Source organism: Phodopus roborovskii, unplaced genomic scaffold (assembly GCF_943737965.1).
Source record: "Phodopus roborovskii unplaced genomic scaffold, PHOROB, whole genome shotgun sequence".
In the NCBI taxonomy this organism is placed as follows: domain Eukaryota; kingdom Metazoa; phylum Chordata; class Mammalia; order Rodentia; family Cricetidae; genus Phodopus; species Phodopus roborovskii.
Window position 1 is genome coordinate 5,500,883 of NW_026126599.1, and position 50,739 is coordinate 5,551,621.

Genomic DNA, 50,739 nt, shown 5'->3' on the forward strand with positions numbered 1-50,739 from the left:
TAGGCTACCAGGCAGCAGTCTAAGAACAACTGAGCAGACAGTGAACATACAGGTAAAGGATTGGCGCACCTTCTTCCCTTGCCTTAACTGGATCCATCTTCCCCTTGCCCTGCCTGGATGGGAGCCTCTTCCAGAGACCTCAGTCTCTGCTGTTTCCCTCCTCTCTGAATCGTGTGTGTGTGTGTGTGAGAGTGTGTGTGTGTGAGTGTGTGTGTGTGTGAGTGTGTGTCCACATGCTCATTTAAAGAGGCCAGAGGAGGATGTTGGCTACCCTCTATTTATCACTCTCCAACTTATTCCCTTGAGACAGGGTCTCTCGCTGAAGCTGGAGCAAAGCCAGCACCTCTTATCTCTGCCCCAGCTCAACCCTGGGGTTATAGGCACATAGATATCCATGGCTGGCTTTTGATGTGGGTGCTGAAGATTTAAACTCAGGTCCTCATGTTTGTCCTGCAAACTTTTCTCACCTGCTGAGCTTTCCACCCAGACCCCGGCCTTTTACTTCTCCCTGTCCTCCCCTTCTGGGTTCTTTCCAGAAGCGTTTACACATCCACAGGACCTTTCCATCCCCAAAACAGGCAGTTCCCACTGCTCTCTCATCTGCCCACCCCTCCTTCCCTTCTCTTACCTGGCCTGAGTTCCATCGCTTCACCCAACCAGCTCCCCTCTCATGGGGCCAACCACCTCCATGTTCTAAACCTCCTATCTTCTACACGGAAGCAACACTGCACACTTCTGCTGGCTGACCCTTGGTCTGCCCCACTCTCGTCTCCTTTGCAGACTTTTTGGGGATTGCTGAAGGCCATTGCTTACTTTTGCATAATTATCATGTACAAGATGTCTTTGGGAAGCAATTATTTCCCTTTGGATATTTCTCCTGTGCATAGCCCTGATTCTCTTTTGTGCCTTTAAAACGTGTGTGTGTGTGTGTGTGTGTGTGTGTGTGTGTGTGTGTGTGTATATAAGCTAGATGTCAGTATTGGGTATCTTCTTCAATGGCTTTCTACTTAAAGTTATGTGTATTTGTTTGTGTTTGTATGTGGGCATTTGAGTGCAGGTGCCTGTGGAGGCCACAAGAGGGCAGAAGATATTCTGAAGTTGGAGTTGTAGGAGGTTGTGAGCCACCAGGCACAGAAGCTGGGATCACACTGGCTGTATGTGAGCAGCAAGTCGTCTTAACCACTGAGCCATCTCTCCAGCCCATCTCCACATTATTTTTATTTGATACAGGTCTCTCATTGATTAGCTAGACTGGCTGGCTGGTCACCAAGCTCCAGGGATCAGCTGTCTTTGTCTCCCAAGCACAGTAAGTACAGGCCCACACCACTGTCCTGGCTTTTAAATGAGTGAAAGCATGAAAGACATAGCTTAGTTGGAGCATGCTCAAGTGCAAAAGCCCTGGTTTGATGCCCAGCACTGACTGAAACACTGCTTTCCTGAGTTCTATGAGTTATCTAGCACACAGCAAACCTGAGTAGGCCAAAGGAAATTCTGACTTTCCAGCTAGTTGGCCGAAGCCTGGGTGGACTGGGGACTCTGGAACTGGTGGCTTGTATCTAAAATGAGGTTTGTCTCATCAGGACTGTGTCCCTAACCTGTGTAGTCTGTGCCGATTCTGGTGGTTACCATTTTACTGCATCTTTGGATGAATGCATGTTTACTGTTTCCATAGTTACACTTATGGAATTGTCTTTGGGGATGTGCCCAGGAACCTTCGCATGAGTTTCCTTCTGCTCTAATCATTCTGGTGTTAACCCCCACGCACGCTATTTTCTTTTCTTTTTATTTGTATTGATTCATTCTTGATTTCTATTGGCAACTCTTCCCATATCTTTCTTGTGGGGGTAGGGCTCTAGCAATAATTCTTGTCTCAACTTCATGGCCAGTCAAACTGATTAGGAATCTATTGTTTTGGTTTTAAAATCACATTTATTTACTGGGGGACACAAGGGGGGGCATAGTACATCAGTCCTCTCCTTCTATCATGTGGGTCCTAGGAATTGAACTTAGGTTGTCAGACTTGGTGGCAAGGACCTTTATCCACTGAACCACCTCACCAACACTATCTTTAGTTTTTCTTTTCTTTTTCTTTTTGGTTTTTCTAGACAGGGTCTCTCTGTGCAGCCCTGGCTATTCTGGAACTTGCTCTGTAGCCCAGGCTGACCTTGACCTGAGATCTGCCTGTTGAGCCAGTCTTGAATTTCTTACTGGCCTCAAATTCACTATGTAGACTTCTACCTCCCAAGTGCTGAGATACAGGGATGGACCACCATGTCCAGTTTACACAGTGCTGGGGAATAGAACCTAGGGCCCCCATTAAAGCTACACAGTCACTCTATCAAACTGAGCTACATCCCAAACTTCCTTTTATATAGTTTCTGGCAGGGATTTTTATCATGAAGAGACAGAGAGCCAGGTCATGGGCCAGTTCCTATACAATTGGGTCAGTTACAGGCACTCCTGGAAACGTGGTGAAGTGAGAACCAAGGAGCCAACTAGAGTCTTCAGTCACAATTGGTGGCATCTACCATGGGTTCTGTTCCATCTAGGTCCTGGCTAAGACCACCAGAAGGACAACCTAGAACTAGATGCAGCCAATCAACCGTAGTGACCTGAGTAGCCACACATAGGCCATAGATGTGGCAGGGTGTTCAGGCTACCACAGGGGCCTGAGCTGTGGAAATCAGGCTCCGAGAGTTTAGTATGGCTGTGGAAGTGAGATCAACCCTCAGTCAGTCTTAGTTTTCTGCAGCTGTGAAGACAGGATGGCCCCTGGCCTAGTGCATAGGGCTATGTTTGTAGTTCTCTGCCTTCCAGGTAATCTCAGGCTCAAGGAAAGCACAAAAGCAAGTGGGAAGTGGCTGTTGAAATGGACACTTGCCTTGCACAGTTACAAGTGGAAACTCAAAAAACAAAACAAACAAACAAATTCCAAACCAACCAATCAAACAAACAAAACACACACACATACACAAACACAAAACAGGTACATGAAGATCAAAAAATTGCTGGGCATTGGTGGTGCACGCCTTTAGTCTCAGCACTTGGGAGGCTGAGGCAGGCCGATCTCTGTGAGTTCAAGGCCAGCCTGGTCTACAGAATGAGTTCCAAGACAGGCTTCAAAGCAATACAGAGAAACCCTGTCTCAAAAAACAAAAAACAGACAAACAAAAACCCACAACAAAATTAACAGGGGGTGTGCTGTGCTGGTGCAAGCCTGGATCTCAGCACAGTGGAGGTGGAGGCAGGAGGGGCAGGGACCATCCTCAGCTACACAGGAAGCTCAAGTTCAAGGCTAGCCTGGGCTATGTGATGTCATGTCTAAAAACAAAAATGATGACAATAATAATAATTTTAAATGGCAAGTCCTAGAGAGATGGCCCAGTCAGTAAAGTACCTGTTATAAGGGCCTGAGTTCAGATCTCCAGTGCACAGGTAATGAGCTGTTAGAGGTGGAGTGTTATGGTATATTACTTTAACTAGGTAAAGATGTGTTACATTTGTTTCTGCTGCATTTGTTTAACTATATAAAGATGTGTTGCTGGGTCACCTTGCCTGCCTAAGGCACCTTATTAGTCTAATGAAAAGCTGAATGGCCAATAGCTAGGTAGGAGAAGGATAGACAGGGCTGGTAGGCAGAAAGAATAAATAGGAGAAATCTAGGCTCAAGGAGGAGGAGGAGAGACTGAAGGAGAAAGAGAGGGACATGCCCAGCCAGGCATGAGAAGCAGAAAAAAAGTAGGACATATAGAAAGAAAGCAAGGTAAAATGTTACAAGATAAAATGTAGATGAAGATAAACAGGTTAAGTTATAAGAGCTGGCAAAAAAAATCAAGCCTAAGCTAAGGCCAAGCATTTATAATTAACAAGTCTCTGTGTTATGATTTGGGAGCTGGTTGGTGGCCCAAAGAAAAAGCCTGGTACATTGAGGACAGTAGAATCACTGAGGCTCACATGTCAGCCAGCCTAGCCAAAAATCTTTGAGCTCCAGGTTCAGAGAAAGACACTTCTCAAAAGAGTAAGACAAAGTGTGATAGAGATGGACACCAGGCATCTTCTGGCCTCTATGTGTGTACACAGACAAGTGCACGCACGTGCACGCGCACACACACACTGCATGCATGCACAGAAAGAAAGAACCTTATTTCCGTCTTGGAGCTACTGTATTATTTCTCTCACTGCTGTGATCAAATGTCTGACAGGAAGCAATTAAAGGGAGGAATGGGAAGTTTTGGCTCACACTCTGAGAGGGGAAGGCATCTCAACTGTGGCAGCAGGATGAGGCTGCCTGCTCACATCTGAGAGGATCAGGAAACAGGGCAGGCAGGACTCGGGGTGTGGCTATAAACCTCACGGCCCATTCCTGAAACTGACCTTCCTCCGTCTATTCCACACTTCTCAAAGTTTGTTCAGTGTCCTAAACAGTACCACCAGCTGGAGACAGGGTTTCAAACTCAAGAGCTTGTGGAGCGTGGTAGTGTGAATGTAGTTGACCCCCCCAAAACGTCACAGGGAGTGGCACTATTAGGTGTGGCTTGTTGGAGGAAGTGAGTCACAGTGAGGGTGGGTTTTGAGGTTTCCTATGCTCAGGATACTGCCCAGTGTCTTAGTCCATTTCCTGTTGCTTACGAGACATAGGGCTCTCAGCTCCAGCTCATCTGCCTTAGGCTGCCATGCTCCCCATATAATGAACTGAACCTCTGAAACTGTAAACCAGCCCCAATTAAATGTTCTCCTTTGTAAGAGTTGCTGCAGTCATGGTGTTTCTTCACAGCCATAAAACCCTAAGACATGGGGACACTTCACATTCACTTTGTGACACTTGTCATTGATCACCTGGCCCAGACACCACTTTATCAGCAGTCAGCTCTATGTCCCCCAGTTCTTCCTACAGTCTCATCCTGGCACACACTGATGCCATTGGACCAGGCTCTAAAGACTAATGTTTACAGCGCTGGCCTTTGTGATGGCTGTTTTGGTTAACTTGATACTCTGGACTAAGCACTGTTTCGTTTTGTTCTTTGAGGCAAGGTCTTATGTATGCTGGTCTCAACCCACTGTGTAGCCCAAAAATAGCCTTCAATTTCTGATTCCTCCTGCCACTACCTTCCAGGTGATGGGACTACAGGAATGCCCCATGGGGTGCATCTATGTAGAGGCCAGAAGACGACCCTGGGTGTTGTTCCTCAATTTAATGTGTTTTGCTGTCACTGACCTGGAAATCAAGCTGGTTAGACTGACTAACCTAAATACATCAAAACTTTAAACACACACACATATATACATACATTCCACAGAGCTCGGAGTGTAGCTCATTGAATAAAACACCTGCTAAGTAAGTACAACACCATGGATTTGAATCTCAGCACTACAAAAAGAAAATTCCATAATGCCTATAAAACTGTTTAGAAAAAAATTTATTTTGAACACATGAAAGGAAAATTTAGAGATAACCCCGAAATAAAACACAGAAGATCCTTTCCAAGGTGATGGGGAATCCCAACAGGTGTCCCTGAGCAGTGCCCAGTGCTGCATACAAGCGTGGGTCTCTCCCTCCACATTCTGAGCTCATGGAGCTGCGGAACACTTGTGTTGGTGGCAGAGACACATCACATTCCTGAGGCAGGGCAAATGGACCCGAGGGGCGGCTTACCCGCCAGCGTTCCCTGGTGGCTGGCTGAGAGTGTCTGTGCATGAGTGATACCATCACTCTGGGACTGGTATATTTAAAAAACCCACAGCACTCTCTGCAGTGGGCTAAGTATACTCCCTTTCACCCATCCAATCTGGACATTTAACATGACCAGGTAGGAGGCACTCAGGGACAGCAACTTGGGACATCAGTACCAAGATGGTTCTGTCAGCTAGAGGGACCACCTGCTGCCTCCCAGGGGTCCTTGTCCATGGGGCCAGCACCCCTCTCCGAAGGCTTCCTTGGCCCAAGTGCAAGGCACACAGCCGCTTGGCGGCTCAGAAGGGCCGACCTAGCGGATGGGCCTGAATGGAAATGTCACGCCTGAGATGAAGGTGTGCCCTGGGTGTGTAGGCAGGGCTGGGTGGGCAGCAGGGTGGGCTGGCACAGCCCCATAGGCGAGTGGGGGGGTGTGGATGTGCGGGTAGAACCCAGGGGGCAGAGCGGTGTGTGGCGACTGCTGCACTGGGCCCGAGATCACCAGCTGGAGCAGGCTGTAAACACAAGGAGAGAGATTAGGTCCAAGGCCCCAAGCCCAGCGTCACCAGTTGGGCCTCTGGCCTGTTCTCCCAAAGGATACAAGCCTGATAGCACATGCCCATCAGCCTAGCACTCCAGAGGCTGTTCTGTCCCTCTGCACCTGGCGCCTCACACGTCCCTCGCATTAGGGGCTCCTGACAGGTAAGCTTGGAGCACAGGAGACTGCAGAAGGGGAAGGGAGTGGAGGGGTTAGCAGGACCTAGCACAGGACTGAGAGAAAGGACCTGCAGGGATAAAGCTACAACCCACCAAGGATGAGTGGAGGTGGCCTACGCTGGGGACCATGGGCCAAGTGGAACTCTCCATGTGACACCCCTACCCCCTCAGCCCTCAGAAGCTGAGGCTCATGAAGTAGCCTCTGTGCGGGCTAGTGTTATGTCAACTTGACATAAGCTGGAGCTATCAGAAAGGAGGGAGCCTCAATTGAGAAGGTGACACATAAGATCCAGCTGTAAGGCATTTTCCAGCCCGTTGGTGGTGGTGCTGCCCCCTGGGCTTTCTATAAGAAAGCAGGCTGAGCAAGCCATAGAAGCCAGCCAGTAGCAGCACCCCTCCATGTCCTCTGCATCAGCTCCTGCCTCCAGGTTTCTGCCCTGCTTAAGTTCCTGTCCAGACTTCCTTCAGTGATGAACAGTGATATAGAAGAATAAGACAAATGAAGCTTTTCTTCCCCAAGTTGCTCTGGCCATGGTGTTTCAACAGAGCAACAGTCACCCTAACTGAGATAGCCTCCATGCCAGCCTGAGCCAATGTCCATTCATGGTGTTATCTGAGGGCAGCAACGTGTCAATTCTGATTGAGTCTGGCTGCATTCCATACAGAAGCCCCACAAAAGTGGCTTTTCAAATGACCCTGAGATCCAGAGTCCAGTGCATCTCAGCCCCTGCTAAGCAGAGGCGCCTAATCCCCAGCCCCGGGGCCTGTGAAACTCTCCTCACTCAGGACCCCGGGGTCTATTGTGAACCTCACCAGTTCCTCTTCTTTCTTCCCTATCTACATCCTTCACTTTCTAGAATTCCCCATCCCAAGTACAGTGCAGGTTTGAGACCCTGGCTTCTTTCCAGCCATCACCGTGATCAGAAGAACCTCCCTACTCTAAAGCTGAACTCAGTCTGCCAACCAGCCTGGGATCTCCATGCTGAGGACACAGGCCACCTCCAGCCCAGACTCTCCACACTAAGGACACAGGCCACCTCAGCCCAGACTCTCCACACTGAGGACACAGGCCACCTCAGCCCAGACTCTCCACACTGAGGACACAGGCCACCTCCAGCCCAGACTCTCCACACTGAGGACACAGGCCACCTCAGCCCAGACTCTCCACACTGAGGACACAGGCCACCTCCAGCCCAGACTCTCCACACTGAGGACACAGGCCGCCTCAGCCCAGACTCTCCACACTGAGGACACAGGCCACCTCAGCCCAGACTCTCCACACTGAGGACACAGGCCACCTCAGCCCAGACTCTCCACACTGAGGACACAGGCCGCCTCCAGCCCAGACTCTCCACACTGAGGACACAGGCCGCCTCAGCCCAGACTCTCCACACTGAGGACACAGGCCGCCTCAGCCCAGACTCTCCACACTGAGGACACAGGCCGCCTCAGCCCAGACTCTCTACACTGAGGACACAGGCCGCCTCAGCCCAGACTCTCCACACTGAGGACACAGGCCACCTCCAGCCCAGACTCTCCACACTGAGGACACAGGCCGCCTCAGCCCAGACTCTCCACACTGAGGACACAGGCCGCCTCAGCCCAGACTCTCCACACTGAGGACACAGGCCACCTCAGCCCAGACTCTCCACACTGAGGACACAGGCCACCTCAGCCCAGACTCTCCACACTGAGGACACAGGCCGCCTCAGCCCAGACTCTCCACACTGAGGACACAGGCCGCCTCAGCCCAGACTCTCCACACTGAGGACACAGGCCTCAGCCCAGACTCTCCACACTGAGGACACAGGCCTCAGCCCAGACTCTCCACACTGAGGACACAGGCCGCCTCCAGCCTCCAGTTTAAGCCTCTGTTGCAGACACAAGATCTCCGTTCACTCGTCTAGACTCAGTGAACCTCACTCGGCCTGGCCATGTGCCTGCAGTCCATGCTGATCTCTCTCATCACCAAATCCAGCCCTAACTCCACCATGCTGTACCTTCCTGCATGCTTTCTACATGACATGGCTGTACACAGTGACATCCTGCCCCCAAGTGGACCCTCCTGCTCTTTGGATGATGCCTTGTGCTTCCTTAAAGGAGATGGTGGGAGGGACACAGACCCTCATATGTTTGCAGTACATACGACCCAGAGCCCTCAGAAAATCTCAGACAGGAGTACACTGTGGGCATGAAGAGAGCTGGCAGTTAAGGGGCCAAAGTCCCTCTAAGGCCTTTTTAAAACAACAACAACAGCAACAAAATAACAACAAAACCACACAGATTTTTTTACTTTATGTGTATGGACATTCAGCCTGCATCTATGTCTGTGTACCTCACATATGCAGTACCCATAGAGGCCAGAAGAGGGCACTAGGTCCTCTGGAACTGAAGTTACAGCTGATTTTAAGCTGTCACGTGATGAATGGGCGGCCAACTCAGGTCCTCTCCAAGAGCAACAAGTGCTCTTAACCACTGAGTCATCATCTCTCCAGCCCCTCTAAGGTCTTTTCATTTACTTCACATTTTCTTTTTGTTAAAATAACTCTGGGCAGCCTGGCAATGGTGGTACATGCCTTTAATCCCAGCAGGATCTAAGTTCAAGAACAGCCTAGTCCACAGGATGAATTCCAGGATAGCCAAGGCTATGAAGAGAAACCATCTCAAAAAAGCAAAAAAGCTCAATAAGAATATTTACAAATTTACAAGCCAGGTGAATTCAAGGCCAGCCTGGGCTACATGACCAAACCCTGCCTCAAAAAACAAAACAAAACAAAAACAAAAAACAAAAAAATCCCACCAAACCAAAAACAGAACCAAACAAAGTTATGAAGCCTCAAGAGCACTGCAGAGGCTAAACCGGCATACTCTTCCAGAGCTTTAGCGTTTCCACAAGTTTCCAGTCTGGCTGGACAGTGAGCACAACCCAAGATGCCAGAACGCACAGTAGTCCAAGGGAATCCAACTGTCTTGGAGCTGGAGATTGCTCCCACGTGATGACTGTCCATCTCACCTTCACTGATACCCACAAGGCAGACACCATTACCACCCCAGAGGAAGACTGAGACTCGGACACTTCCCAAATGCCACCGCAAACACCTCAGAAGCCAGTACCTGCTGAGGGAAGCCACAGCATGTCTGCCTCTTGGGTGGTGACCCGGTCCCTCCCAAACAGAGATGTAACCTGGGGACACCAGAGAAAGTGTCCCATCCTCAGAACATAGGCAAGTTTGGCTTCCATTCTAAAGACAGTCACAGAAGTGAAATGCCCAGGTTCTGAAAGGGACAGCAGCTCACCCAAACCAAGCACTGCTCTGACAGAAGCGTACCCGTCTAGCAGCCTTGAGTGACACTGGGAGTGCACTGGGGTCTCCCCGCTCCAACAAGAGGGTCACTTGTTCCAGGGTGAATCTAACCCAGCAGAAGGCTCAGCAGTGGGAACTGCAGCCCAGCCCAGCCCCCTGCAGCCCAGATAAGGCCACTGCAGCTCTGCCCAGGATCAAGGGGTCTGTCCTGTTTTGTCTCACCACCCCCTCAATCCCAGCAGCACCAACCCACTTAGAGATTGGGACACCTACTTGTTATGGGGTAGCCGGGAGCACAAGGTTCTCAGGTCATCTGAAACCGAGGAGACATGAGATTAGATCTGGAGGGACCTGGGTGCTGAGATTCTTAACAAGAATACTGAGCAGACAGCAATAGGGACTGTTGCAGCAAGGTCCCAGCCTCCTTAGAAGCTGGATTCTCCTGTATGGCAGCTTTCACTTTAGAAAATAAATCCCAAATGGAAAGAACCACTTGGAAAGGGGGTAACTCTGCTGGGAAAGAGCTGGAAGTCCGGGTTCTCAATGAGTTATAAAATACCCAGGGTAAGATGGGGAACTCATCACTGGCAACACTCAGCCGAGGACACAGGGAACAGTCCATCATCAGACAGCAAACCCAGAGCTGTCACTGCAGCTCCATGCTCACCTCTCAAGCAAGCATGCACACACATGCACAAGGCCCTAGCTCAATCTCTAGTACTGCTCGCCCTCCCACCAAAAGAGGAAACCCGACAACAAATATATCCAGGCATGGTGGTTCACTCCCATAATCCTAGCAGTCAAGTGAAGATGCAGAAAACCTGCCAAGAGTTTCAGGTTAGCCTGGGCTACAGAGCAGGACTCACCCCTCTGTCTTTCTCACACACACAGACCCCCAAAACTTAAGTCCCCAGAGGAAAAGTTCTGTATGCTCTAGCAAGCAGCCCTGTGCTGAAAGAGCCAGGTAATATCTAACTGTCCTATCTAGGGCACATTAGCACCCGGATGAGGGGGACTTTGGGGGATATTCTAGGGCTTTCTATCAACCTCCCTTGTAGTCACCGGGAAGGGGAGCAAGTCCTAAACAAAGTAAAGGTAGTGCCAGTCTTGGATCATCTCTCCTTTCTGCCCACACCACAGGACCAGCACTCACCTCTTGTGCAAAGCAGAGCCCCCGATGCCATGGCCACCTGCAATGCCTGGGCCAATCGGTCCAGTGCAAGCTCAATCTCCTGGGAAGCATTGAGAGGGTTCAGTTCATCTGCTAGTCTGTTTATCTCCTCTACAATTGGGACCATGTGGTCAAACAGGATGAGTCCCAGGCGCCCATACAGATTCTTCTCGGTCAGGTGCAGCTGGAGCGTCATAAGGACCTGCAGGACGCTCAGGTGTAACTTCGAGTACAGCAGGTTCGAGTCTCTGTCTGTGCCTGTGCCTGAGTCCTTGGTGACCTTGTGACTGATGTGGCCGTTGGAGAGGCAAGGCTTCTTCCTTTTGTAAGCAAGAGGGGCCTTCACGCACCAACGGATCAGCCCAATAAGGGGCGTGAGCTCTAAGAATCCTATGGGCAGGTTGGCGGCGATGGGAGTATTTAAAAACGTGATGAGAATCAACCTTGGGTCCTCGAAAATCCAGCTGACAATCATTTCAAGCAAGTCCAAAGGTGGGATGAGGTCATCTGCAAAGAGACATTCAGTTGGGAGTGGCTCTGGTCTTGGAGACAGGAGCCAAGTGGACAGTTGGTGATGGATGGAAGCTCACAGCCTTCCTGTCTGGTGCTCACATGTCTACTGCCCAAGTTCACCCATCTTCCATCTCCTTTCCTATACCTCCTCCATGGGTTACTGTCCTGTCCCCAGTGTCCAGGACCCTATGGTCAAGGTCAAGGTTCAAAAAAAACAAACAAACAAACAAACAAACAAAAACCAAACAAAAAAAAACCAAAACACCCCAGAAAGTTAATTTCCTTTTACTCTATCACTCCCCCCACATGTATTTATTTATTCATTTACTGGAGGACAACCGGCAAGAGTCCCTTCTTTCTCCCACATCCCCCCTTTATGTGGATCCCAGGGGTCACACTCAAGTTGTTAGCTGGGTGGCACACACTTCTGGGCACAGAGCCATCCCACCCACCAGCCCCTAGCTCAAAACTACTGGCATACTTCACCCATCTCTGGGTGTAGGTTTCTACCCTATATCCAGTGTCTCCTCCGTAGCACAGTGAGTGCTATAGTGGTCTTCAGAGAGTAGCTTGGAGTCTTGTCAGTCATCTATCAGCCACCAATGGACATCTCAGCCCCAGAGCTGGACCCCTCATCTACGAACCAGCTCGACTCCTCAACAGCACTAATGAGGATAGAAGTTGGCACTAACTATGGGCCTACTATGTGTCAGGTGCTGGTCCTGGTCCTTTCTACAGACCCATCTACTTAATCCACACAGCGCCCCACACTGCTCCCCCGAAAACAGAGGCAGGAAACTGTTGAGTCCTTTCTTAGGACTCAATAGAAGCACATGGTGGCTGGTGTCTGAGCCTGGCTTATGCTACCAGGCTACACTGCCCAGTTTGCAATCAGTATGGTATACGCTAAGGCTGGCTGCAGTCCAGCTTCCTCTCTGGGACTAAGTATTCTCAGCTCACGAGAAGACAAAGCACGGCCGAGTCCTTCCCTGTGCTTGACTCAAGCGGCTCAGAGGACTTGGGAAGCAAGGCACGCACTCCCTCTGTTGGAATAAGGTTTCCAGCTTCTCCTCCTCTGGAAAGATGGTCCCTTCTGAGACTGTTCCTGTCTGGGATAAATGTGGTCTACAACCTCCTGTGACAATCTTGCCTCTGCCCCTCAATTCCCCAAGGAGTTTCTGTCTGAGTAATGCCATCTATATTTCCAACACATGCCCAGGCCTTGGTGGAGACATCTGCAGTGGCCTGAAGGCAGCGTGTGCACAGGTGGAGGTGTGCACCTGTGCCCTCGTTGTGCAAGCACACAGAGTGTGCTTGGTGACTGACTTCTCCACCCTCACACAGGAGGCCTGTGCTCTGAAATCTGTCCAGCAGGAGGGGCTACTATGTGGCTAGGGGATTTTCTTCCTTTTGCTGGCTTGGAGGCACAGACTGCCTCAGAATGCTATGAGCAGCAGCACCCAAATACAGCACTGCTTGCCATTTTAACAATCATCTTCAGGGCCAGGGCCAGTGCTGAGTGACTGGCTGGCCACTGTGACTTATAAGGAAATATGCCATACACACAACACAACCTGTGTATACATATACCTGCTTTGGATATACAGCACAACTTCCCATTCCACATGCAAATCACCCACTCTCAATGTCAAGGCCAACTTTCATCCTGTTGGTCTAAGGTGACTGTTGATCTGCAAGGAACTGCAATGAGGTAAATAGGCCTAGTGACATCTCTCCTGCTGGAAAAGCAAGGGTCCGAGTGCAATCACTGGTAGTGACTGCTCTTAGGAACTTTGACAAGAGTGACTGAGAAGTTCGACTTGGGCAGCAGGGCTCCTCTTCGTAGGACCTGCTAACCTCAGAGGCAGAATGCATCCCCACACTATTTCCAAACGAATGTTCTACAGAGTAACAAAGTTTAGGTTTATTTATTTTATTTCATGCACATGAGTGTTTTGCCTGCATGTATGTATGTGCACTACATATATGCAACTCAACCTGGGTCCTCTGTAAAATCAACAAGTACTCTTAACTGCTGAGGCATCTCTCCAGTCTGAGAGCTATGAAGTTTAAATGCAATAAAACGGGTAAGAAGGGAGACACACATATAATAAAGGGAGCAATGAACAGGAAATAGGAAAGGTTCCTTAAGGCTCTCAAGCTGTTGGCTTAGCTATCAGATCAGGACAAGATACAACTTGTCAACCCCCAAGGCAGCAAGGGCAGAAAGGAGGAGGAGGAGAAAACTGAACCCTGAGCACACACGCAGGCCCAATGCCTCACTCCACACAGAAAGCCACACATATACCTTTCCATTATGGGAAAGCAATGAGCCTGAGTCACCCAACACTACAGAGGCCATAGAAGACACAGATGTGGAGGGACTTATCCAGAAAAGCTCTGCCTATTGACCCTGTTCCTGGAAACCTGTCCATGACAGGAAATGGGCAACAAAGCCCAGGCTGTGGAGGCCTGAGCCCTTTGCCCCCATTTAACCACAGTCAAATGACTTCTACTGTTTTGTTTTTTATGGGGAATCAGCAGAGAGAGCTGCTACTTGACAGGGACAAGGGACACGGGACACTTGGGCTTTTCCTGGTCAAAGCCAAATGTTCTCATGGCTATCTAGGAATCTCTACTGACAGCCACTGAGGAAGTCTCAAAATTAAATAGTAAAACTGGGACTAAGGATTCAGTGCCACCAAGAAAGAATTGGAGTTAAAAAGGGTTACCTGCCAGCGAAGGTTCAATGGGGAAAGGTACTTGGTGCCAAGCCTGACAACCTGAGTTCCACCCACAGGACCCATATGGTGGGAGGGGCTGTCCTCTTGACCTCCACACACATGCAGTAGCATGCAAGTCCCCACACACATACACATACATACACACAATAAATAAATGTAATGTGAAAAAATAAAGGCCCTTTTCCTAGAAGCCACCAAAAAAGGCTGAAATGGAACAGAAGACGCGGACCTTCTACAAGTTCACCTACCATGGTGTGGACCTGGGCCAACTGCTGGGCACGTCCTATGAGCAGCTGATGTGGCTGTACAGTGACCAATAGGCAATGCCTGAACCGCAGCATGCGGCGGAAGCAGCTCTCCCTCTCAAGCGCCTGAAAAAGGCCAAGAAGGAGGCGCCACCCATGGTGAAGCCCAAGATGGTGAAGCCCCACCTGAGGGACATGATCATTTTGCCTGAGATGTAGGCAGCATGGTGGGCATGTATAATGACAAGACCTTCAACCAAGTGGAGATCAAGCCAGAGATATCGATCGGCCACTACCTGGACGCAAGTTCTCCATTACCTACAAGCCCCTGAAGCACGGCGGGCCTGGCATCTGTGCCACCAACTCCTCCTGGTTCATCCCCCTCAAGTAACTGGCCAATAAAGACTCATGTATAAAAAATAAAATAAAATAAATAAAGGTTTAACTCCAAGGCTGGAGAGATGGCTCAACAGTTAAGAGCATGGGCTGCTCTTCCAGAAGATCTGAGTGATTCACAACTGTCTGAAATTTTAGTCCCAGTACATCAGACATCCTCTTCTGGCTTCCATGGGCACCAGGCATGCATGTGACACACAGATATACATGCAGGCAAAACATCCACATACAGAAGAAAAAGAGGAAGAGAGGAGGGAGATGGGGAGGAGGAGGAGAAACCTTTGGTCTTAAAAAACCAAAATAAGCAAACACATAAATAACAAAATAAAAAGAGCACTTGCTGATCTTACAAAGGACGTGAGTTTGGTTCCCAGTTCCTACCTGGGGCAGCTCACAACCACCTGTGACTTCAGCGTCAAGGAACTTCTGGCCTTCACATACCCACACATATAATTAAAAAAATGAATCTTTGGGGAAGCAGGAAAAGAACTTATCTCGGCCCCAGGCCCTGCTTTTTATGCTCATTTCCACCACTCAGACCCAAGCAACTGGGAACAATTAAACAAAGTCCCTTTAGCAAAGGAAAAAAGGTCCAGATGCCAACCTTTAGACATAGGCCCACAATAGGCATTTCACAGTTTAAAGTCAATGCAAGGAGATGGAGAGTAGTTAAGAGCACTTACTGCTCTATCAGGATCCGAATTCAGTTCCCATGTTGGGACAGTCTATAACCTACCTCAAAGGGCTCTGACATCCTCTTCTGGCCTCGGTGGTACCACACACATGTGACACACATGTGCGTTGTATACACTTGTGCATGCACACAAAAATTAACAGATAACAAAACAAAAGCTAATGTACTCACTGGTGCATGGGATGTAGTTTCATGGTAGAACCCTTGCCTCGCATGCACAGAGCCTTGGGTTCCAACCCCTCCATCCCCTCCACCACTAAAAGATAAATACACAAAGCTGGCATTCACCAGAAGTTGCTTTGGCAGAACAACCTGCTTGACAATTACCTGATGACAGGTCGTAGAGTGCAGTCACGGACGTTATGAACTGGCAGCAGAAACGGGGACTGGCACTGAAAATCTGCTTCAGTGTCTGAACCGAGCCTGGCACCAAACAGCAGTAGTCGTCCACTAGGGCCCTGGCAAGTCTCACACAGTAGACCACAGGCGTCCGCTGAAAAGAAGCCATGGTTGGCGTCACTAATGAATTCTGAACTAGCAGGTATTTGGAGCAAGGAGGGGGGTTATCGAGGAAACCGGTCCCCCACCCACATACTCCAGCACAGCTCCTCTGCCTGTTATGCCAGGCTGCTCCTGCACCAGAGGGCAGAGGTGAATTCTTACAACTGGGACCATGCAGCCCGCAAAGCTGGAACATTTATGTAAACCTTCTGCCGGTCCTTCTCGAGAAGCTGACTTTGTAAGATGGTTGCTGAGGCCAGACACCACAGATCAAAGCTAACCACTGCCAGTTGGAGGTTCAAAAGAGACCGACTGTCACATGATGGAATGTTTGTCACCGCTGGGCATGGTGGCCCCGTGCCTTAGTATCAGTGCTAGGAAGCCTGAGGCAAAGGGATCAGGAGCTTTGGCTAGTCAAACTTGTCTTTTAAGAGTTTGTTTTTTTGTTTTTGTTTTTTTTTTTTTTGGGGGGGGGGTTCAAGATAGGGTTTCTCTGTGTAGCCCTGGCTGTCCTGGAATTTGCTTTGTCGATCAGGTTGGCCACAAACTAAGAGATCCACCTGCTTCTGCCTCCCAAATGCAAGATTTTATTTTTAACAGTGTGTATACCTGTGTTTCTGTGTGAGTATGTTCATGGGAGTACTGGCATTCAAGGAGGCCAGAAGAGAGGGACTGATGTCCTGGAGCTGGAGTTCTAGGCAGCTGCAAGCTGTCCGACCTGGGTACTAGGAACTGAATGTGAGCCCTTAGTAAGAGCAGTCTGTGCTCTTAACTACTAAGCCATCCTTCATCCTATGCATTTTTAAGGTATAATCGTTTTGCCTAAGAAACAGATTTCTCATTTATTCTAAAGAAGAGGCCATTTTTTTATTAAAAAAAAATTAATTTGGATGCCTGGTGTTGGTGGTGCATACCTTTAATTCCAGCACTCAGGAGGCAGAGGTTAGTGGATCTCTGTGAGTTCTAGGCCAGCCTGGTCTACAGAGCTAGTTCCAGGACAGGCTCCAAAGCAATACAGAGAAACCCTGTAACGAAAAACAAAACAAACAAACAAACAACAACAACAAAATAATAATAATTTGGGGTCAGGTGTTGTGTCATAAACCTTTAATCTGGGAAGGTAGAGATAGGCAGATGGCTTTGCAAGTTAGAGGCCAGCCTGGCCTACATAGTGAATTCCATGTCCATCAAGATTAATCAGTAATAATACTCTTTTTTAAAAGGGGGGATGGTGAGGTGACTCAGCCAGTAAAGCTCATGCCCCATGAGCATGACAATCTGAGATAAAACCCTGGAGCCCACATAAAGGTAAAAGGAGAGAGGGCTAAAGAGACGATCCAATGGTTCAGAGCACTGGCTAACCCAGGTTTGATTCCCAGCACCCACATGGTGGCTCACAACCATCTGTAACTATAGTTCCTGCGATCTGAAGCCCTCTCCCAACTTCCTTGGCTCAAGCACCAAGCACACAGGTAGTGCACAGACATACATACAGGCAAAACACCCACACCAAATAAATAAATAAAATTTTAAAAATTAAACGTAAAGGAAGACAGGTGTGGTGACCTATGCCTTTAATCCTAGCACTTGGGAGGCAGAGGCAGGTGGATCTCCGAGTTCTTGGCCAGTCTGGTCTACAGAGGGTCTTCCAGGACTGCCATGGCACCAAGAGAAACCCTGTCTCCTACCACAGAAATTAAAAAGGTGAAAGGTATGAACTGACTTCACAAAGTTGTCCTGACCTCCACAGATGTGCTGTGGTACAGGCAACCACACACACATCATACATGTACAATAATAATAAAAATTTTAAGTAAGCTGGGTGTAGTGGCATATATATCTAATCCCCAGCACTCAGAAGATAGAGACAGGTGGGTCTCTGTGTGTTTGTGGCCAGCTGGTCTACATTTAAAATCAAACCCTGTTTCAAAAACAAAACAAACCATAACCATTTACTACTGTGTGCATGAGAAGGCTACAATTCCAGAGTCAGGCACAGTGGCACCTATAATCCTCAGGAGGCTCAGGCAGAAGGGTCATGAGGTTTGAATCCAGCCTGGGTGGACTACATATCAAGCCCTTGTTTCAAACAAACAAATGTTATGCTTTTTAAAAAAAAAAAAAAAAAAAAAAAAAAAAGGGACTGGGGGGGTAACACCCAGGCAGCAATGATAGACATCATCACACATGTGTGAAAGACCTCTACAGATAACCAGTTACATCCAAACTCTTGTTATCCTGTCTATGGAGACTCTGGGAAGTAAAACTATTTCCAGAACAGTACCTGGAGCCAGGAGGCCGCACATTCCAACACGGGGATCCGACACACAGCCACAGCCATAGAGACCAGCTTTCCCAACAAGCTCATCCGGCTGTCGTCGGCTTTGTTCCCTTGGGGGCTGAAAAGGGAGGAGAAAATTATCTGCCGTACAGAGTCCTTGCTTTGCTCCTGGAAATAACTGCACATGATTTCAAGAAGCTGGAGCTCCTGGAGCGAATTCAGTCTCTGTAAAAACAAACCCGGGAGAGAACCTGTGAGAGATGGGGGCCTGCACCCGCCCCTTAGCTCCCACAATCAAGAGTGGCTGCTCTTTAGTTCCCACGGTAAAGGATTCTGGGAGTGAATGCCTGAATCCCAGCACTTAAGAGGCTAAGGCTAGAAGACCTTGAGTTCTAGGCTGGCTTGAGTTACACAGTACATAATGAGGCAGAGGGCCCCCCCCCCAAAAAAAAAGAAAAAAAATCAGTTTTTTTTTTTTTTTTTTTTTTTGCTCAGGGTGTACTTTTTCACCTTTCTGAAGCCTAAGCCCCGGGGACTTAACCCTACGACTATGCAAAAGAAAACCGTGCATCTAATTAAGCAACAACCCAGAGGACTCAGGTTTGAGACTCCAGTGATGTTAAGTAGTCAGTCCCAAAAGTCTCCTCCTGGATCACTAGCAGGCGACTGTCACACGCCTGCGAAAACAGGCACGCGGTTGAGTAACGCCGCTGAACTGCAGGGCCGGGGGCCGTAGGATGAGGAGAGACCTCCGGGCGAGCGCTTGTCACCGAGCGAAGGCACGGACGGGGCGGGCACCTTGGGCTGCGCGCCGCGCTCCTTGGGCACCTGGAACACGAACTCCTCCAGCAGCTCCACGGGGCCCTTGTCCACGATGGGCAGCGGCGCGCTCTGCAGCTGGCTGCTGAAGTAGATGTCCAGGTGGTACAGCACCTCCTTGGCGGCACTCAGCGCGTCGCGCCGCAGCAGCGAGTGGCGGATGTCGCTCATGGTGCGGCCGCCGCGTCCCCGCCGCGAGTCCCACTTCCGCCCGGAGACAAAGAGGCGCGATCAGCCTGGGCTCCGACGCGGGCAGGGCTGCGGCTCCCGCCCGCCCGCCGCTACCTGGCGCCGTCCCGCTCAGGGGGCCATCGTCTTCGTCGTCGCAGCGGGCCAGCAGGAGCCCTGGGTCCGACTGCGGCGCCAACCAGAGCCGCGGGAGTCGATGCCGCTCGGCCGAACCGGCGGCGGAATGCCGGGGCGGAGACGGCGGCCCGCTGGGGCCAAGCTCAGGCCGCGGCCGCGCGCCCTCGTGAACGCCCCCTGGCGGTGAGACCCGCACGGGCAAGCGCGAGGGCACGAGGCCCCTCCCCGCCGTCTTGGCAAGTGTTTCAGATCCTTCACTATGTATGCAAGCCATCTCGTGCTTGCCACCACCCAGAGCATGTTCTTTTTTTGTTGTTTGCTTTTGTTTTTGGAGACAGGGTTTCTTTGTATTGCTTTAGGGCCTGTCCTGGAACTCGCTCTGTAAACCAGGCTGGCCTCAAACTAAATTAGAGATCCGCCTGTCTCTGTCTCCAGAGTGCTGGGACTAAAGGCATGTGCCACCAATGCTCAGTTTAGAGCAAGTTATTAACCCCGGGGGCTACAGGACCAAGGATGCTGCTAAACACCACCCCTAATGCGCTTGCTCCCACCTTCTGTTCCCAGAGCCAGTGTTTCCAAATTCTCTCCTGAGTCCTGGCCCTCTTGACTGCTCCAGCCTAGCCCAGGAGAGCCATGGTAATCTAAGTACAAGGTGCAGCCCACATGCTTCCTGCTGCTGAAGACCCTCCTATCATACAACACCCCCAACTCCCACTTCAAGATCTACTTATTTATTTATTATGTGGTGTTATGCCTGCATGTATGCCTCCGCACCAGAAGAGGGCACCAGATTTCATTTATAGATGGTTAGATGGTTGTGAACCATTGTGTGGGTGTTGAGAATTGAACTCAGGATCTCTGGAACAGCAGTCAGTGCTGTCAACCTCAGAGCCATCTCTCCAGCTCAACCCCCAGATTTTTATACCATCTATGGACAATCATTTACACTTCACATTGAACTAGGGGCATTGAAGGTTGAAGTTTGTTTTTGTTTGTTTTTAACACAGCACTGAAGTCCTGAGTGGCCCACAAGTACAACAATGAGTAAGAGGCCTATGGTTGCTGAAGGCAGGCTTAGGTGAGGATTTGGTTAGGGTAGTGAACAGCCACTGGAAAGAGTACAGCTGGGCTGTATTGTCCTTCTATAAGTAAGAGAATTCGGTGAAACAAAGGTCTCCTTGTTACCCAAACCCTTGGGCAAGACTTCTCTTGATCCTCCTGACACTGGGATCTCAGAAGATAATGGTTCTAGGAGAAAATCAGCAGGAGGGAATCTGCCATGTTACTGGGAAAGGTGCATGGAACTAAAGCGTGCCTTGCTTCCCTTTGCTTCCCTATTCACACTCACACAGCAAAAACCAACACAAACAATGCTTAGAAAATAAATACCCATATATACAAATAGATGTGTACTATATTCAAAATACCACTTCCCGTTCTATTTCCTCTTTTTCTCATAACAGGGGATCACAGGTAGAAAGATCTCTCGAAGGTTGCTCCAAAACCCATGGGAGTGAATGTTCTGATAGATGTGAGGCTCAGCTGACGGGAACCAGGCCACCAGAGGGCAGTGCTGACACCAGGCCCAGTCACCTCTATACCACTCATTTGTGGTCTGGTTAGTGGCAGCCAGGTACAGAAGGAAGCACAGGTAGCCAGCCAGGAGCAAGCACAGTACCATGACAAAGCCCAGCAGGAAGAGGATCCTTGGAAAAGCCAGGAACAGGTACTGAGGGCAGAAAAACAAGAGTGTTAGCAAACAGATGATGACACCCGTGAGCACCAGCCCTTACCCTACGCAATGGCACACAGCCACCACCTCAGTTCACCCCCTGCATCGAATCTGACCCACCAGGCAGCATGTACAGCTCACAGGTACAGTGAAGCCCTAGCATTCATGAGGCCCTCGATTCAAAACTCTCTTTCTCACCTCTCTCTGTCTCTCTCTGTCTGTCTCGTGTGTACACACACACATACACACACAGACACACACACACACACACAGAGACACACATACACACACAACAGTTGCCCCAAATCTGACTCTTTGAACATAGATATGAGTCACAGTCAACACAGAAAAACAGCTCAAGAATAATCTTAGTGTGTATAAGAGTTTCCTGTGGAATAACTGAGGTGTTCACACAGGCAGAAAGGCTACTCAAGACACAGCACATTGCTAGTCCAAATATACAAGATAAGTGAGTGGAGACAGCATGCACCTACTAAAATCCTGCAATGCAAACCAGTGTCTTTCTTTAAACAACTGAGCACAAAAACACCAGCACAAGGACACTGGTATCAGCATCAGCCCTTCCAGACTCTTTTCTCATGCACAACGGTGCAGGCCGGAGAGCACAACACTCGGAAGGCTGAAGCAGGGGGACGGAAAGCTTCAGGCCAGTCAAGTTACAGAGTGATACCCTGCCCCAAAAAACAACCACCCAACCAACCAAACAAACAAACAAAAAACAAATTAAATGACCATGCATAAGGAAGAGTAAAACTTAGGGTCAGTCATAGTATGTACATCAAGGAGCCTTTAAAAACAAGTCAGACTGTGGGGTAGTGCACGTGAGAAAGGAAAGGCTCAGGGCTCTCACTGAATTCTTACGTGAGGGCATAACCGAGGCCGCTGGGAGTTCATGTCCAACTTATGTGCCAACTAGAGAACTGGTTGTCTCTGGGAATGAAACTGGAGGTGGGGGTGTCTAATGTTGCAGTTTCTCTTTTAAACCCTGTTCTTTTTAAATCCGTGGGTTCAGGTCAGAGGACAGAGTCCTTGCTTTCTACCTTGCTTGCTTGCTGCTGCATTGCCAGGTTAGCCTGGGCTGTGAGCTTCTGGGAGTCTCCTGTCCCCTCCTCGCAGCCTCTCGCCTTGCTGTAGAAGTGCACCCCTATACTGTGCTTACATGGGTTCTGAAATCCAAACTTGAGGTCCTCAGGTTAGTGTGGCAAGTACCTTATCCAGTGAGCCACCTAGATCCCCAAGCCAAATACGACTTCTTGGTTATTTGAATATCTTCTTGTTTTTATAAAATGCAGTTAAAAAAAAATTAGAAAGATTTCAATGTTTTTGGAAGTCAGAAGAGGAAAAATACTCATCAAAACTCTTGACAGGGGCAATTGTGTAACTCAAATCACAGAGAGAAGAGAGAGATGAAGGACACCTCAACTTTCTTATACCAAAAAAATCCTATACCAACTGGGCATGGTGGTAGCACATGTATTCCCAGCACTTGGGAAGCTGAGGCAGGAGGATTGAGTATCTGAGCTAGCCTGGACTACGTAGTGATATCCTACCCCAAAACCAAAACTACAAAATCTTTAAAGGTAGGAAATTAAATGTGTTGGTGAACATGTAGAGAAACCTATACACTGATTGCAGGAGACATTCCCACTGCTGTTCAAGTGGTTGAAAGCTACTGTATGATCTTGTAATTCAACTCCTAAGCACACACCCATGAGAAGTGAAGACAAGTTGACAAGAAATGTGTTTGTACTGTTCATAGTAATATTACTAAAAAATAACCAAAAAATGAAATAGCCAATATCTACCAACTTCTGAACATATAAAATATACTATATTCATGTAACAGAGTATTGCTTCACCACAGAAAGGAATGGAGAACAGACTCAGGCTACATGGACCTTCAGAACACTGTAAGATGCCAATGCATAGGGTGACATACTCATGACTGAATCTATGAAATGTCCAGTTCAGAGGGTCTCAACCTGTGACACCCAAAGGGTGTCACATATCAGATATCACGCATATCAGACAGTTACATTATGATTCCTAACAGTAGCAAAATTACAGGTGTAAAGTAGCAACAAAACAAGTTTATGGTTTGGGGTCACCACAGCATGAGGAACTGCATTAAAGGGTCACAACGTTAGGAAGGTAGATAATCGCTGGTCTAGTTAAAGGAAATTAATAAGGACAGGAAGCACATGAGTGGTTACCATGGCTAGGGGAGGATGGAATGGAGAATGTTCTTTGGAGGGGTAATAAAATGTTCTCAAATGCAAAAGTGGTAATGGGAACACAACCTGCTACCCTAACACCACTGACTTGTACATTCACAGAGTCCTGAGTTTGATCCCCAGCTCTGCATAAAGCAGGCTCAAGGACACACCAGTTATCCCAGCACCCAGCAATGGGAAACAAGAGGGTCAAAAATCCAAACCCAGCCTAATATATATGAGACCCTTCACAATAAATAGTTTTTTGTTTTTTTGGTTTTTTTCCAAATGTATAATACCTAGGTGTAATGGCACACACTTTTAATCTCAGAACTCTGAAGGGAGATAAAAGCAGATCTCTGTGAGTTCAAAACCAACCTGGTCTATATATCAAGTTCCAGGCCAGCCAGCCAGGGACTGAAACAAACAAACAAACAAACAAACAAACAAATAAATAATCTAGGACCCATGATTGGGAACACAACAGCCGTAGGGATAAACCTACTACTATTATCTTGCTAAATGAACACACTATTAAACTACCCACTAAATTTGTGTTTCTCTACCTACAGGTTAGTGTTAGTCCTCATCAGAGAAAATTCTTTCAGAGTGGATAGTGGCTAGCACAGACAACTGGTCAAAGTGCAGAGAGTAAGAGTCTGTGGAGTACTCAGCCATGAACAGGACAGATCATGCCTCTATCTCCTCCTTCCCTCCTCTCTCTCTCTCTCTCTCATGTACGTGTGCATGTGCGCATGTGCGAGCACGAGCGTAAACACACACACACACACACACACACACACACACACACAAGGCCCAGGGACTATCACAGAATGGGGAAAAGAAAGACTGTAAGAACCAGAGGACAGGGAGGATTGTGGTTAAACAATGTCATCTGGACATGCCAGGATCATGACCTCATAGCAAAGATCAAGCCAGGCAACATTCCAGCATAGAGCAGGGAGGAGTCCAAGCCCCCACTCCTAACTGAGGAGCTGTAGATGGTTAATGGCTTCTGGGGGAGGGTCAGTCAGTATCTTTCAAGGGTGAGAGGTTGAACATGGTCCTGTGACTATCCCCACACCTGTGAGTACACAGGCAGCACAAACTGGCCCTCATGTATTTAAGAAAACAAAACAAAAAAAGACACAAAGTTGGGAGGGACAGAATACACTGTATGTATGTATGAAATTCTCAAAGAATTAATAAAAATGATGTGCTTATTTTTTAAAAGAAAAAAAGTACCTTTATATTTTTCCTGGGACCCAATGAAAAATTACCTGAATTAGAAAGACTGTGTCCATGGACTGGAAATGCCCAAAATCATCAATGTAAGTTTCCTGGTACAGATCTGACACTACCACTAGTCGGACCAGAAAGGCAGCACTCAGTATGGCTACGGTGGCAGCCGATGCTGTCAGTGTCGAGAGGTAGATGAGGAAGTACCTGGTGTTCCAGGCACCAATGCAGTTGTTCACCCAAATGCAGTGATGGTCAAAACGGTGCACACAGCGGTCACACACCCCTGCAGAGAAAGGAGGTCAGCACAGCTGGGTTTGTCCTTGATGAGGCAGTAAAAGCAGGCATACGGACTGGGACTTTTACAGATTGACCACTGACAGTTTGGGAGCTGCAGTTTCTGAGGCTGGGAGATGGTCGGGGTGTGAAGGCTTGCTAGGCAAGCATGGCACGGGTTCATATCCCTAGCACGGATAGACGCCATGCAGGTTGGCAGCCTCTAATCTCAGCAGGCAGAAGGTCATGGGGCTCTTAAGCAAGCTGGCTACCTAGACTGCTTGAATGTATCAGTGAGCTCTGGTTCAAGTAAAAGACCAACTATCAATATATATGGTGAAGAACGATTGAAGAAGACACTCCGACACCAACCTCCAGCCTCCATGTACGCATCCACACATGTTCCCACACATACTGGAACGTGTGCACACATACGCACATAGGGATTTAAAAAGGAACTGCAGGGTGTAACCAGTTTAGTCACTGAGCACCAAATAGGGACAAGAAAAATCTGAAAAGAATAGTTTCTTAGCAGTAACAAATTTAGCATTTTTTTTTTCACTTATGCCAAACTCTCAAGTTCAATGTGAACACTGAGGTAGCACAAGAGTGAGTCCAGTTCTTATTGTGGACAGATCCTCAGTCCATTTGCTTCCTTTTCTCCTGGAGTTGGGGGATGAACCGAGGCCTTGCACTTTTGTTAGGTGTGCATTCTACACCTGTGACTCCCATTTCAGTCCACTGTTCCACTAATCGCCACGTCAGTGTGGCTATGTGAGGGAAAGTGTTTAGTGCTGGGTTCAGCTGTTGGGACCCTTGGAGAATGCCAACACGGAGCTTGGTGTGTGCTCCTCTGCCAGCATCCCCTTGTGGACAGCAGAGATGTGCTGGGGAGGGCTGGGGAGCCCTGACAGCCATACTCACTGCAGTGCTTGGACCGGGCCGGTTTCCGTAAGTCACAAGTGAAGCACCTTGAGTTCTCTGGGAACATCACATCGTCGAATTCATAGACTTGCAGAAGGAATGACTCATTGGATTTATTGATGGTGCCTGAGAAGGGAAGGGATGTCACTTCTATGCAATAAGGTTGACCAGGCGTACAAAACCCAAACCAGCACAATGAGGCTAAAATTGATGTGTTCACTATTTTAAGAAATTCACTTTATTTTCTGTGGTGTTCACATGTGGAGATGTACATGTGTGTGCAAGCTGGAGGTCAGCTTCATGGTGTTTTATGTATGTGGATGTACACATGTATGGAAGCTGGAGGTCATTTTCCAAAGGTGGATCTTAGGTGTCTGCCAGCCAACTTTTTTTTTTCCTTGGAGGCAGCTCCTCACTCACTTGGAGCTCAGCAATTAGGCCAGGCTGGCTAGCCACCAAGTTTCAAGGATCCTCCTGCACCTGCCTCCCAGCCCTGGGAGCCCTGGTTAGAACCACTGCTCTGGAGATTGAACTGGGTGGGGTCCTTATGCTTGCATAGCAAGCACCTCACAAACACTGCAAACATCTAGCCCCTAACTCACTTTGAGTAACTGGCTTATTGAGACAGAACTCATGAATCCAATTCACTTGTTTTATTTATGCAGTATTGTGTGTTTACGTGAATAACGTGTGTGGAGGTGTGTGGGCTACAGCACACGTGAAGGCCAGAGAACAACTGTGTGGAGTCGGGTCTCTCCTCCCACTGTATATAGATTCTAGGGATCAAATTCAGTTGCCAGGCTTGGCTTGTGCAACAAGTGCCTTTACACACTGGGCCATCTCACTGGCCCTTTATTTGGTTTCTTGAGACAGTTTCCATGCTGTAGCACAGGCTGGCCTTGAACTTGCTGCAGTCCCCCTGTCCCAGCCCCCCAAATGCTGATATTATAGACGTGAGCCAATTTAAAGCACACTCAGTTCTGTGCTTGGCACACTCTCATCACCCCTGAAAAGCACTCTAAACTGTCACTCCAATCCCTCTCTCCCATCAATATACTTACAGAAATGGGACCCTATGGCTGGGAAGGAGGACAGTGAAAGGGCCCCGAGTTCAGTCCCCGGCATCATTACAGAAGAAAAGAGGAAAAACGGGCAGGGGTGGCACACGCTTTTAATCCCAGCACTTGGGAGGCAAAGGCAGACGGATCTCTTTGAGTCTGAGCCAGCATGACCTATAAAGCAATTTCCAGGACAGCCAGGGCTGTTCCACAGAGAAACCCTGTCTCAAAAAACCAAATTAATTCATTAAAAATAAATAAATAAATAAATAAATAAATAAATAAATAAATAAATAAAAGGAAGCTGTGTCATACTGACCATGGCTCTACATAGACATATCTAAATGAATAAAGGTTTCAGAAACTAAAAAGTTATTGAAACCAGCATGGTGCCACAGAGGTGTGATCCCAAAATTTTGGAAGAAGCTCACAAATTCAAGGTCAGCCTGTGACTCAGAGCAAATCACTGTCTCCAAATAAACAATGTATATTGGAAGGTTTCACACTATTAAACCCATGGGTCAAAGACCAAAAATAAAATAGAAAACGCTCAAAACTGAGAGACAGTGAAAACATAACAGGGGAATCTTCTGCCATCTTCTAGGAAACAGTGTTACCTGTGACATGGTCAGCACAAGGCTTGAGCTGTCACTGGCTTGACACCTGACTTACCTGGATTGGCTGAACACGTCAGGGTGAAGAATACCAGGTTCAGGCCCAGCAGCAGATAGGGCAGGAGAAGGTAAGGCAGATAGAACTCCAGCTCTCGGCAGTAGCCAAATATTTCGAAGGTGTACTCAGCATAAACTAGCCCTTGCAAGAGCAGGTGCAGGACGATGAAGGTGGGGTTGCTGGAAGGAAGCAAATGTGGTTTATGCACAGGGCCACTCCAAGAAGAAATCACATGAGTCTATGGACCATGACATAAGCCAACCACTTCCTGTAAGAATTAAGTAAGGGCCCATTGTGGTACACATGCCTGTCACCGCAGCATTTGGAGATGAGCCAGGTTTGCCTTGAGTTTGAGACCAGCCTAAGCTACACAGCAAGTACCAGGCTAGCCAGAGCTACATAGTGAGACCTTGTCTAGAATAATAGTAGTAGTAGTAGTAATTGGGGCTGGGAAGATGGTTCTGTGACTGAGAGCACTGGCTGCTCCTGCAGAGGACCAAGCTCAGTTCCCAGCATCCACATAGTGGCTCACAACCATCTGTAACTCCAGTTCCAGGGAATCTAATGCCCTTTTCTGACCTCTACCAGCTCCTACACACATGTGATACACATACACTCAGGCCCCCACACATAGATACTTTTTAAAATGAAAACAGAAACACATTTTGCATTTATTTTACAGGAATATTTAATATTCCCCCCCTTTTTTTAAAAAAACATCTTTACTTGAAAGCACACATGACTATATTACCCCAGCACTTGGGAGGCTGAGCATAGAAAACTGTCATGAGTTTGTCTGGTCTATATAGTCAGTCCCAAGGCAGCCTAGGCTATAGAATGAGACCCCGTCTCAACAAAACCAAGATAAAGTGGCCTTGTTGGTCTGGGGAAGCAGTTCAGTGTTTCTGAGGGAGGAGGCTTGCCAGACATGCACAATATCCTCAGTTCAATCCCTAGCACTACAATCAATCAACACATGAAAACAATAAAAGCAGGCATCTTCAAGCCCAGAGACAAATGGTAAATGCTGGATAAGGAGAGGTTCCAAACCCAGCACGCTGGAAACTTCCAGCCTCCTTCCCTTTTCTATACTGGAAACCACAAGGGGCTTCCAGGAACTACAGAATGGCAACACCATCATCCAGACCGAATATGGCCACGCCTGAACCCTGAGCCACAAATACCGTGTGTGGAAGAGCTGATACAGAAGCCTCTGCGTGGCCCTCTGAAGGCACTGTGGGATTACACAGGAGCACACCTGAAATCACAGAGAAGGGTCAGCTCACTTCTCATTCCCCTCACTCCCACACAAGTGAGGTTTTGCACACGTCGCTGGCAACGGTGGTGATTCTAGCCACTGCTTCCTCATAGGCAGAGAAGCACTCCAAGAGAATACAGAGGACTTGCTTCTACTACCTTTCCTTTCAGGCCAACTTGCTCACGTCTTTACAGTGCATGAGTGTGTAGTGTGTTTGTGAACACACGTGTGCTCATCTATGTGGTCAGAGGTTGGTGCCCAGTGTCTCCCTTGACCGCTCTCCACCTTATATGTTGGCACAAGGCCTCTCAGGGCTCACCTATTTGGCCAGTCTGTCCTGCTGATCTCTTGTCATCGTCTCCCAAGTACTGAAATCACAGGCTGGCCACCATCCCAGCCAGCATTTACATGCTCTTTGGAGATCTCAACTCCGGTTCTTAATGGTTGCACGGCAAGCACGCTAACCACTCAGCCATCTCCTCAGCTCCTCCTCTATTTCTGAAACAGTCTCATTATGTAACCTAAGCTAGGCTGGAGTTCATGGTCCTCCTGCCTCAGCTTCCTAAGTGCTAGGATTTAAGAGGTGCAGACAACTTCTCCATTTCTACTTTGACTGCAACGACTGTATATGTCAGAGTCTTTGAAGAAAAGAGAGTGGGCAGAGGCTGCTGCAAAAGCTGCCGTTTCCTTACCCAAGGTTCCACCCCATGTTCAAAGCACACCTCTAGATCCCCAGGGTCCTCCTGAGTTAACCTCTTCTCATGGCTACTTGTCCTCATTTTGTTTTGAACTCCCCTGACCCCAACCTGCCTCCAGGGAAAATGGTCTGATGTCAAATGATGATGGACACCCAGGTGCTCAGCTTTCTGTTCATATGTCCTCCTCCTCCCAGTTTCACACCTGCTGCAAGCATGTCTAGGCAAACGCTATCCACAGACATTACACGCCATGCCTAACTTCAGACATTACACGTTTAAAAAGCCAACCTTGAAAATTAAACCTATCTCAGAGCAAGACACCAAGATTCCTTTTTGTTTTGTTTCTATGTACCCCCACTGGTCTTTAATTCTCAGTCCTCCTACATTGGCTTCCTAAGAACTGGGATTAAAGGCAAGACACATAACACCTGGCCCAGTGAGCCTTTCAGACTATACCTAGTACAGTATTCAAACTTCAGCGGTACCCAAGGATCATTGCTACCTGTGCTCCTCCAAGGACCAGGCTTTTCAAATGCTGGTTTTTTGTGAAGATGCAGATCATGACAACAGCGATCAATAAGAAGGCCAAGTAGAACAAGAAGAGAACCAGGAAGTCCATTCTGGAGGCTGCGAAGAAAGACAGCGTGAGTAATTGCTGTTGAAGGATATATCTAATTCCCCTTACCCCCATGGCATGTATCCTGAGCCCTGGGTCTACTCCTGAGTTCGAGGTCCACACCCAGGTTTGTGAGCATTAGTCCATCCTCAAGATGAACATTGTGGTCTGCCTTTGGGGCAATGAAAACCTTTCATTAGTTTGTCTGTGTCTGTCTGTGTGTGTGTGTGTGTGTGTGTGTGTGTGTGTGTGTGTGTATGTGTGTGTATGTGTACTTGTCTGTGTGCATGTGTCTACAGGTATGCATTAACATGTTTATGTGTGCTCAAGCCAGAGGATGGCATATCTCCATTATGCCCCACCTCATCTCTCTCTCTGTCAGTGTATGTGTGTGCAGGACAACTTTGGGAGTTATTTCCACCTTGTGAATCCTGAGAATTAAACCCAGGCTCATCAAGCTTGGCAGCAGGTGTCCTTGCCCACTGAGACATCTCACTAGCCCTGGGGCTTAGTTTTTATTTTTGTTGTTTGGGACATGGTCTTGCTATATAGATCAGGCTGGCATCAACAGAGATCCAGCTGCCTCTGCATCCTAGGTGCTGGGATTAAAGACACATGTGATCATGCCCAGACTTATTTTGAACTTTTGAAAATTTCTTAGTGTATGTGTGTTTGTCTGAGTGTGGGTGGATAATGCCATAGTGTGCATGTGGCAGTCAGAAGACAACCTCTGGTGTTGGTCCTCTCCCTCCACCTCATTGTCTGTTCACTGTGGTGTACGTCAGGCCAGCTGGCCTGTGTGTTTTTGAGGATCCTCCCACTGCACAGTCTGCAAACTGAAATTAGACAGATGCATATTACTACATCAGGATTTTGCATATGTTCTTGGGATTTGAACTCTGGCCTTCATACTTGCAAGACTAGTACTTCATTCATTAAGCTAGCTCTCTTGCCCAAAGTATAGGTCAAGGCAACCTCAAGTCGATGGGTTCCTTTCTTTGCCCTGTCAGTACTGAGAACTGAACCTAGGGCTTCATCTATACCGGGCAAGCATTCTATCACTGAGCTACCACCTCAGCCCTTTTCCACGTTTTTCTGATGCATGCTCACACATTCAGCTAGACTGGCTGGCCAGCAGGTCCAACAGGTGCCACTGTCACCTCCTCCCCTGGGATGGGATTACACACCTGTGCTGCCCATCACATCCTTTGTTTTAAATAAGATGAGAAGGACCCTTTTGTTTTACTATTTATTTACTTTAGTATGGGGGGGCAGGTGCTTGCAGGTGAATGTTTGCAGGCATGAGGAGGATGTCAAGTGTTCTCTATCATTCTCCATCATATTCCCTTAGGGTCTCCTGCTAAACCTGGAGCGCTCTCTCTCTCTCTCTCTCTCTCTCTCTCTCTGGCTGGGCTGACAGCCATCAAGCCACACTCAACATTTTATGGTGGTACCAGGGATCCAAACTCAGGACTTCATGCTTGCAATTAAGCACTCTTATCCACTGAGCTATCTCCCAGCCCCTCAGCTTTTATGCTTTAACATAAGATCTGGTCATCAAGGCTGAGTCCTCTCAAGACTACAAGACATTATCAACAGAGCCATCTCCCAACTCCTTATTTGTTTCTTGAGACAGGGTCTCACTATGTAGCCCAGGCTAGCTTGAAACTCAGAATTCTCCTGCCTAGGTTTCAGATTATTGGGATTACAGAGGTGCATCACCATACCCTGCAACAAAATCTTTTACTTCCTTAAATATTCACATAGCTACAGATCGACCCCCCCCCAAAGAACCTTCAGACCTCATCAGAATGAACAATTCCTAAAAGTAATCAGGATCCCATACCCAAAATCAGGCATCATGTCCTATTAAACAGGTCAGTGGTTACAATGTCACAGAACCAGAAGTAATACAACGACCTGTGTTAAGAAACTGGAAATGGTGGCGTTGGCTTTACCAGGTAGGATCCAACTCGGATACTATCAAACCAAAAACTACTAACAAAAGAGGAAACAAACAAATAAAGCCATTCTCACGAGATAACAGGTCTTCCGCCTACATATTTCCCGTGGCCGGACACTATTTCAGCAGCACTTTTAGCGTTCATTCCTCTTTGCCACTTCCACTTGGGTAGTGTTGTGCTTTTGGAACATGCAAAGATGGTGGCATGGTTGTTCCAGAATTGGCTGCGGAGACAAATAAGTACAACACTTACACAGTGTTGAATCAAGTGTCAGTAGTGGAATGCGCTGCGAAAGGCGCTTGGGAGTACCGCACCGCTGCTGAACTGGGACGAAAATGTGAAGTCCAGTAGTTTTGGGTCTAGGAGGCGCCCTCACCGGGTCCGGACACAGTGAGGGGTTGCCCACATGAGGTCCCGGATAGTTTTCCCTTGCTGGACACTTTCCGGATACATTATATTCAAGATTCTTGCATACTTGGGGGTCACAGAATCTCCCGCTGTGGTGGGACCAGGGAAGGACGGTGGTGAACGGAGCCCATCCTACAACCGATCTGGGAAGCATCAGGCTCAGAGAAGATAAGGGAGGCTCTGTGGCAGTTTGGGAGACCGTAACTGCGTCCGGAGCCCGGAACGACAGCCGACTGAGGGGTGAGCACAAGAAGCGGGGTGCAGGATGCTCGGAGAGGACTGTGGTCCCACACGTAACCACGAGGTTTAAACATGGGGTGCCGACGGCCGCCACCCAACCCGGGTGTCACAGAGGCTTCCAAAGTGCCTTACCCAAAACCCAGCTAACTCTCAGCCACTCCCAGCTGGCGCCATCCAAGCGCTCCCCGGGGCTTCCGGCGCGTCTGTAGCGTCATCAGTGCCCGCGATAAGGATAACTTCCGACGGAAGTAGTTGCCCAAGGGCGGAAATTATTGGAATTGGACTCTCGTGCTGCTAGTGCGTTCTGTTTTGTTCTCGCCTTTCTTCGTTGATTTTATTTCTTTTTTTCCCCCTTCTTTTTTAACTTCTGTCTCCCTCCCTCCTCCTCTCCGGTCCCTTTCTGTCTTCCTGCCCACCTTTATTATTACTTGACAATTTCTTACGTGTACATAATGAATCTTGGTCATTCCCCCGACTCCTCTCATCTCCCTCCTACCGACTCCCATCATTTCACCAAGCCCCCATCCAATTATCGTTGCTTTTATTTGATTCTTGTGGGTGGGTTTGTTTGTTGTTACCGACTGAGTTTAATTCGGATTTCTTGCATGAACATGGGTGGAAAAGCTTTTTTTTTTTTTTTTAAAGTTTTTCAGTGTAAAGTCAGGCGGTGGTGGTGCACGCCTTTAATCCCAGCACTTGGGAGGCAGAGGCGTGGGATTTCTGTGAGTTCGAGGCCAGCCTGGTCTACAAGGACAGGCTCCAAAGCTACACAGAGAAACCCTGTCTCAAAAGAAAACAAAACCAAAAAAATCTGTCTAAAACCAAGGTTTCAGTTAGGCATACTGTCGCAGACCTTTAATCCTGGCTGGCACTCAGGAGGCAGAGGCGGGTGGATCTCTTTGAGTCTAAGGCCAGTGGTCTACATAGCTATGCATACATAGCTAGATCTTGTCCAAAACAAAACAAATGAACAAACAAAACTAAGGTCCCACTACATTATACCAGGCTGCCTTGAGCTTTTGCACGTCCTTGTTTCGCCTTTTGCTGGGATGACAAGCATACACAACCACACCCAATACAGGAATTGGAATTTCCTAGCACTTTTGCTTCCCCACCCCCCCAAAAATGAAGGCTGTCTTGGGTCTTGGGAGAACTGCTGGACTGTGCAAAACAGCCTGGATCTTTCTGTGTCCTGGGAGGAGCTTGGTAGTGGTTCCTAACAACCCAGGAGGTACCCTAGACAGAGGCATCGGTGTCTTACTGGTGAATAGTTTACTCACAGTCAGTCACATCATTAGGACTTGGCCCAGTCCCAGCATCTTCCACTGCAGAAGTCACAACATGTCCACATCTGAGTCATATTCCGCTGTATACATGCCCCTTGCTCCCGTCATTTCCCCATACAGCTCAAACATCCTCCCTGCGGGTGGTGGGGAACAGTGTTTGGCTGAAATTCTTGAGGATAAAAAGGCTGTTTTGATGATAGGCAGGCTTGGGGTGAGAAGAGCTGCTTCCAAACATAGCACTGAGAAGGTCACTGTGGATGCTGCTTTAGCTCTGAATTCCTGCAGATCCTGTAAGAACTCTTGACACCTCTGAAAACAGGTTCTCTTTGAGGAAAAATGTCTGATCTATAGCCACCGACCTCAAAGCTCATTTTTCCTGTTTGCGTTGCTGCCTACCCCAGCTTCTTGATTCCTTTTTCCTTTCAGAAAAAAAAAATGTACCTTTCTAAATATATTTTACCCAAGGCCTTTGCAAACTTGTGAATACAGAATGGGCAGGCATGGTGAGAGCTGGAAAAATGGTTGCATATAGAGACCATTTCACATCCAAAGGAGGCTAGATTTCATCAAGGTCTCCAGCCGGCTCCAGCCTGCTGGTTAACACTGAGTTGGAAATCACATATTTTGAATTTATTTTGAATTTTCTATTCCCCGAGCAGAGTTTTATTCCCATCCCTTTCTGGTTTTTCTCTAAATGGTTTCAGTTCAGGCTAACTTTGATCTCACTTCAATCTTCCATCTTGTCTTGTGTTTCATTGCCTTCCATTAAACACCCGGAGAAGGGGATGGAAAGGAAGTGAGTCAAATCACCCAAAACAAAGTCTTTGGTTACCAGCTCTTCTGAATCACACTTCCATGATGCAATTATCCTTATTTAGTGTGTGTCCTGCAGTCTTTTTTTTTTTTCTTCTGATTGTGTACCCCAGGCTGGCCTTGACCTCACATTCCCCCTGAGTCTGCTTCATGAGTGCTGGGGTTACAGGCCTGGCCAAAACTCATTTTGCATTTGTGTATATGTATTCATTCAATAAACACATATTGGCAATAGGTGTCAGCTGCTGCTCTAGGTCAAGGGAACATAACAGTTAAGCAAAAGAAATTGCTGAAGTTGGGACTGAGGCTACTGTAGGTCAGTTGGTTGAGCCTGGGTTCCATCTCAAGGACCACATAAAACCTAGCATGGTGGAATATGCCTATAATGCCAGTACTGAAGAGGTAAAGGCTGAAAAAATACAACTTTAAAATCATCCTCAGCTACACAGTTGACAGCCACTCTGAGTTACATGAGACCCTGCATTTGGTCTGTGGGACACAGGTTGGACACGCCTATCTCTAGACAGTTTTTACCCCTATCTCTAGACAGTTTTAAAGTGTTAAGTTTAGTGAGTATATGTCTTTTTCACATCCAATAGAGTGGATTTAACATTCTTACTATGGGCAATTAGTCATGATGGTATATGCCTTTAATGTCAGCATTCCAGAGGGAGGCAGAGGCAGGTGGATTTCTGTAAGTTAGAGGCCATCCTGGTCTACATAGTGAGTTCCAGGACAGCCAGAGCTACGTAGTGAGGCCCAATTTGCAAAACAAAACAAAAACATTCTTACTGTGGGACATTATGATCTTTCCTACTTTGTGACTTTTTTTTTTTTTTTTTTTTTTTTTTTTTTGCTGGGGTGGGGATTGAGACAGGATTTTTTCTGTGTAGGTCCTAGCTGTCCTAGAACTCACTCTGTAGACCAGGCTAGCTTCAAACAGATCTGCCTGCCTCTGTCTCCTGAGTGCTGGCATTAAAGGTGTGTGCCACCACCACTTGGCTACTTTGTGATGTTACAGGTAGTTTTTCAATGATACATTCATAGCTTTAAAAAATATAGAGCTAGATCTGGTAGTACAGTCCTGTGACCCCAGATTAGGGCATGGAGGAAGGAGGTTCATGAGGTTGAAGAAGAGAACTATGAATTTGAAGCCATCTATGTGCTATATAGCTGCTGTCCTTTAACCTCAGGAATCAGGAGGTTGGAATGGAGCTTGAGAGGTCAAGGGAAATCCAGGTTATATATAACAGAACCCTGTCTCTAAAATATAAGTTCTGGGTGAATTTCTCAGTGCTTTGCTGGCTTTTGAAAATCAAGTGCTTCTCAAACTTTATTTTTTCCTCTCTGCCTCTGAGAACCTCCAATCACAAACACTGGCATCTATTTAATAAGAACGTAGGAAGGAAAAAAAACAAAAACAAAAAAATACTGACGTCTAAATCCAAGGATTTTACTCAAGTCCTTTAGAAAGGATTGAGTTGTCTTTGATATGTGGAGCAGAGAATCCTTCTTAGAATTATTCTTAGACCTTCCTGTCAACCCCTGAAACTGGACCTGTGATATCAAGTGGTTTTTTTTTTAACCTGTCATGAGATCAGTTGACAGGATTAACCTTTCATACCATGATCTCTTTTCCCTGGGAGTAATGTCTGAGGCAATATGGAATGGGATACAGACTTCATGGTTGGTCTGAAGGAGATGGCTCAGATGGTGAAGTACTTGCCATAACATGCAGACCCAATTAAAAAGTCAAGTATAGCCAGGTATAATGGCATAGGCCTTTAATTCTAGCACTTCGCAGGCAGAAGCAGGTCAATCTCTGAATTCAAGGCCAGCCTGGTTTACATAGTGACAGCCAGGACTGTAGAGAAGCCCTGTTTCTGAGGGTGGGGGCCAGTTAAGGTGTCATGACCCTGTAATCCCAGTGCTGGCAGGCTAGAATCAGGAAGATCAAAAGACTAGTTGACCAGCGCATCTAGGCTGATGGGTGAGCGCCATATTCCAATGGGAAATTCTTAAAAAAAAAAAAAAAAGTGAGGACTGGCAAGATGGCTCAAGAAGTAAGAGAGCTTGCTTTGCAACCTTGAGGACCAGTGTTTATCTCCCAGTATTCCTATACCTAGCCAGAGGTGAACCCCTGTGGACCTTCAGCTCCAGCACTGAGAGGTTGGAGACAGGAAGATAACTGGGATTTGCTGGTTGTCAAAAACAAAAACAAAACAAGAGCTGCTGCTTCAAAGAATCAAGTGGAAAGTGGTAGAGAATGACACGGGGAATCCTCTAGTCTCTATGTACACACAGGTGCATGAACTTCATTACACATGTATGTACAACACACATGCACACGAATGATTTTAAAATATAAAGAAAAGGTGGGTGTCTCCTGAGGAATGACACCAGGGGTTGACCTCTGGCCATTACACATATGGTTGCAAGCACACACACAGAGACATAGAGATTCATATCTGTTCATGCAGAAAACAGTCATAGGGAATTTTTCCATAAAAAACAGATGGGGGATGTAATAGAAGTGCCCTTTTGGCTTGTTTCAGTTTGTTGTGATATCAATAGCAACCATTTTAACACCTGACTCATAGTAGATATGCTCAATGTGTGGGTGAATGGGAAGGGGCTGAGTTATTCCTGATGGAGAGCTATACTGCAGAAAATATTCAAACAGGGCCTGCCAGGTGTCTCAAAGGGTGAGGGTGCTGGCTGCCCTAACAACCTAAGTTTCATCCCCCAGAATCCCAATAATGGTAGGAGAGAATTGACTCTTACAGGCTAATCTCTGACCTAGACACACACACACACACACACACACACACACACACACACACACACACAGAGAGAGAGAGGGGGGGGGAATATCAGAACAAAAATTACTCTGGCCAGTAGGTGGTGCCACAGCATGTTGCTGTTAGCTGGCTTGTATCATAATCTATGGGTGTCCAAGTCACCCTTTGGAATTTCCACTTTTGTTTCTGTGTGTGGTGCAGTGTGCTTCAGAACTTCACCACCGAGGCTCCTAAGCACCTGGGAGGTTCCTAAACATGGATAGTGAGGGCAAACTGTCTATTTTGGGTCTCATTTTGGACTGTGCTTAAACTGTTCAGTTCCCCTTGTCTTGAATGCTTAGGTGTACGGGTGAGCTGCTGGAGGCAACTTGAGCAAGGGAGGATTTGTTTGAGCTCACAGTTTCAGAGGGTTCAGTATATAGTTGCTTGGGCAGAATGCCATGGTGGTGGGGTTGTGTAGCAGAGAGTGTGCTTCCCTCGGCAGTGGTTGACATGAAGCAGAAAATGAGACGAGGAGGGGACAACAGATAGAAATAGTCCCCCAAGCTGGGGTCCAACCACTCAAAACATGAACCTGTGGAGATAATTTGTACTCAAGCCAAAACTCAGCATTACTCTTGCCACCATCAGCTGTAGTGTCTCCTAGGGAAAGAGAAGGCACAGCATCTCAGACCTGTGACTGTTCATGCTCACGGTCATGAGACTCAGCACATACCAGTTCATCTTCACTGTCAACTTGACTGCATTTACATCACCTAAGAGGTGTGACTATAAGGGCATTTCCAGAGGATTAAGCAAGGTTGGATGACCCACTCAATATGGGTGGGCTGGAGGTTTTCTTTTCTTTTTTTTAAATAAATGTTCATACACCTGTGTTTCTTAAACATTTTTTAAAGACATTTATGTATTATGCGTACAGTGTTCTGTCTGCATATATGCCTGCAGGCCAGGGGAGGGCACCAGATATCATTACAGATGTTTGTGAGCCACTGTGGTTGCTGGGAATTGAACTCAGGACCTTTGGAAGAGCAGGCAGTGCTCTTAACCGCTGAGCCATCTCTCCAGCCTCAGGCTGGGGTTTTTCAAAAGTGGCATTTACCTCTCACCATCCCAACTACAGACTCAATGATCTCAAACTCATACTGCCTGAACCAAAGCACTGTAAGCCTCCTGAGACCACTAGTCAAAATAATACGCTGGGGGCTGGAGGGATGACCCAGCATTTAAAGTGCACAAGCATGGTGACTTGAGTTTGGATCCTCAGAACCCAGGTAATGCCAGGTGGCCAAGGAAGCCTGCCTGTAACATCAACACATGACATGCACAGATGGGTGATTCCCCTCCATCCCCCCCAGCACCCTGGCTAGGTGATTTGGCAGGTTCTGGCTACTGGAGGGAGACCCCGTCCCAATATATGAGATGGAGGATCATTATGGAAGATACTGGACACCACCTTTTGGCCTACACACATATGCACACGTGTGCTCACTAACAAGCCTTACCTTCCTTAAGTAGCTTCTTCTAGGTATTTTCTCACAAGAATGAGAGAGTTAACCAAGTGCATCTTGACACCCCACCCCCCCTCCTCACCAAGTTCTGCTGTGAACTGACAAAAAAGGTAACTCCAACAGGAAATACAGAATGAAACTATTGGGAAGTCAAGTAAGGGTAAAGAGTGTGTGCCCAGAGCCAGGCATGCTGGTACATGCCTGTGAACCCAGCACTGAGGAGGCTGAGGGCAAAGGGGTTGTGAGAGTTCTACACAGTAACATGTTATCTTAAGCTAACCTTAAAACTGGGTCGGTTCCTATCTTGAAGAGGGATGGAACTCACAAGGCCTGACCCTTGCCTGGCATTCTAAAGGCAATATGCAGTTGGTGGGGAGGGAGATGTGTTTTCTTTAAGTGTTGCTACCAGTGTTAGGGCAATGATGCACATGCTGGGGGATCAGATGTCTGGGCTTCTGATGGAACATCCATGTCTTCTACCTGTGTGGCTATAGGCGAGTTAACTCATCTCTCTGTTCTTTGGTCTCTTCAGACTCAAAAATAAGGATAAGAGAATTTACTTCAATGGGTCATTGTAAGGATTAAACAGGGAAATGTCCACAGAGCATTTTTCAGTAAACATTGGCCACTGATGTCATAGACACAACCCCTCACATTAACTAATGGATCCAGAACAGAAGAACAAAACAGGAAGGTTCTGGAGTTAAGAGCTTTGGTATGTGAAGTGTAATTGTTTAATGGTCAACTTGACGCAATGTAGCATTGCCTACAAGAGAGTTGCAGGGAGGATTTGTCTTGGCTCAGGTTGGCCTGGGCTCATCTTGATGGGGAATTTCTTTGTCTGTCATTGATGTGAGAGGATGAGCCCACTGTGGGCAGTGTCATTCCCTGGACTGTGTAAGAGTAGAGAAAGCTAACTGAATGCTAAGCACACATACACATTAGTTTCCTTCTGCCCTTGACTGGCAGACTGTATTAACTTACCTGCTATTCTTTAATCTGGAATTATGAGCTAAAGTAAACCCTGCTCCCCTAAGTCTGGCTATTCTATCATAGTAGCAGAAATAAAACTAGAACAATGTGTTGGGATGCTTTGTTTTCAAATGTTTATTTTTGGTTTTTATTGTGTGTATGTATGTTTGTGTGTGTGCACATGTGTGCAGATGCTCACAGAGGCCAGAAGGGGGAATCTGATCCCTTAGCTAGAGGCACTTGGATCTGAACTCCAGGCTTCATGACAGAATAAGTATTATCATGCTCCATATTCATATACAGTGAGAGGAGAGAGGGAAAGACAGGCAGCCTAATATATTACTGCTAGAAATACTGAAATTTACCTTTGTGGGGCTAGCTTTGGATATAATAGTCACCCTTGAACCAATGACAAGGGCAAGAAAATAGAATGTGTCCCTTATCTGGAGTTGTGTAACCCATTGCCATGCTAAAGCAGTTGGGGGGGGCAGGAGGAAATCTGCTTTCTCTCAGCCCAACAGCTGCTTAGAGAGTGGAGACCCCTGGAAAGGAGAATTGGGCATGGCAGAAACAAGTATGAATCCTGGGTAGGCAGTATATGCATGGGTATATAATAATTTGTAATAGTTGAAATGATTGGAGGAATGTGTTCAAAATGTCCCCCCAAATTCAATATTGACCCAAGAATGCAGTAGTATGAATTTGGGATGCCATGGGGTGGGGTGAGAATGTGTGGTGTGTGTCCTCTAATCTCTGGACTCAAAGGCAAATCTATTAATAAGTTCCTTCCTGGCAGCTGTCTCCTGCTGCAGATTCAAGGAAATGTATATTCAAAGTCTGGGAGAAGGAAATTTTATCCATAGAGCTGCCGTTTCATAGTGGCGCAAGGTCACAGAGAATGGATGCCATTCCTTAGGAGGAGTGAGAGGGAAGAGGCAAAGATCCTCTCTCATCACAGGGTCAGCAGGACAAAGGAGATGGCTCAGTGTCCAAGAGCTGACTTCAGATCTCCCACACCCACATGAAGACAGGCATGGATGGCTGTGCATTCCTGTGACCACCCCCCGGCCCCCAGCACTAGGGAAGGGCAGAAACAAGCAGACCTCAGGAGCTTGCTGCCAGCCAATGTAACTGAAAGGTGTGCTTCAGTTCAACGGAGACCCTGTCTCGATGGACTAAGGCAGAGTGACTGCAGTCACTTCCTCTGGTCCTTGTATGTATGTTCATAGGCACATACAAAGACCTCAGACACACAAATAATAAGTTAGAAAGAAATTAGCACATACATGTGCACATTCATGCATAAGTGCGTACACACACACACACACACACACACACAGAGGAAATCAGATGAAGGTGTGCTCTGATTTCCCTAGGGAAGTGCCAATATATAAAGTCAATGAGAGGATAATAAAGAACCTTCCACAGACTCCATGGAATGGAGAGGGGTGTTAGGTACCCCACCATCCTGGCTCCAGTGATGGCTGCAGACTAGCTCACCAGGTGGGTACTCACTACTCAATTTGAAGAATCCTTGTCCACTGTAGGGAGAGTCATAAATATAAGCAACGAGATAGTTTCTAAAGACATAAAAAAGCAAGATAAAGTAATTTTGAAGTGTATATAAGGTTAAAAACAACTAAAAATGAACAGAAGTGAGTCAGATATACTAGTGAATCAGCAAAGTCAACCTTGGCGCTCCCAGAACTGAAACTTGGTTATATGAAGCCACTGGAGTTGGAGGCTATTTGTTACAGCACCTAGAGCTAGTGATGCTAATACATTACCCACACTGGTTAAGTGAAGCATTGAAATTGGTGGCTATTTGTTACAACAGCTAATGTTAATAATACTGACCAATACACTACCCATATTGTTAGGGAAAGCTTGAACATGTCCCACTTGTCTTGTTAGGGTTTCTATTGTTATGATGAAACAACATGACCAAAAGAAAGTTGTGGATTTATTTGGCTTACACTGTCACATTGTAGTCTATCACTGAAGGAAGTCAGGACAGAAATGGAGGCAGGAGCTGATGCAGAGGCCAAAGAGGGTCCTGCTTACTGGCTTGCTGTTCCTTGTGGCTTGCTCAACCTCTTTTCTTACAAAGCTCAGGACCACCAGCCCAGGAATGATACCACCCACATTGGGCTGGGTCCTCCCCATCAACCACTAATTAATAAAATGCCTTATGGATGGATCTTATGTAGGCATTTTTCTCAAATGAGGTTCCCTCCCTCCTTTCAGATAACTTCTGCTTGTGTCAGGTTGATTTAAACTAGCCAGAACAATCATCAATCCTCCAAATATTATTACATCACTCATTGGTCAACTTCAGCTCCTTCATGAAGTTGGTTAATCTTCTCCCTGTAGGATGGTTTCATTTGAGCAGGATCTCATGTAACTCAGACTAGTCTCTATCTCACTGAATCATATAGCCAAGGATGGCCTTGAACCATTCCTTCTGCCTCTACCTCTCAAGTATTGTGTCTACAGACATAACACAAACCAACGCAGCCTGCCTGACAAAGCCAAGATTTTGAAAGCACAGTGCAGGCTCACACAGACTTTGGACAGGAACGCTTGACTGCAATATATAAATTCTAGCTTGGACTTTGTCTTCAGGATGGCTGGATGTGACTTGGCAGGAACAGAACAAGACATTGGCGTATTTCAAGCCAATGTCTGGGTTTTCCCAATAAATTTCTGTCTGACTTCATTTACTCCGCTGGACAAAAGCCTCTTCTCCATGGCCTCACCACATCCTGAATGAAGAGCCCTTTGTGGGCAGATAGGAATCCACCATCGTCTTAGGCTTTGCTAGGGCCACCAAGAAGAAAGTGTCAGATGGAGTAGCTTTGATGGCAGCATTTGCTTTTGTTTTGTTTTGTTCTCAGAAGGGTCTCATAGAACACTGGCCTTGAATGTCTTATGTAGCCAGAATGACATTGAACTTCTGGTCCTTCTTCCTCCACCTCCTGAGAGCTGGGATCACAGACATGGACCAACATACTGGGTTTATGGTGTTGTGGGTTTATGAAACCCAGGGCTTCACAAATGCTAGGCAAGCATTCCACCAACTAAGCTACAGCCCCAGCACCAAGGTTCATTTCCTCACAGCTTTGAAAGCCACAAGTCTGATTTGTATTAGCAGTTTTGTTTCTTCTAAAGCCACTTCAGGGCTTGCTAATGGCTAGCTTCTTGCTGTGTCTTCATCTGGGTCTCCTTCTGTGTATCTTTGCCCAAACTTCATCCTCTTTTAGGAATACTATCTGTGCAAATCTAATCCCAGCACTTGGGAGACAGAGGCAAGCAGAGCTCTGTGAGTTCAAGGCCAACCTGGTCTCCATATAGTGATCTCTAGACTGAAACCTTGTCAAGAGGCGGGATATACTATCTTGTGGGGGGGGGGGTTGGAGAGCCGACTCTGTGATTAAGAGCACTTGTTGCACCTATAAAGGACCCAGATTCAATTCCAAGGACCCATATAGCAGCTCACAACTGTATCTCCAATCCCAGGAGATCTGAAACTCTCTTCTGTCTGGTGCACAGACACACCAACAGGTAAAACACACATACATGTAAAATCATAAAATATTTAAAAATATTTTTAAAAGAATGCCTTCTTGGGGCTGGAGAGATAGATGGCTCAGTAGTTAAGAATGTCTGATGCTCTTGAGACCACAGCGGTTCAGTTCCCATAACAAACATCCCACATGGTGGTCCCAGCAATCTATCCAGTTTCAGAGGCTCTGATACCCTCTTCTGGCCTCCAAGGGCACCAGGCATGCACCCATACATACATACCAGCACTCTCATGAACATAAAATAAAATATTTTTTTTCTTAAAGAGTATTGCCTTACTTTTTCTGTAATAACTTTTGATGGCTACCATGTTGATGAGAGAATGCAGAGGATCTGGAAATCAATAAGGATTCCACCATGGTGGGATGGGTCTGTAATCCCAGCACTAGAGAATTGGAGTTCAAGGCTTAAAAAGAAAGAAAGAAAGTAAGAAAGAAAGAAAGTAAGAAAGAACAAAAGGAAGAAAGGAAGGAAAAAGAACAAAAGAAAGGAAGAAGAAGGACAACCCAGGTGGTGGCACACACCTTTAATCCCAGCACTAAAGAGGCAGAAGCAGGTGTTCTCTGTGAGTTCAAGACCAGCCTGGTCTACAGAGCCAGTTCCAGGACAGTCAGAGCTATCCAAAGAAACCCTATCTGGAAAACAAAAATTTTTTAATAAAAAAATGGAAAGAATGGACTCCGGCAGCCGGGGTCCGGCTGCGAGAGCGGCGGCGCGGGGCGGCATTGAGCGTCGCGCGGCGCAGCCAAGACCATGGCTGGAGGCAAAGCTGGGAAAGACAGTGGGAAGGCCAAGGTTAAGGCAGTGTCCCGCTCACAGAGAGCTGGGCTGCAGTATCTGTTCTTGGACCTGGAAAGCTGAATTAGCTGTTTTAAGAATGTGTGTTGCAGAGACAGGTGAATCTCTGTGAGTTCGAGGCCAGCCTGGTCTATAAGAGCTAGTTCCAGGACAGGCTCCAAAGCTTCATAGAGAAACCTCGTCTCGAAAATGCCAAAGGAAGAGGGAGGGAGGGAGGAATGTTTGTTGCTCTTGTAGAACACCTGAGTTTGGTTCCCAGGACCCATATCAGAAGGGCCACAACCACCTGTAACCTGCTCCAGGGGAATTCACACATCTCATACCCACACCGACACATAAATACTTAAAAATAAAATAAATATTTTTTGAAAATAAAAAAAAAAATGGAAAGAAGCCAGGTAGTGGTGGCGCATGCCTTTAATCCCAGCAGTCAGGAGACAGAAGCAAATGGATCTCTGTGAGTTTGAGGCCAGCAAGCAGGCATGGCCCTGGCACTGTAGCTGAGAGTTCATGCTTTGAGATGTAACCAGGAGGCAGAGAGAGCTAAATGGGAATGGCTGAAAGTCTTTTGGAATTTCAAAGCCCCCCACCCCATGATACTTCTCTTCCAATGAGGCCACACTTCCTAACCTTCCCAAACCGTTCCACTAACTGAGAACCAAGAATTCAAACATAAGCCCCTGTGGGGGCCATTCTCACACTATAAGAGGCCATAGAGGAATGCTGCTCACTGGCTTGCTCTCCTGGCTTGCTCAGCCTGCTCTCTTATACTACTCAGGACCCTTGCCCAGGGATGGCACTGCCCAGAGTAGGCTGAGCCCTCCCACATCAGTCATCAGTCACAACAAAGCCCTAAGGACTTGCCTACAGGCCATTCTAACGGAGGTGTTTTCTCAATTAAGGTTCTTTTTCTCTAATAACTCTTGCTTATGTCAAGTGAAAACAAACAACAAACCTGTAAGTCTTTTTCTATCCCACCAGCCAGCTCACAAACAGTGACACAGAGACTTCTTATTAATGATGAAAGCTTGGCATATAGCTTAGGCTTGTTCCTAACTGACTCTTATAACTTAAATTAACCATTTATATTAACATATGTTCTATCACATGGCGTTACCTCTCTTTCATCTTTTTGTTTTGTTTTTCAAGACAGGGTTTCTCTGTGTAACAGCACTAGCTGTCCTGGAACTAGCTCTGTAGACCAGGCTGGCCTCGAACTCACAGAGATCCTCCTGCCTTTGCCTCCTGAGGGCTGGAATTAAAGGCGCCACCACCGCACGGCTCCTCTTTTCCATTTTGCACCTCCTATTTTCTCTCCATGTTTCCTCCCATCTCCCACTCACCTAGATTCCTCCTCTTCTTTCTCTCCCCAGAAATCCTGCCTATACCTCCTGCCTTGCTATTGGTCGTTCAACTTTTTACCTTCACACAGTGTACAAATATCCCACAACAAAACTAACAACTAGTTAACCAGGATGTCATGTATGTCAATGAGAGCTACTCAGTGATCATGCCAACCTCCCAGGATCAGAGTTTGATTCCCAACTCCAGCAAAACTCAAACAAACAAACAAAACCAAAGCAGGGTGCTCTGCAGTCCCAGAACTGGGAGGCGGAGTCAGGAGGACCCCTGGGTTTGTTGACCAGACAGGTTGGCCTACTTTGAGAGAGCCCACAGAAGGGCTGGAAAGACAGCTCAATGGTTAAAGTGTATATTGATTTTGCAGAGGACATGAGTTCAGCTACACAGGGAGACTCACAACTGCCTATGACTTCAGCTCCAGGAGACTCAAACACCTTCTACTAGTCTAATCTGGCACCAACACTTATGCCCATATACCTACACAGAGATGCACACATTCACACATAACTAAAACTAAAGAAACCCTTTTTTAAAGGAGGGATGCCTGAGAAAGAACATCCAAATTGGCCTTTTGTCCACACACACACACGTGCACGTGCATACACAAATAATAAATAAATAGGCAGGCATCGTAGTGCATATCTTTAATCCTAGCACTTGGGAAGAAGAAGCAGGTAAATCTCTGAGTTCGAAGCCAGTTTGGTCTACATAGTAGTGAGTTCTAGGACAGTCAGGTCTACATAGTAAGCCCCTGTTTGAAGCAAGACAAAACAAGCCCCTGTATTTGTATGTGTGTATTTATTAGGCATGGTGGTATAGGCCATCTTTAATCTTAGCACCCAGGAAACTTAGGCATGAGAACAATGGGTTCAAATCCAACCTTGGTTATGTAGCAAAAACTTGAGCCAAAAATAAAATAAAATAAACTTAAATAATACATATGAAAAATAAAGGGTACAAATGAACAGACAGATGGAGATAATTTTTAAATATTTTAACCACAATTATTTATTTCAATGGTTTGAAATAAATGGGGTAGGGTATGTATGTGCCACAGAACACCCTGAGCCATCTCGTTTGTCCAGGAAATTTGTATTACAAGGTTTGGGAAAGTTCCAAGCACAGCACAGGGTTAGGGCACACAGCACTTTGTTCCCAAGCACAAAGCCTTGCTCTTGTCCCCTAACCTAGTCATCCATAGAAGCCTATCCTTCAGGGTTTTATGGAGGTTCCATTGATGGTGTGACTAATTATAGGAGTAGAGTTGAGAGTTCCAACCCTCTAATCACATGTCTGGTTCCCCTGGCAACCAGCCCCTATCCTGTGATACACAGAAGTCCACTAAGAGTCATTTCATTGGCACAAAAGACACTCCTGTCCCTCAGGAAATGATGAAGCCCTCAAAGTGTGCGTGTGTGCGCGTGCGTGTGTGCGTGCGTGTGTGCATGTGTGATGCCTGTGTGTGTGCGTGTGTGCGTGTGTGATGCGTGTGTGTGTGTGTGTGTGTGCGTGTGGGTGTGGGGGTACAGGAGGATGCCAGATGCTGACATTAGGTGTCAATCACTCTCTACTGTGCTCTTCCTGTCACCAGCCCTAGCATCCCCCCACCCCAGGGCTTGGGCTACTGATGTTCACTGCCACACTTGGCTTTACATGGGGATGCCAAGCATCTGAACTCAGTTCCTTGTCTTGTGCAGCAAGCACTTTTCTCACTGACCCATCTCCTCAGCCTCTGTGTATTTATTCTTTTCCCCAGTAGCAAAAATGTCTAGCTAGATCATGAGTTCTGGAGTCAAGAACAAATCTGTGTGACCCTTGACACATTCTACAATCACCCTGACACACACTATTTTCTCTTGTTTAAAGTGGATTTCTGGTTCTAGGTTCCTTAGAATTGTGACAACTTGAATGAAGTAAGAGATGCATGAAAATTATCTGCTGTAAGATTGGCTCTGGAACCAGCAAGATGGCTCAGTGAGTAAAGGTGCTTGCTGCCAAGCCTAGCAATATGAGGTTGATCCCTGGGATGAACATGGTAGAAAAAGAGAACCAACTCCTATAAGCTGACTTCTGACCTTCATTTGCATAGGGTAACACACATTCCCCTTCCCCCTAATAAATACATATAAGTTTTTAAAAGAAGGTCTGGCCAGGCTGTGGTAACTTCCTGCTTCCACACCATTAGATAGGAACAGTTCACCTCTACTCTGCAATGGTGGTCTTCCTTCCCACAAATCAGGTCTTCCTCCCTCCAGTCTTGTTGCTCAGCTATTTCCTCTGATCGGAAGGGCCCCTTCTTAGAGAGAGGAGACTGAGAAAGACTCATGAAAGCTTGGGAAAATCACATGACCCTGAAGCTCAGAAAACTGAGGACTCCCATGGCTCATCACTGGAGCCCTGTGAGCATGAGCAGTTGCTGGGGAGGAACAGATTCTCAGCTGAGCTGCTTGCAAATTGGGTGCAAAGCTCTGGGAATGCAGGTTCTCTGGGATTTTTGCTGATATAGCTGCCTTTGAGTCCCAGTTCTTCCCCACCCTTCTGTAGGTAACCCCCCACACCCCCAGAAAACGGCTGGTTTACTAAGTTAGACTTGGGCAGCAACAGACCTCTAACACAGTACTGCTCTAAGCATATCTAAGGCTTAGATATGGAGTTATGTCTGCATTTGTTTCCCTAAGAGAAATTCTTAGAAGTGATATAGTGAACTAAATGCATGTGTCCTATCCAAATTCTTTTTTAGTTGTTGTTTGTTTTTTTTTTAAAGACAAGGTTTGTCTGTGTGTCCCTGGCTATCCTGGAACTCTATCTGTAGACCAGGCTGCCTCTGCCTCCCAAGTGCTGGACTAAAGGCCTGGGCCACCATTGCTGGTCCCCAAATTCATCTCTGAAAGTCCCAACCAGTGTGCTTGAAGATAAGGCCTCTGAGGAAGTGATTGAGGTTGGCTGGGGTTATCAAGATGCAATGGGATTGGCAAGATACCTCACTGGGTAAAGGTGCTTGCCACCAAACTTGAAAAACTGAATTCACTTCCTGAGGCCCACATGGTAGAGGGGAGAACCAAACATTGTCTTCTGGCTTCCACATGTTCTCATTGGCCACCATACACAAAGACACACACTGAGTAAATAAATGTAATTCTTAATTTAAATAAAAGAACCTTGATTTGATAGAATTAATGTCCTTATCTAAGCACATAATGAAACAGGCATGGTGGTTCAGGCAAAACTCTCTAGTTTAAGGCAAACTTGATCAATAAAGGCTACAGAACCCTTTCTTAAAATAATAACAAATAAAAGTGAAAAATAAATAAGCTAGGTATGGTGGCACATGTCTTTAATCCTAGAACTTGAAAAGCAGAGGCAGATATATCTCTGTGATGTCAAAGTCAGCCTTGGCCAGCAAGAGCCTTAAAATGAGACCCTGCGTCAAAATAAATAAAATAAAATAATAGTCACAGTTAGGGAGATGGCTCAGTGGATAAAGCGTGTGTTGTGCAAGCATGGAGACCTGAGTCAAATTCCCTAGCAATCCCCTCCATGAAAAATAATCTGGGTGTGACAGCACATACCTATAACACCAGCACTGGTAGAGGTGGAGACTAGAGGGCTGTGGGGCTTGCTGGCCAGTCAGTCTAGCTGAAATAGAGAGTGCCAGGTTTAGAGAGATACTGTATCAAAGATGATGATGATGGTGACGATAACAGCAGTAGAGGACACTCCATTTTGTACTGGCTTTGTGTGTGTGTGCCATGTAGAACTTGCCATATTGACCAGGCCAGCTTTGAACTCACAGAGATCTGCATTGTTTTGGCACATGGTCTTAACTATGTAGCCCAGACTAGCCTGTAACTCTCAGGGATCTGCCCACCTCTCCTGCCTAAATGCTGGGATTAAAGCAGCACACCTGGCTTCATTGTTGTTTGAGACTGGGTGCTAAGAAGTTGGGTTCAACTCAGTATGTAGTCAGAGAGGACCTTAAATTCCTGATCCTCTTGCCTCCCCCTCCCAAGGGCTGGAACTAGAGACATGCATTACCACACCTGGCTTGGCTTGTTAATAGAGAAGACAAAGAAGCTTGCCAAGTCATTCGTGTGCCTGCTGCTGTTCATGTCTAATTGCTGTGCAGCCCAACAATTAAGCAGCCCATTAAGCATTTGATGCTCTGCTCTGAGGTGTCTTCTGTTACAACAGAATCTGATCAGACACTTGGATGCTGCTCTCTGAACCACTCTTGCTCATGCAGGGTCACACAGAAGCCCCATAGTAGAGAGTTTATAGTGGGTAGAAGGTGAAAGACAGCAGATAGATAGATAGATAGATAGATAGATGATAGATAATGTGTGAGTGTGTGTGTGTGTGAGAGAGAGAGTGAGGGAGACAGGGACAGAGAAAAAAACCTAGCTTATTAAGGTACAGCGAGCCTAAAAAGAATATAGCTCCATCATGATAGTCTATATTACAAGTAACTTCTTGTCTTGATCTCTTTACACATCCAAAAGGGCAGTTTGTTTTGTCTTGTTTTTTGGTGTTTTGGGAATTGAACTTGGGGCCTTGGTCATGCAAAGGAAAAGCTCTAAAGGTTGAGATAAATCCCTCACTGGGGGATTCTAGGCAGGAGCTCCACCACTGAGACACATCCTGAGCCCCTCACCGGTGGTACCCTGCTCTAGGCAGGTGCTCTACTGCTGAGCCACAGCCCAGCCTTCTTTGTACTTCCTATTTTGAGACACATTCAGTCTTACTAAGTTGCCTTGTGATCCTCCTGTCCCAACCTCCCAAATTCTGTGATAGGTTTGCACCATCATTTCTGTCCAAGAAAAGGATATTTTAAATAAACTTTTAAATAACAATTGCTTTATTTTTGCCTAGTGGCGGTAGTGGTGCACACTTTTGGTAGTGGTGCACACCTTTAATCCTAGCACTCAGGAGGCA

General features: G+C 47.0%; 2 protein-coding genes across 2 annotated transcripts; both read right to left on the reverse strand.

The window, feature by feature from the left end:
- Window positions 1-5,399: 5,399 nt before the first annotated feature.
- On the reverse strand, window positions 5,400-19,469 carry Ints15 (integrator complex subunit 15). The gene is made up of 6 exons (XM_051205159.1): window positions 19,037-19,469; window positions 18,242-18,463; window positions 15,784-15,949; window positions 10,847-11,371; window positions 9,967-10,006; window positions 5,400-6,186 (listed from the first exon to the last, which is right to left on the reverse strand). Exons 1-6 carry the CDS (start codon window positions 19,226-19,228, stop codon window positions 5,985-5,987), a joined length of 1,347 nt encoding a protein of 448 aa, XP_051061116.1. The 5' UTR covers window positions 19,229-19,469; the 3' UTR covers window positions 5,400-5,984.
- A 1,296-nt stretch (window positions 19,470-20,765) lies between these two features.
- Zdhhc4 (zinc finger DHHC-type palmitoyltransferase 4) lies at window positions 20,766-32,788 on the reverse strand. The gene is made up of 7 exons (XM_051205263.1): window positions 32,108-32,788; window positions 29,957-30,081; window positions 28,683-28,756; window positions 27,499-27,677; window positions 25,769-25,894; window positions 24,610-24,854; window positions 20,766-21,092 (listed from the first exon to the last, which is right to left on the reverse strand). The coding sequence occupies exons 2-7, from the start codon at window positions 30,071-30,073 to the stop codon at window positions 20,802-20,804; spliced, it is 1,032 nt and encodes a 343-aa protein (XP_051061220.1). The 5' UTR covers window positions 30,074-30,081; window positions 32,108-32,788; the 3' UTR covers window positions 20,766-20,801.
- Between the last annotated feature and the right edge of the window lie 17,951 nt (window positions 32,789-50,739).

Coding starts and splice junctions, on each gene's coding strand:
- Zdhhc4 (XM_051205263.1), bottom strand. CDS start 30,073: ATGGACTTCCTGGTTCTCTTCTTGTTCTACTTGGCCTTCTTATTGATC. Junction 28,757..29,956: donor TGGTCCTTGGAGGAGCACAG/GTAGCAATGATC, acceptor CTGTGATTTCAG/GTGTGCTCCTGTGTAATCCC. Junction 27,678..28,682: donor TATCAGCTCTTCCACACACG/GTATTTGTGGCT, acceptor GCTTCCTTCCAG/CAACCCCACCTTCATCGTCC.
- Ints15 (XM_051205159.1), bottom strand. CDS start 19,228: ATGAGCGACATCCGCCACTCGCTGCTGCGGCGCGACGCGCTGAGTGCC. Junction 10,007..10,846: donor GGCTCTGCTTTGCACAAGAG/GTGAGTGCTGGT, acceptor CCTCGGTTTCAG/ATGACCTGAGAACCTTGTGC. Junction 6,187..9,966: donor TCCCGGCTACCCCATAACAA/GTAGGTGTCCCA, acceptor TTGTGTTTACAG/CCTGCTCCAGCTGGTGATCT.